Genomic DNA, 71,779 nt, shown 5'->3' on the forward strand with positions numbered 1-71,779 from the left:
TCAAATTCAATCTAAATAGTCGTCATTTCTAAAATTCCAATATGATAAACTTTAAATTCCATGTTTAAATCCATTTACTAAATAAGAAACTTTATAAATTCTAGAACATTAATTTCCGTTATTTTATATTCTATTATTTTTAAATTCCTTAATACTTTTAAATTTCCTCATCCGAACACACTGGTGAATTTCTAATGGGTTTAAATAATTGTATGGCTGCAATATTTTAAAAGGTTAGATTGTCTCTAAGGTGCACGAATGGAATATTATATTTATAAAAAAAAAATTAGAAGAACAAGAGAGAAATCTTTATCACATCTTGCACAATCGTTTTGGTTCAGGAACTTATGGTGTGTTGTAGTCTTCGCCCCCCAAAAAATCATACCTTAATATGGTATTTCGACTCTCAAAGACAGTGATATAATCTTACATACTCGCGTTGATTGAAGAACTACAAAATGCGGACATAAAACACCATTATCTTATCAGCTGGATACAAAAGCTAGAAGGATACATGACATACTCAGCTCGCTTAGGAGGGGAAGAAACTCAGCTCAAAATTTGTACGAAAAATGAATCGTTATTCAATAGGGCTCCTCTTTTTCCCTTTAAGCTCATTCCCAGATGATAATGGACCGTACAAACCAAGACGCAAGGAACCTTGGAGTAGACGATCATGAAAATAGCTCTTATACAAGTCCCAGAATTCATCTCTGCCAAATAAAATGAATGTAAGGCATAAAGTCGACAGTTTATCCATTCAAAATACGGCACAAAGACATAAAAAAAGAGAGGAAACAATTAGAAGCTTCTCTATGCTTTTGGAACTATCACAGCTCATTCTGACCAGTGTACTTGGAGAAAAAGCAAAAACGACGATTAATATATAATTTTTTTAAAACTCCATTAATCATTCAACATCAACATGGATTTGAGCATAATATGATTGCAAAGAATTTATTGAGAAATAATGTATAAGCCCTAGGGAAGGTTCGTCACTTCAGCCTGTCATTAGCGCTAACGAGGGAGGGTTGTATTTGTGTATTGTTTAAGAAGGGGGAAAAAACAGATAAAAGCAGTACGCACCAAAACCAAGACAAAGCAAATGGTAAACTGGCAAGAGATAACTCATCATCTTACCTGACTTGTGGAAGCGTAAAGAGGGAATACCCCTTGACATCTGGGTGCATGTCAAGTACAATCACTGATAACCGAGACAGCCCCAATGCCTCAATGTCAATTAGCTTCTTTATCCTGGAAGAGATGAGTTAAATACAGAACAAAATCATTCAATTCAAACAAACAAACTTATACAGACAGGAAAAATAAGGGACATCCATATGACACTGCAAGTCTGCAACCTTGTGAACTCAAAATGAATTAAAAGTGAAACAAAGCATGAGCCAAAAAAAAAAGTAGAAGCTTGTCCTAAATTTTCCTCATCTTTTTGCAATAAAGCAAAATATAATTTTAGCATCCAACAACCTCAGAAAAAGTAACCATATAGTACAGAAATCAAGTGTTAAGAAGTCTCAGTCCTGCCATAAAGAACCATAATAATTGTAGACTCTTTTTTCCTAATTTTTTCCCCATATAATGTAGGGTAGTGGAAAAATCCTAAAATTGTCTTTCTCTAAACTTCATTTACCCAGAATGGGAAGATTTAGGGAGTCAGTAGAATACGAAATGGTTTCTAGGGAACTATGGGACTCAGATTAGGGCAAAGGCTACCATGACTCAAAGGTGAGTATGATGTAATTTTTAATCAACAATATTCGTTCACTATACAAATAAAAGATAAACCCTTGGAAAATAATTAACCATAGCTCTTGGAGTCAAAACATCTATAGAAACCCTAAAAGATAATTAGAACCATCAAGGGCACACTCCATGGGACCAAGAAATCTTATATGATGCACAATCTTGCCCATAACTCATAAGGGATATTTTCCTTTAAACAAGCTAAGGCTGCTACATCAATAGGTTTAAAAATGAAATCTAAGTCATTACTAATTGGCTGCGTAGGCAGTTATGTTGACTTCACAATTCATAATTAAATTATAAAATTTTCATGCTATATCATGTCCTCTTGGTGGCTTGGCCCTTTAATTTTTTCTGTTCCAAATCATATCTTTATCAATTAACATGTAGAAGTCATCATATAACAAATTATTTTATAACTTATATACATAGCCCAAACTACACAACTAACACCAAATAATAAAACATCCCCACGTTAGTTAAAGAACAGAATAACATTGCACTGTGCTTGTTGAATTGATATACCCTAAAAATAGCATACAAGTACAAGCAGCAATTGAAGGGTAACGTAAGTAAAGAAATGGTTATTGGATTTACAGAAGATTTTGATGACTACCTGTTTGGCGTACCACTAGCGATATTAACGCGGTTCTTTAACAAGGATACCTGCATTAAGAATAAAGGGGATTAAAGAGAAGGTAAACAGGTATATGATAAAATAAAGCTAATAGGCTAAGAAGAGAGATGAACATTTCCCAAACTCCACAACCAGCACAATTTTTTTTATAGTAGATAAACATTGTACATATGCTCAACATGCTGTATTATAAGTTTTATAACCAAAGAGATTCTAGTGAGCCTAGTAAATAGTAATAAATGTATGCAGCATTCCTCGTCACTTTGACAGATATAATGCACATAGGAATGCTCAACATCTTGGAGAAATAAGTAAGGTACCTGTTCTTCAACCTTCATATGCTTAGAGAACAGCTTTGCTGCATGGCATTCTTTAGTCAACGACCGCAAGCCCCTGTTGGAAGAGAATACATTGTTGAGATTGAGATGCATGTACCAATTATGCAAATGTCTAGTGTTAACAAGACATTTCTGCTGAACATTAATTTTAAGGGTTTAGCAATATCAAGTGTGCAAATGGTTCAAGTTACGGTACTGCTAGAATGAAAAAGTTACGTAATTCACCTTAGAAGTTCTATTGACCTCAGGGCAGATGTACTAATAATAAGAATTGCCGGACTCCCAGGATCAATTTTTCCATCCAAGAGATGCTTTTCACAAAGTTCTTCTTTCCATGATGGACCAAAAGCTGCCATCACATGCTTCCCCAAGAGGCTGACATCTTGATCCAAGCTTTCAGACAGATCCAGAATACACTTGTCTGCAAAATTTTATAGATTAGAAAAATAGATTTTTGATCTTTCATCAGGCGAGGGCTTTTTATTTTTATTTTTTATAACTTTGCATGACTGCTTCAAAGTAATCCTAATCCATAGCATTCCACGGATGCAAAAGTTTAATGCTGAATTGAAAGTCAATGCCAATACTAAACTAACTTGACTGGACTTTGAAAGGTAGCTTCTACTAATGGCACAAATAGGTCGAACTACCACATCTTATCCTTGATTTTTGGCATAGTTGAATCATTTACCTGCCCTTAGGAAGAAAACTTTATCCTCTCATCTGATTGGAATTTTTAGGGGGGAATAACTCCCAGAGAAAGAAGTTACAGTAATTAAAATTTTCCATCTCATCTGCTATGTGTTTGCTTAAAATGCAAGTTCAAACAACTTGATTACCTCACATTTTTGTCTGAAGAATATAAATTTGAAAAAAAAAGTGATATCAGACAGCATAAACAATTTACTGTTACAACGAACCTATTATATATTCACAAAATTGATCGCCACCTGTAACATTACATTCTCCAAGTATCCTTTTTTATAGGTTGTGGCTAATACAATACCAAATTTTCTCACCAACCAAACAGAGTACAAATTACATAATAATATGAAAAACGTACCCAAATGAAAATAAAGAAAGAAATGGTACCATTGACGGACTCCAACTCGAGAGAAGAAATCTTAACGCCATTGCCAGATTGAAATTGATCCAGAAAGAAGCTGAGCTGGGCTGAAGCCGATGCCGGTTGTGCCTTCGTAGCATTGCTCAAACTGTTGTTGTTGTTGCTGTTTTGGGTGTTTTGATTGCTAGCTTTGTCTTTGATTGGGTTTTGATTGTTGACCCGTTGCTTCTTCTTCTTCTCCTTCTTCCTCTTGGTGTTGTTGGGGCCAAGCGGCTTACCCTTATTCTTAGGGTTTCTGAGAGACAGCTTTGAATGGTTCTTTGCTTTCCCGGTCGCCATTTGCAGTTTGCTGGTGCTTGCTTGCTAGTTCCAACGGCTAACTCTCTGCAACTGCAACTGTGTGTTTAAGCAATCGGCAATTAGGGTTGCTAGTTTCTTACCGGTTAGTTAACCGTCTCCTCTCCTCTCCTCTCCTGCTTGTATTTTCCCGCTGCTGGTTAGCTAGGGTCACAACTGGAGTACAACTATTCTTTTTTTTTATTTTTTTATTTTTTATAATTTTTTATATTTTAAATATCTCTTGTATTGCCACGGGAAATACTTCTATGAAATGAGTCTGATGTACTAAACTCTATGACATGCGTAATAGCATTTTAACATTAAAAACTTTAGCTTTTCACACGAGTTTTCGCGTTTATAAGAGGTTTTTTTTTTAAAAAAATTTAAATTTATTTTAGAATTAAGAAAAGATAATGGGTAGTTGTGTTCCATAATAATAGGATCAATTATCTTATTTTTCTTTTAATTTTTAATTTTTTTAATATGAAAAATTGTGAATTTTCCATATTAACCTCATTTAATTAATAATTTCAATTATTAATGTTTGCATTAACTAAAGACATTTTTTGGTATTTTGAATGTTTCACCATTTTCTACCTTTTGCTTTATATATATAGATGTAAATTTTTTTTTAACTAAATTATCGGCTACTATATTTACTTATTGATAACATGAGTAATAGTGTAATTATATAGTTATCTTAGATAATAGGGCTCCTCTACCAAGAAATTTTACTTTGTGTTTGATCATTTGTAGACAAATCATTGAGAATCACCCTCAATTTCAATACGAGATAAGATGAAATGCCCAATGAAGAGCTTGTCGTAACTTGTAACGCAAACCTCATGGTGCAAAACAGATCATGTTAGGCCATCCCCAATGGGGGCTCTATTTGGGGCTCAACCATCATAAGGCTCCAATATATACAAACTCTCTTTAAAAAAGACATTCCCAATGGTGCAAATTTGGGGCTCTAAAACTTAAAGCCCAACCGGAGTAGTAACTAAATATATGAGCTTGGTTGAAGCCCTTGAAATCGAGTGGGACCTCACGAATTGAAAAAGTTGCAGCCCACTTTTGTGTTATTTCCCACTTGCCTGCACTGTACAAGGCATACTTGCCTTAAATTTGATTGTCCATTTGCATGTTGGCCCACGTGGCATACTTGCCTTAAATTTGGTTTTTCCATTTGCATGTTGGCCAAAATATAACCAAATTTACAAAGTTGTGTCAACAACTCTATTCCAACTTTGGGATGAGCTTGGTATCTATGAAATAAAATGTTGATTTCCAAATTTGGTCCAAATTTTGATTTTTGTTGCTGAAATGTTCATACAAAAAAAAAAAAAAAACCTAACATAACATGAACAAACATTAAAGTAAAATATTTAACCAAAAAAAAAACCACGTAAATCAAATTACATCATAAAAAAATATAGAGCCCGCCATGAATATAGAGCCTTCTATTGTGGAAGAGATTCCTTTATAGCCCCAAAGATTCCATCGAAGCTCTAAATGAGGCTTTATAAACCCTTTTTAGAGCCCCAAAAATTGGGAATGACCTTATACCATCAAAATTAATTTTGTGAAAATTAAAATTTTTCTCAATGTTCTAATTACTGCACCGAATATAGACCGAAGTATCTCATAATACGTGTAATACGGATTAACTGCTGTTTTCTTTATTATTGATAGGAATTCTCTGGTTAAGACCCTAGTTCCAACCATAACTTTTTACATTTTTAATACAAATCTGTCAATAATGTATGAGAAATTACTGAGTCAATAATATTATAGGATATAGCTTTAGAAATATCGTAATATTTTGTAAAATAAATTTATTTCTTTGTTCCCCAAGAGAAAGGCCCAACTTTCGACCACAAGAAAGAAAAAAGAAAGAGAAAGGCCCAACTCTAAAAAAGGCCCAGCTCCAAAATAAATCATTTCTTTGTTGCCAGAAAGCCGAGCACAACACCAAGCACGCCCTCTAGGCAGTTGTCTTGTCCTCAGCCTCCACACGGCGATCTCCTCCAACGACGACGTCGTCTCACCTTCCGGAGAAACATCATCAACTTCTGCTGTCCATCTCCCCAATCTGTACACTGCCACGTGTCCCTTCCCTCCTCCCCCACTGTTCATCTCGCTGCTTCTCTGAACTCGCCGGAAATTTCTATCCGACCGGTCCCTGCAAATTCTGGTCTTCTCCGTCCCGCCCGCTGCTTCTCTACAACTAACTAGAACGCACAATTGACAAATAGCTCCTGGCTTTCGAGGATGCCGTTTTGTTCTCACTGTAGAAAGAAAGTCAGTGGAATTAACGATGGTGGTAGAATGTGGGTATCAAATTTTATTTATTTATTTTAATGATGGAGTTTCATGTTGTTAATATGAATTTGATTATGATTTCATTTTGTAATTGTTTGTAGATCGTGTTCTGGGTGTGGGAAGGTTTTAGAGTATGACCTTTACTCTGAGGAACCCACATTCGTTAAAAATGCGGCCGGCCAGGTATTGGTTTTCTTCTTCCGCTTCTGGGTTCTCATTCTGGTTCTGTTTATATTTGACACCAATTGCAAGCTATTATTGGCTTTGTATTCTGTTTAATGGTTTTTGATTGTGCGTTTGCAGAGCCAATTGGCTGGAAGAAATGTACGTAGCATTCAGAGTGATGACTCAGCTTCTCGTGCAAGGATATTCGAGAATGGTATGGTTTGTTAAGCTTTTTCTTTTCAAAGGTTTGGCTTTTCCGTTGTTTGTTTTGTTGAAGCTTTCCTAACCCCCCATGCACTATTAGCCTATGATTTCTGGGAGATATAAATACTTTATGATGGATAAGTTCCACTTTTCAAGTTCTTTTTAAAACAAAGAAAGAATCTTTTCTTTTTTTGGGTTCAAAGAAATGCTAACTTCTGCGTGGTGGGCGGACAGCTAGAATTTTCTCTGTAGGTGTGAGGTTAAATTATTGCATAAAGATCATCATTTTCTTTAGAAAGTCTGCTTGGAGACTTGGAGTAGACATGAAACTCGAACATAGAAAGGTTGTGGGGATCATGTGTTAGCATTTCTGGTCAAATCAACTAGAAGACAACCTTTAGGTTGCATTTTTCAATTGTATGTGTTTTTTATCCAATCATTCACAGACTTGACAGCCGAGAACAAGCATAGAAGGGAGATCAACTACTTTGCATTTGTCTACAGACTCAATGTTCTTATTGCATTTAATACAATGGTACTTGAGCCTCTTGAGTTCATTGAATATTACTATATTGGTTGAAATCACCTGCCAGTAACCAAGGCAGGTCATATTCCAGAGCAAAGACTGGAGTTAGTCTATATCACTGCTTTGCGATTTTCTTTTAAACTTAGCACATTCTGTTGCTGTTGATTATTTTTATTGATGTGAAGAGTGTGTCAACTTCCACAACTAAGATGATTAACTTTCACTTCCACTTTGAAATTTTAATAAACTTTAACATGGCCAATTTTTATCAAGGTTATGTAAAAATTGATGGTAAAAATTTACTGAAGATAAATATGATTTGCCTTATTAATCTGCTCATTTATTCTTTATTTCATTTTGCAGCTGAATACGAATTAAGATGCATGAGAAATGCTTTAGATATGGGAGAAAATGAAGAAATTGTTGACATTGCTAAGCGCTTTTTTAGAGTATGTCTACTTGTAATAATTAAGCTTCATTGTTGCTAGTTATAGAGAACTTACGAACATCTTAATCTGTGATCTGCTTTGCCTTTTAAAGATTGCAGTAGACCGGAATTTCACCAGGGGGCGTAAATCAGAGCAAGTGCTGGCTTCGTGTCTTTACATTGCATGTCGGTAAGGAAACCCCTTATTACTTTTGCATATTATTAATTTTTATTTCCTCATGTTATTCTTGAAAAAATGAGCTTGAATAACTTCTCTTTGGTGCTTAGAGAAATTACATTAACAGAACACTTAGGGGTGGTAACCAATGTAGTCAAACTCTGTACATAGAAAGTTTAAAAACATAATTGAAAAAAAAGAATCTTAAAGAAGAATGTTTAAACTCGTAAAAGCTTCTCTGTTCATGTACCATCAAACTTCAACTGATACGTCAAGAGGATTAGAGTTGCTTATTCTAATTCCGTCCTTAATCGTCTCAAATTCCTGGATTGGAAGCGATGATCAGGTTGTTTTAAGTCGCTTCACCCCACCCTTTTAGCATCTGTTATTCTTAATCTGTCTAAAAGTTCCACTTAGTTTTGGTAGGGCTGTTTGATTCATATAGTTGTAGTTTAGATGTTTGACCACTTGTCCACATAGTGTTGTACTGGTTTTGTTTGTAATAGAAGTTGTTTCTTGTGGAAAAAGAAGATATACATTAGGAATGTGAAAGGCAAGTTAGGTATATGTCTGACCTGAAACATTGTCACACCATGATATTGAAGAGCTAAGACCATGGCATTAGCCTTTCCATTTAATATATGAAAAATGTAATTGAACCAGATGGTTAGATTACATTATTTGTCAGACTTTGGGTTCCTATTGGCTCAGATTTTTACACTACCGTATGTCTCTCAGGTCTACTGGGATTATTATATCAGGGCTCCCCCAAGACCCACTTGAATTCATAACATTGTTTGCTTGATGTATGACTTAGGGTGAGGATTTTATTAGATTTTGAATTCTTGTTACATAGTCTAGAATGCTGATTGGTTAAGTTATTTTTTTTGTGTGGGAATTTATGGAAGATTCAATCTAGAATCAAATTAACAACTAATGAATAACGGAAACAAAAACAAAGGAATTTGTTTGTTTACGTTCTTTAGGGTGAATATGGTTTGTTTGGTTTTTCACAGTTTAGGGCCATCATTATAAATGAGAGGTCATAATATCATTAGCACATTTCTGAAGTGGTAGAGTTTTTATTGAGATTACATTATTGCTTTAGGCAGTACATTGATACAATTAGTGAAGTGAAAGACTAACCATTAGAGAGATGTTTCTGTCACAATACTGCATTTGAAAGTGAGTACTGTATAGATTGACCAGAACGGCTGTTTATATTTCTAAAAACAATTTATGTGCTAAAGATTCTTCTGAAAAAATTAATCTGCTGAAATGGAAAGAACTGAAAAAATTGAAGGTAAGCAAACGCTCAACCTAAAGCACATTTGGATAGCATATGACCAAGTCAAGTGTGCTTTGCAGAATACTAGACAACTCACATGCACATTTTTGTGTGGATGATTCATAGGGTGGGTGGGTGGAAACATAATAGAAGATAGAACGAGAATGAAAATATTTGTAAACTGAAGGTGGCCTTGTCAATAATTCAGGATAAGCTGCAAGTGCAGTGATGTGAATTAACAATTTTGTTAAGTGAAGTATGCTGTTCAATGATGCCGCAAAAAATATCTAATGGCTAACCCCATTATATCCATTCTTGGTTTAGTTGAGTCTTCTGTTACATTTTTTTAGAAGAGACGAAATTTTATTGCATAAGACAATAAAAGCGTGCGTGGTCCAGATATCATTCAGAAGAGTAGAGTAGATGATATTTTCCATTAGGAAGATATCATTAAGGTGAGAGTACACAACATTGGCCTTTGTATCAGTAAGTCAGTAGATAAATGAGCATATTGGACATGCTGCTTGACCTGTTCATTAGAAGTATCTGAGTGCCACAAATAAGGATTACAGGCTAAAAGGGTTTATACATATCCTTAATTGAAGGAATTGTAATTTTCCTTTTGTTGTTGTTTTCTTTTCAAGATTCCTACTGAAAATCAAACATTATTAGAGATGTGTGAATTATATATTACTTGGCTCTTATGAAAGTCTTGGCATATTGGTGTTATGCAGTTATGCTAATTATATCCTGTTGTATTTATATTTTCTATCCATATTCAATTTCAGCCATAATGATATGCACTATTATTGAATCTGAATCTTGTCTTGCAGGGAAAAGAGGAAGCCGTATCTTCTTATTGATTTTTCAAATTACTTGAAGATAAATGTGTGAGAAAGCCTTACCTTTTTCTTTATCCCTTTTCCCTTTTCCCTTCTCATTTGACTTTGTTCTCCCTTGATTCTCAGTAATGACATTCTGATTGACTTGATTTGAATTTAACCTTCAACAGTTTCCTTCTGGATTTGATATTGTTTCATATAATTTGATTTGCAGTTATGTGCTAGGTGCCGTGTTTTTGCAGCTTTGCAAAGTTTTTATGCTTGATGAGCACCCAATTGTTCAAAAACCTGTTGATCCATCTTGGTTTATTCATAAATTTACAGAGAGTAAGTGTCTGAAAATCCTGTGTTAATGAAAAGCTTTCTTACTCTAGGATATAAATTAAATGCAATTGAATGTGTACAAAGTATTTGTATCCTCCTGTTCCAAACACAAGGCCAGCACTTTTTAAGCGGTGTTGAAATTGTTTTGACTAAGTGGTTATGTTGAAGGATACATATGTAGTTATTATTTATTTCTAAAAGCTTTTGCTTTTTACAATACAACAGAAATATCAAATGAAACAAAATGAGTTGTTGTATGCTTTTCTGATTTGATGGGACTGTTTTGACTAATAGGTACTGTTGCTATAGTTGTACATCCTGTATGTTTAACACCTCTGTTCAGTGCTTTGTTTAATCTTTTGAGCAATTTTTACACTTAGCCACTTAAAGTTTGCAGGTAGAAGTAGCTGGTCAGGGGCTTTAAACTTATGACCCTCATGCTCATAGATAGTTTGGATGTCTATTCATAATGTTTACTTTCCAGCTACACAACTCCAATTCTTTGCTGCCTTAATTTCACTATTTATTTTCATTATGTAATTTGATTGTGAGAATAGATCTGACATGCCTTTTGCCTTTTGCCTTTTGGTACATATATTTGAGTTTGCTGGTATACTCCATGGCTTAAGTATAATATTCAAAACCTGTGAATTTTTTTGTTTTGGTAAGAAATCACTATAAATTTGTTTTAAAAAATAATAAATGAAACTTTAGTCATGTGAATTAATCATGGGTAATAATAATTGAAACTCTATTCTTGTGAAATTATTCACTTGTATAATGTCGAATCTGCGTTTCTGTTACCATTCTGGTTCTGGTTTAAAGTAGTTAGCTAGATGTAAAATTATGTGACTGCATTTAAACAGGGAGACATAACAGTTACAAATATGCTTTGTAGGTTTACCAGGAGGAACAGATAAAGGGGTTATCCAAACTGCACAGCGGATTATCACTAGCATGAAACGGGATTGGATGCAGGTATGTTATCCCTTTTCAGTATCGCATTTAATGCATTTTGGGTGTCAGGTGTAGTTGTAAATCATCAAGGAGGTTGAATGTATCATATGACAGATCTTCAATTTTTTACAGACAGGCAGAAAACCCAGTGGGCTATGTGGTGCTGCATTATATATATCTGCACTTTCACATGGTCTCAAGTGTTCCAAGTCTGATATTGTAAGTCGGACTCAATTGCTACTGTGATGTGATAACGAAATTTTGTAATGAGTTGGTTTCTTTGTGTATACTCGTTATCCCAGTTAGAACTTTCTAGTCATTGTTTTGGTTCAATTTTCTAATACAATTTTTTTCATATTATATACAAATTTATAAATAATCCTACATGTATTTATAAAAAAACCCAAGCACTATTTAAACATAGAAACACACCCAAAATCAACCCCAAAGTCAACTTTTTGGGTGTGTTTATAAATGGGTAGTGAGTGTAATGATCGGTTTTGGGTGTGTTTATATGTTTAAATAGTGCTTGGGTTTTTTTATAATTTCAACCCCCATTTTGGGTGTTTTAGTGTCCCTTCTTTATATTGTTTCAAGTTGTGAACATCTTGTTTCTTAGTCATATTCAGTCCTGTGCTCTGAATATGTTGTTCTGTCAAATTTTTCTTGGGAAAGATATGTAACACTTCATTTATTTATTTCATTTTATATGATGTTATGTTGTATATTTTTATCAGATCAGAATTGTGCATGTTTGTGATGCAACATTGACCAAGCGGCTGGTTGAGTTTGAGAATACAGAATCTGGAAGCTTGACGGTATGTTTCTTGCAGTGAGCCCATGTATGGTAATTTGCAACATTTCCATTTTGGCAACATAATCTCAATATACGAGTACAGCATTAGGTGCAACTAAAATTTGAAATGTCCTACATCTATTTCCCAACTTGCCTGTACATGGGACATGACTCCATCTCCACATTTTTCTGGACAAAAAAACAATGAATGGTAACAGCAATTTGACATGTTAATGCATTTCTATGTGTATTGCTGTCGTATTTTTTGGTCATTTCTGTCTATTTGTTTTTTCAAATATGGTTTTTTTTCTTCTGGTCATGTGTATTGCTATTCTTATAAGGTGATTGTTGTACTGTTTTTGAGATTTAAATAAAAGTTATGTTTCTTGTAAACAAAAAATAATAATGTAGATCTAACAGCTATTCCATATATGATATTTTCCTTTCCATGCATTTGTTTGTGATAATACCAGTATTGCACTCTTTTTCTGACTATAGATTGAAGAGTTCCTTGTAAAGGCAAGGGAGCTAGAAGAATTAAGCCAAGAACCAAACTTGGCAGTAAAAGTTGATAACACAGATGAAGTCCTTTGTGAGCATAAGGGTAGTGCAAAACCTTTTCAATATGGACTTTGTAGAGTTTGCTATGATGACGTGAGTCCAAATTCGCTTTTTTTTTTTTTTCTCCTGAAGTTCTGTTTATCATTTACATAGACATAATGTGTATTGTGCTTTAACGTGTTGGTGTAGTTTATGCAAATTTCAGGTGGACTTGAGGGAGGGTCTAATCCTCCAGCTTTCCAGCGTGCCGAAATAAAGAGATTGGAAGAAGCATCTACTGAGGAAAATGCTAATGACTCTGGTGTTGATAGCATGCCTTGTCAAAGCCTAGACAACAGTAAAGAGATATTAAATGTAACTATTAAATTTAGTTATTTTCTGCTATGTATTAAGTAATTATTAGTAAAATAACAATAGGAATATTTCTTATGTGAAAAATGACTGTTTGAATTCTTTGCACATAATATGTGAAACCCTTTAGAGAAATGGTGATTCTTGATTGATTGCTGCGCTAATACTTTAGGCAGCATTAATTCTGCTTTCGTTTCTTAATATTAATGGGCATGACTTTTAAGTTGATGATTTGGCGTTGAAAGGTATTTATTTTCCTTGTTTGGGTTAATTAGGTTATTCCACTTTATTGAGATGTTTGTGGAATGGAACTGAAGGTTGGGTGCTTGTTATGCTAGTGTCCTTGGGAAATGCTATTGAAGGACCCGCTCCATTATGTTTGTTTAGGTGTTTGTAGATGGGGAGAGGTATAGTAGGGTTGGGAATTCTCTCTAAGGCTAGTTTTCTATATCGAAATAGATATTTAAGATAGTTTGTTTTGGGAACTTTTGGTCCTTGTCAGTTTTCTATGATAACTCTTCTACCTTGTACAGCTTAATTACTATCCTCCCCACTCATATGAAAAAGTTTGTCTGATGTTTATTTTTCCCCATTCCATTTTGATAGTGTGAGAAAGAACCGAACAATTCAAAAGCAGAAAGTGGGGGCGAAGGATTGCAGTTTACGGAGCCTGAAAGTGTTGGTAGGTTCCTCTCTCTCCCTCCTTTCATTTTCATTTTGCAGTCCCATAAATAGTATCCCAATAAAGGGTCTTATATATGCATCTTTATTTTACTGGAAGGGTTGCTGAAAAATGTGATGTTTTAGGTGATGATACGGTGAAAACAGGTGCTGAGGTGGGTACTGAAGATTGTGATGAACCTGACAACCTTTCGGATATTGATGACGCAGAGGTGCGGAATTACTAACGTAAATGTGTCAATTTTTTTATTTTCTTTATAGAAGTAAATTTTATTGTAACAGACCCTTGAGTTCCAGATACCAAACTCTTATTTGGGGCTGCTCCACAGTGATATAAAAATTGATTATTAGTGATTTTATAATCTAAGACTAACAGCAACACTGGACAGGCACTTTAATTTGCACCAAGTTCTAATTGTGCTAAAATTTCTGTTGGTTGACTCTGCCACATTGTACGGTTGTTTTGCCACATTGTACAGTTGTTTTTTGTCAGATCCAATAACAGCAGTGGTTATATATTTTTCTATTTTCATGATGTTTTAACTTTCATGTTGTTATTTTATCACGCAGTAACTTTACCAGAGTTGGGTTTGCCCTTTTAATTTTTGTTTTACTGAAATGCTATAGATACTGATATAGAAAGTGTTGCTTATTTTGTTTGCACTTCAAAATACAACTGATTAGCTATCATAATGATTAATAATGAAGCACAAATGTCATTGCTCAACGCCTCTTCTTAGGGCTTATTCCCGTTGTTTTAAATTTTGTATGCCCTACCTTGATTCTCACATCAAAGAGTGTGATCACATATGTTATTATCTCAAATGATGGTTTCCACTGATTGGTTACTAATGTATCTACCATGATGACCACTTTCTGTTGAGAGTAGTTCATAATTGTTTATTTGTATTTTTTGCCATGAATTGTTTACTTGTTTTTATGCATGCATAAACTATACATGTTACTTCATTTTGGTTCATTTGCTTGTAGTTTTGGGTCATTACTGAAGATTTAGGCTTTGTGCAGGTTGATAGCTACCTTCTAAATGAAGAGGGGAAACGTTACAAAAAGATGATTTGGGAAGAAGTGAACCGGGAGTACATTGAGGTACCATAATTGACTCTGCATTTATTTACCATTTCTTGATTCTTCTATGGATTGTAGTTTTGCATCCCACAGATGATGAAAAAAGTTTCATATCAAATATATCTCTATGGAACTGAAAAGACTGGTTTTTGGTTCCGGAGGTTAACATTATTTTGTAACCGCACGATTAAATGTAGTTTACTTTCTTACTTGCTAGAGTAAAGAAGCAAGCAAGAGCACCAAAACCTTAGCGTTTTAGGCAGAATGTGTAATGGCTTGGGGACTACAAAGTCAGTTTTGTCTACATGTATTGTTACTTGTTACATCATTTAAAGACTGTTACTTTACAGTCTGAGTAGCGAACCTACTTTGTGTTGGTGTCTAAGGTAGCAACAGAACTCTACGTCATTTAGGGGGATGTAGCATTCAATTGTTCACATTAGGGAAACTTTCTGACAATGGATTGTATGAGGATGTACAAGTTTTAGAACTTGATTTTATACAGCTGCTTCCTATGTCCTAGCTTAAAGCAATGTAATAGAACCCAATGACAATTTTTCATTATATACACTGGTAAAGGTCATGATTGCTCAGGGAAAGCATCCATAGTAATGGGGAGTGAGCTTCTATTGGAACCCATCTTATTTTTTGTTCCTCATTTGGTCCTTTATAACTCTCTGCTGCCGCCAACCCTCCCTCTCCCCCTGCCATTCTAAAGCTTAGCTGTGTCATGTACGGCATGATATACCTGGAGCTATGTTGGTTTTATGCTTTCATCCTACGTATCTCAGTGATTCATTAAACTTTTGCAGGAGCAAGCAGCTAAGGAGCGAGAAGCCAAGGCTGCTGGTATGGATCCCAGCTGTCCAGAAGATGCAAAGAAGGTAGCCACAGCAAAGAAAAGAAAGGTGGGCCTTTTTATTCTCCAATCTTTTTGTAAGAGGAATTTATGATGAGTTCTTTTTTTAGCAAGATTTCATTTGTCTATATGCATGTGCTGGTCTTGGTTCTTTTTTTATTTTACTTTTTATTGTCAGATTATACGAAGTTCGAAACAAGAATTGCCGCGTGGAAGTGAAAGAAAACACTTTATCACTGCCATGCTCTTAAAGTGATTTTAGATACAGAGGCATGAACATAGTCAGTGGGAGCTTCAATCATTTAAATTTTAATTGAGATACCTGACTTGTTGGAGCATAGATTGTTCATTTCCTTGTTCTGTTTCACCAGAATAGTTTTGCGAGAAGTTCTGTACAGTTATGGCTGATCCAAAATTGTAGCTCCATTTATAGGCCTGATATGCTGCAGAACAGTGGCAATGAATTCCAGAAGATTTAGTATATTAATATCAGATTTGCTCCCTACCAGTTCCGCTCTGTCATTGCTCTTTAATATGATGCACAGTTTTTTTATTGATAGGCGCAATTATTTTTGTCTTCATAAGTTTTCACAGAATGTACAACCCTTTATTTTATGAATTTTAAATTTCAGGAAAGGCAACTAGCTCGAGCAGCTGAAGCAAGGAATGATACTGAAGCTCAAACTGCTGCAGAAGCTGTCCACCAAATGTTGACTAAGAAGGTATTGATAGCTACCTATAATTAAATAAGAAAAGAAAAAGAATGTATTATAACCAAGAGGCTCTAGTAAGTAGCTAAATTAAGTAGCTCATTCTTGACCGTTATCTCTTTCTACGTTTAAGAATAAGACACTCAAAAGTGGGAGTGTTTATTCCTGACCTTGGAAAGAAAAAAAGAAATTAGGTCAATCAATGATCATCTGCAAACATAAGGCCCTTTACAGCCTATGTCTATGACGTTTGCCTTAAGCTGGAGGGAGAGTAGATATTAACAAATCCTAGCTTGCTGTGAACAGAATCATGAACATGCTGCCTATTTAGTTTTAAGCCCCACATTCTGATGTCGTAGCGTTTGAACACCTATGCACTTTCAATGCTGCCTTTTTTGTTGTTGAGCTTTTTTAATTGTTTCTGAATAAAATGTTTAGTTAGATTGAATAGGGGTTATTGAGGGTTTATTATTGCAGCGTTGAGAAATGTTTAAGGGGGTTTGGGGCATTGGGCTTAAGGTTTAAGTGTTTAGGATTTAGGTGCTTATAGACTTAAGACCTAAACCTTAAGCCCTTAACAGAATTAAACAATGATGCAAAAAGTTAATTTATTGAGTGAATTCCTACTGAGTTACATTTGGGGATCTTCATACGAGCTTTGAAAGAAATTGGAGCCCTTCAACATGATAATGCTCAGAGAATCCAAGAGAGACACAAAATCGCTGTTGTTTGTATTGTCACCCACATACACTAAAGTAATTCAATACAAGAATCCAGTGAGATTCTCGTGAGACAAAATCGAGGGCGACGAGATCTGAGCAAGAAGATGTAATAGAATCCAGGATATAGTACTAGTGAAAGAAGAGTTGTGGTCCATTTCTTTGTGGTAGGTTAGGGCCCCATAGTAGTTGGGTGGAAGTCCATTTCCGGGTCCTTGTGACTTTTGAAGTTTACCTGTAGTATGGCTTAGATAAGAGTTGCATAGAGAAAATGAAATTAGGGTAGGGCCTACTGTAAAGTGTATGTTCCAGGAATTTAGTTGATTGACCAAATGTTGAATTAAACGGGTGATTAATATTATATGCTGTATGTGTGCAGCACTGGTGTTCATTCATATTGTTTTTTCATTAATTTTTAATGCGGATTTGTAGGCCACATTGTCTATTTCTACCAGGTTTTTGATGGATTTCAACATGGTTTCCTTGCAGAGACTCAGCTCAAAAATCAACTTTGATGCCTTAGAGGACATGTTCCAAACAGCTGTACGTGCCTCTCTTATTGGGTTCAAGTTTTTAATTATTCTGAATTTACATTTTCATTTGTTCCTAAGGCAAGTTTCACCATATCACACAGAAAATATGAACCTACCTTTGATGCTTTATACCTGTTTCACTTATTTAAGTCTTGTATAATCCCCTTTGAACCTTCTGTTCGAAAGCATTTGGTTACATCACCAGGGCGTTCACGGATACTTTCAAGATGTGGTGAGAACAAAATTCACTTTGGGGTGGCTGTCAAAAATCGGAGGGTTTAAATGGAAGCTGAAAGTGGAAAAAGAAGTGGGTGGTGATGTCTGGTTGGTTAAGAATGGAAGCTGAAGGGAGTATTGGTGGAGAGTTAAGTAGAGAGAGGTGTGAGCTTATGAGATATTTTTAGAGTAGAGTGAAATGGATAAATAACAAATTGAAGCAATCCTTGCTGTAGAGTATTATTGGTTGAAAAGATGAAGACTTGGGCTAAGAGACTCCTATATGGCCAGCCACCCATGGTGGGTATGGGTCTTGGACTTACGGACTTAGATTAGACAAACGGATTTGGCTTAGGCCGAATAGGATAAGTTAGCAGTTCTAAGCCTCCTAATTTCGGGGCTGAGATGATCACCTTCTTGGCCCAGAAGCGCCATGCCCCGTCTCTATTTTCTCTCTCTATCTAAGGCAGGCACGCACACACAAACATAAGATTTTTCCACGAATCCTCCAATGAAGTATGGTTTTGCTTGTTCTAACAGGAGGCTCTAGATAACTCCAAGAAAAAGAAAGAATCACATCCTGACATTGATGCTGAGATGCAACATGAAGAGGGGCTTGAATTCGATGCATACAAAAATGATGAATATGAAGATGATGGAAATGAAGGAACAGTTGGCTACAATATTCTTGATCCTGAAAATGTTGATGAACAGTACGACTATGAAGATTATGGTTATGGTGATGACTACTGATGTAGCTTTCAATCAGCAATTTAACAACTTTGAAAATTCTCATTGGCTTAAAATCATGTCTATAGCTTAAAATTTGATTTTTAAACAACCAAATAAATATCGAACTTGGAATTAAAACCCTAAAAGTGCTTTGGGACTCAATTTTCTATCAAATAGGTAAATTGAATTTAGATTTAGAAAGTCCATAAGGTGGTCTTTCAATTCTCCGAAAATATTTTTCTCAAAAGTTAATGGGTGTCTGTCTCGAATTGAAAAATCTGGATTCTATCTAATTAATTATCAGTGACCAAAATAATTAATAAAATGGAAAATGGTGATCAATTTGACAAAAATAAGGTTGCAAGACCAAATGTGATGGGAGTGAAAACCAAGTGACCAAAAAGGAACTATACCTTTTTATATGAAAGTGAGGAGATACACAAAAGAAATTAGGAAAGAAAATGAGACAGAAGAGAAAGAATGAGGAAGGGGTTTGTTACTCAAGTGATTAAGATCATTTATCCTTTGCATCTTAGGTTTTACGTTCGATTTTCCCTCCTTGAATATCAGTTAGGTAATTTTCCTGGATTTTCCTGTACCAAGATCTACTAATATTATAGACTGGTTAATTTAAAATGGGTACCACGTCCCTTGAATACTTGGAAACTCAATTTTGATGGATATGACTTCTGTATCTGTACTGGAGGCAGAAGCTTTAGGTCTAAAGCTTGGTCTTATTTGGACTAAAGCGTGTTGGAATGTCTAATATTGGCTAATTGAAGGCGATTCCCAAATACTTATTGAACTCCTCCAGAAAACTGGTTCACCTCCTTGGCAAATTCTTCCTATCTTTCAGGATATTGAAGATCTCCTACAACATTTTCAGATTTTTGAAATTCGGCACTTGTTTCGTGAAGCAAATATGGTTTGCTGATGTTCTGCCTAATTTGGGTCATCATCAACAAAATCTTTGTATTTGGTAATATGTTCCCATATTCTGTGGCTATGCAGACTGTTGTTTTATCGTATTCCTTTTCTTATTTTCGTCTCCTCTTTCATTGTATATCTTTAATTTAAAAACTAAAAATAAATATATATTGCCAACAATGCACCTATTTTTCATCTTGTACTTGTCAACGGGGTCTAGCCCAGTGTAAAAAGATCTTGATTTGCAAACTAGTGGTCTTAGGTTCGAACCCCCATAGCACTGTAGTAGTATAGTGTATGTGTGTGAGAAACCCCATACCCCTGTAGTTTAGACTATTACTTGAACCTAAAACCACTAATATGCAAGTCAAGTGTAAGAAATATGCCTTAAAGCCAAACATTTGATGTTGCTTTTTAGATATTTCGCCATCACTTACGAGATCATTGTTTTCAACCATGATATATGATTTATAATCATAACAGTAGGATTATCAATTGAGCATTGATCATCTGCAAAGACTAGTGCACATTACATCTGCTCAATTGGGAGAATGACTAATCTCAAGTAATTGGGTGTAGAGATACTAAGATATGTGTGTAGGTGCTTATAGAGATACGTACACTGAATGGGATCAAACCACGAGTTATAGGATATAGGTCTTACTCACATGTCAAACTAGAACTCATAAGTTGTAATAGTGTAAACTAGTCCTTAGGCCTGAGACGTCATATTTGTCTTGTGGGTGAGTTGTTTGTCTTTGAAATTACTAAACAGTTGTGTCGATAGATATGATTCAAAAGGTGATCTTTATGATTCTTGATAAGCTCATAGAGGCAAGTGAATGTACAACAAGGGATCTTTGCTCTCAGTAAGGAAAAAGAATTCTCCAAAGATATGATTGATGAAATCTCTGCAGAGTAGTGGATATGACTAGAAATGAAGTTTCTAGACATAACCGATGTGATCATATAAGTGGAAAATTCATATTTGGGTTTTGACAAAAGTATTCATGCCTTGCTAATATGAATTAGGAGCATTATACCATAAAGGACTCAATTGCACAGCAATTCAACTTGAATAGGTTCTTCACATTTCTACTTAGCTTGGGTAGCCATGACATATTGCTTGGTCACTCATGGCTTGTGGAAGCCTTATAAGGTCTAATTGTAATTAGCCTTCACCAAAAGGGAGGATTAAATGATCTAATTTAATTTAGACACGGTTCGGAGGAATCAGACTTACCCACTGCCTTGCTAATTGAAAACTACGGATCACACACCAATAAATGTAATCTGAGAAACAAATGAAGTAGACAAGACGTTGAAAGTTAACGGGAAAATTTAATGGTCAAAGTCAACTCAATATGACCAAAACGGTTGAACAAGTCAAACTATATGGATTATGGTTATGACTTAATGGTTAAGTCGCAAATCATAATTAGTTATGACTTAATGGTTAAGTTGCAAATCATAATTAGATTATTAATTATGAAGTTAGTTTGACAATTAGACTCGGTTTGGGCTTTAAAGGCATTTTGGCCCAAATGGCAAAATAGCCCAAGGACCCATTGGGCATAGGAGCAAGTGTTGTATGACAACACAAGTAAAATGAGGCCCAAGAGAAGCGCCAATACTCCCTTGGCCATCTATATTAGTGGGGAGTTTTCCTCACCCATGTGTTGGCTATATAAGCCACACTTAAGACCACTTCTCTCTAGGGTTTGAGCCTCCTAAGTTTGGGTGTGGTGTTGAGAGAGAGGATAGATAATCTCTTTCCGCCAACTGGTAAAAACTGGTCTTAGAGGTGAGGGCGAGAACCTTACCTCCTCTTGGCCATCTTCTTCACCTCTTCACTTTATTTGTGTGCATGAACTAGAGAATATTTACTTTGGTATCTTTGTGAGGAATTTATGGAGACTAAGCAAGGAAGAAGGCCTTTCCAAAGGTGAAACCTTGGAGACCATCCAAGAGTACTTCAAGGGTAAGAAAGTCTTATCCTTTCTCTAGGATTTTGATATGTTGGGCATAAAAATATTAGCCTCAAGATGATTTAAAGTTTCACTTCCTCCTCTTGAATAGTTGATTCATGCTTGATGTAACTTAAGATCCATTAAATTTGAATTTATATACATGTTTCCTTTATCAAGACCCTTTTCCACTCAGCTAGACGTGTTGTCCCTTATCTTTTTACTTTATGGATAACTTTTTTTTTAAAATTACATTTATTTAGGAGGTGGTTGCGGTTCGGTAACCGCGAGTTTTTACTCAAACCGCAAACCGACCGACTATTTGCGGTTTGGTGATTTTTGAAACCGCAAACCAACCGCATTTTGTGGTTTACCGCAGGTTACCGCGAATTAGCGGTTTAAAACCGCAAGTTCTCAAGCATTCACAAAAATATAAATTCACAACCTAAATAAATAAATACACAACCTCAATTTCTCAAACATATATAAATTCACAATCTCCTCAACTTCTCAAGCATTCACAACCTAAGAAAATTAAAGTTACAATTCCAAGCATTCCAATTAAGGTTAAACTTCTCAAGCATTCCAATTCCAAATTCTTTAAAGTTACAAACCAAAAGGAAAATGCAAAGCAAAATGAATTAAAGTTACAACCAAAAAGAAAAATCCAATTCAAAGTTAATTAAAGTTACAAACTAAAAGGAAAATGCAATGCACCAATGTTACAAACTAAAGTTACAAACTCAAGTGTTGGTGGTGAGTGGATTTGAAGAACCCCGTTGTGTTGTTTGAGCACCAATGTTATTTACAAATAAAACAACATAGTTTAGTACATTTTATTATAAGAAGAAACATAAATAACATTAGCATAAATAAACTAATTACTTACAAGTTGTCATATGTTCCATTTCCTTGTAGAATTCAACATCATCATCCGTGCGGCTATACTTTGCGGTTTGCGGTAACCGTAAGTTTTGAAAATCAAATACCGCAACCGCAACTGCAAATGCAGTTTGGTTCTTAATACCGCAAATGCGGTTCGGTTTACCGTGATTGCGGTTTCATTGCGGTAAATTGTCGGTTGGTTTTTGCGATTTTTCGGTTTAAAATGCCACCACTATATTTATTTATAGGTTAAAGACCTTTTTGGTCATTGGATTATACATGGAAATTCAATTTTTATTTATTACATTTATCTAAAAATTGTAAACTTTGCAAAACACAGTAACTAATTTGGCTAAATTTTTTTCTCAGTGACCAAATTAAATTTTCGTATAAATTGTATTTAACCCTTTATTTATTGGTTGAATTGAATGGAGAGAACTCTATCTCTCAACGCGTAGACGTAATGGATTACGTCAGAAGGATAGCTTGGAGAACTCAATGTAATATATATTTTTCTAAAGGCAGATTAGGTTTTCCTGGTTTTGGAGCAATAAGAAATATAGAATTTGACTATGTAGCCAATTATTCAATATTTCTACTACACATGAATCTCACGTTATGTTGATAACATTATTTATATTTCAGCTTGACAATTCTCACTATCGAACTATTTAAATTGGTTTGATTCAAACCATAATGAACGATTTATTATTTAAATTAGGAGTATAAAATCACAAAAATATTGTTGGAAGTTATCATACCTATTCCAAACGCTGAAGTTTGGAATCATGTGTAAACGCATATCAATCAACTAAGAAAAGAGAACTCGGTCAATTGACACCTTATTATTTTAATTGTCAAGTGCTCAAGTGGCAAGTTAATATGACACTAATCTCCTCGTTCGAGTCTACTCCAAAATGTAATTTATAATTTGAATTGTTCAAATTTTTTGTCCTCGCTCAAATATAACCCATAAAAAATTTATCCAAATCCGAAATTGGTTAGAGGCTTGATTATTATTGTGAACATTTCCTTGTTTAAAAAACATGGTTTTCTTCCATTTATTTGGTCACAATTAGATAATTAAGTGTTTTTTGATTTGAGTGAATTTTTGTAGGGACAATAATAACCCTAAAAGTAAACGACTTGAATCACGAAATAGATTGTGGAATAGATCAAAATGAGTGATTAGTACCGTATTAACTTATAGCTACTTAGAAATATGGACATAAATATACATATATGCAAAAAAAATTGATGGCCACCTTTTCTAGTCAAAAGGCTCAACAAGTCATACAGGCCAAGTTAATGAATCATGATCTAGAAGTCTAGTGGAAATATATATATATATACCTTCGGAGTTGGTCCATGCCATTGCCCCAACTGAGCTACAAACAAGGAGCAGAAACTTCACCACTCCCAGAAAGAAGTACAGAGAAAAAATCCTCTGCTTAATTAATCAAATGGATGAGGATGAAGTGGTGCTTTTGGGGTTCTGGACTAGTCCTTATGTCATGAGAGTGAAAATTGCTTTGGCAGAGAAGGGAGTCCACTACTACTATATGGAAGAAGGAAATCTTTTCAAGAAAAAGAGCACTTTGCTTCTGAAAATGAACCCAGTGTTTAAGAAAGTTCCAGTTATCATCCACAATGATAAGCCCATTTGTGAATCCCTCATCATCCTTCAATACATTGATGATGTTTGGAATGACAGAGCTCCAATACTTTCAGAGGATCCTTATCAACGAGCTAGAGCAAGGTTTTGGGTTGATTTTTTTGACAAGAAGGTAAGTGATCATAGTCAAAATTTTACAAATTATTTCACTTGATTAATTATTTTACCAGATGCCATTAATTGCTCCAACATATGTTTTTTTTTTTTTAACTTTTATGTATGGTGGTATATTGAAACACATAAAAGTTTCAGTCTAAATTTGGAGATATTCCGGTACCATACAATAATTTTTACTCACTAAAAGCCTATGAATTTATATATTTTTATTTTTTTTGGAGCGGTTTAACCCCGTTGACTCGACTCCATCTAAGGGAGAGTATCATTTTTTTTAAAATTTGATCCTCATGTAGTCATGCAAATTAGTCTTATCATGTTTGTGCAGATGGCAGACTGTGGGAGAAGGATGTGGGCTAGCAAGGGAGCAGACCAAGAGGCAGCAAAGAAAGAGTTCATAGAAAGCTTGAAGCTGTTAGAAGGCGAGCTTGGAGAGAAGCCCTACTTAGGAGGCGATCGCTTCGGCCTCTTGGATATTGCCCTGATACCATTCTCTTGCAGGTTTTACACATATGAGACTCTTTGCAATTTCAGCGTAGAGAAAGAGTGCCCCAAGCTCATCGAGTGGGTGAAAAGGTGCAGTCTGAGGGAGAGTGTTTCCAAGAGCCTTCCTGACCAATATAAAGTCTATGACTTTGTGTTGGAATTCAAGAAAATGCTTGGAATTAATTAGTAACAAAAGTTAAAAAAATTGTTTGCTTTAAAGATTCAGATTTGCTTGTATGTGACTAGGAATTGTAAGTTGGATTGAAGTATTGCCCTTGTTATAAAATAAGAGAGAGTGAATAAGTATTGCCCTGGTTATGCTTTCTCTTGAAAGTCCATAAATGAACGACACTCTCTTGTATATGCGACTCCCATCTCTATGAATACTGTATAAGAAATGAAAGTAAGGCAAAAAAAAAGAAAGAAAAAGGAATATTAGAACTCCAAACTACTAATTCACAAGTCCCAAAAACATAACTGGATCCATAATTTGCAAACAATAGGTCATTTCTCAAAGGACTTGAAAGTCACAAATATTCTTTCATTTCTTTTCAAGAGAAACGAATTACTAACAATAGAGTTACTGGATTTTAATTATTTCTTGTTTCCTGATGAAAGAGTAGCAACAAAAGCATCCATTGCCTTAACAGAAGACCCCTTTTCTTCAGCATAATCTCTTATTGACGATCTTATCTTCTCCTTAATCTCAGCAGCATTTTTCCTCATTCTCCTCCTTTCCTATTTTCATCTATCACCAAATCTATCACACCCTTCACCTCCTTGAGAGAAACCGAGAGGAAAGCAAGAGAGGAAAAGAGCTCTTGTAAGAGATAGAGTTTTTTGGGAAATATTGTGAGTGGGTGTAGAAGGGTTTCGGGTTTGGGTTATGTTGATTTAACTCATCAAGGGCTCATTTGGTACATCGGATTGTACTGACTAATTTATGTCGGATAGTATTGATTGTTTTTTCATAATATTATAAAGTGTTTGATGGTGTTCGGATAAATAGTCTGACTAAGTTAATATATAAGATTAGATTTTTTTTTTTCTTTTGTTTTTGTCAAAATCTATAACACAAGATTACATCAACTAACTCATTATCATAATTGTAGAACTTGGGATGTTTATTGATGGGGAAAAAAAAAATCACATCTAGATATATTTAAATAAAAAAATATTTTCTAATGGTTTTTGTGTTGACATCGTCCTTTTGCCATCCTCTTGTAAACTCAAATGCAATATTGAAATGTCCAGTTGAGATTTTACCAGATACAGTCAAATCCTGGTTGCATTGCTTTGACATCTATAGCAACCCAACCCAACAAACAAGTCATATATAAATTTAAATATAAACAAACAAGCCTAAAACTGAAAAATGAAGAAAGTATAAAACTTTAAATCAAAATGATGAAAATTGATGAAAGCAAGAAACAACGGACTTGTTGAAAGGAGAGAACGTCAGAGCCGAATTTGGACTTGTTAAAATCTCTCTCGATAGGTGGAGAAATATCCGTTGATTGCAGAATTGACTTCGTGGTGTTCTCTTTATCCTAGGAACTTCTCCCTTCAATTGGTTATGCAAACCCCACCAGCCCATGCAATTGCATTTTCACGAACTTGGACGTCGTCGATGGCGGTGAAGCGAGAGTCAACCTGTTTGGGCCAAAAGCAAATACACGCCGACCCACTTCTCAAAAGCCCACGAAACAAAAGGAATAGAAGAATGGGCTTCAAATATCAGAACATGAGTAACCCCAACCCACGTCTTTTTCAGAAAATGGCAGAAAAGTAAAAAATGCCAAGTCAAATGGCGATTATAAATCAGATTGGGCCCAGTCTACAAAATCTACCATTTCTCTCAAAAGGCCCAGGGACAAATCGACAGCGCTTTTCTGAAGAGGCCCACGTGATTAATCTGAAATAAACTTTGAAAAGTCAACAATTTCAACTAAATTGATAAAGAGTTGATAAAAGCAGGCAACTAGGAAGAGACTTCTCTGAAACTCTGTCACCAGAAGATCAAAAATCCCTTTTTACATATATATTCAGAGATATTTTCTGCTCCTAAGAAAGACACTATTTTCAAGAGATAAGTAGACTGTATCCAAGAGATAAGCAGGAAAACATGGAGTTGTTCAACTGGAAGATCAAACTAACCATCACAGCTTGAGCTCTCACGAGGTGCAGTTAAAATTGGAAAAAGGAATTAGGTTTTCTTTCAAGAAAAACAGGGAAGTGATAGCCATGAGAATTGACTACTGAGAGCTTATCTACAAGAATTGATAAAACCCCTCTTTCCTTGCATTTAAAAAATGAAAGATCTTTTTAGAAAATCAGCCGCCCATTTTAAATCAGAAAACTCTACTCCAAAACATTTCTCATAAATATAGGAGGGGTGAACAAAGCAAAGGACATCCAACACACAAAAAATCATCAATCAAACAAACAACCAAAAATCAACCAAAAGCTTACTTGAGCCACAAGAGAAACCAACTTTAGATTAGAACTTTCAAGTTCAGACTTAGATAAATAAGTCATTCAAAACGAGATTCCTCTCGTTACAAATTTGTTCGAGTTTTCACAAATATGAAAACCTCAACAAATTTTACAGTGTAGTTCCAGCCCATTAAGTCCTCAAGATCACCACTTCGCCCTTGCAGATTGAAGAGGCCCAGTGCCCATTCAAGCCTTCCAAGGCTTGAAATAGATTAAAGCTCTGCCAAATTCAAATTTTGGTATCGATTTGCAGTTGAAGCTTAGCAATTGGAGTTGTTAAATAGTTCAATCCAGCACAGACGTATATTACCCAGTCAGCCCGAATCAGAGACTTCTACCAGGCAGAAATGAAATTCCAAAGCTGTCTTTTTGTTTGTCTAGTGTTGATATGTCTATCTATAGTTTTGTAAAAGACAGTTTTGCCTAAAACAGTCCACCTTATTATCATTTGTTCTAGCCAAAACGACCAACTTTGTACTGAGATAAATTATGAAGTCCTCACCACTCCAAGACAAGAAAAGAACTTACTTGTGAAATATTCCTCACCCAAATTCACAATTGCTTGTTTAGAAATTAGTAACTTGGGGTGCAAGTTATCTATTTTTAAGGAGTCTGCTAAAATTTCTATTGCTAGCAGTGGCATGCTAGCACACCAAAGAAAGCTGACTTGTTGACCAGTCAATGGTTTCCAAGGCAGTGGGGAACTTTACCCTTCCATCACAGGAGCAAAACAAAACGGGTTAACAATTTGGCACGCCTGATGAGACTCGCCAAGATACATACTCGCCAGAATTCTTCTCAAGTTTATGAATATTGGAAGCTTTAGCCAAAACCCGCACCACGCCATGGAGATAAATCGTAGCTCTCGTGAGAAGGACCGAGTCAAGAAAGTGATGCCGACATAATCACCCCACGGTAGTACTGATGCACGTTCTAGGACCGGCTCTAGGAGGATGAATCAAATACAGAATCAGATTCACAAGAGGTTACAACATAGAGAAACCAGGATACTCTGAACAACATGACAGTCATGATGCAATGACAAGTTAACATGCAGTTTAGGAAGGACCGTGAGGCTCGCCATAGCGTAATTCCAAATCGATGTTGTAGTCCAGAGTTAGACCTTCCTTATGGCCCTCCACTAGGATTAGCATGGTCATACCAGGAGAACCCTCTCATTGCACAAATAGCTAGAATACCAGGGCATGAAGACATCCAGGCCTGGACAGAGGGGAGGAGCCCTTCTCGTCCAAGAATGTGAGGCCCCTGCCAGCTGAAGGCCCTGCACTAGTTCAGATTCAGCAGAACCAGCCGAACCTCACCTATTCCACAACCTTGGCACTTCTACCGAGCCACCAAAGTTGTTGCCCTACTGCACTGTAAGGATGGATCCCAATCCATTCCCTCCACCTGCAAGAGGCAGAAGAGGCAGATAGGAAAAACTGGAGGAATCATCCAGATCTAGAAGAAGAGGAAGAAAATAGGGAGGAAGCTCTACCCAGGCCATATAGGGCGGAGCCCAAGATTGATCACATCCAACAAGAACAGGGATGAAATCTGCACCTTGTCAATGCTTTGAATGACATGGGGGCATTACAAAGAATGATCAGAGAGATGATGGAGCCTGAAGCTAGAAGAGGAGAGAGGCCCACCTATAGAAAGCCATATTCGGCTTATATCGATCAGATACCTCTATCACCAGGCTTCAAGGTGCCAAACTTCACCTTGTTCAACGGAGAGGATCCATATGCTTTATCAGTTGAGCATATAGGCAGGTTCTCTGTCCAATGCATAGCCATAGAAAATAACCCTTTGTTAAAACTAAGGCTTTTTGGGCATTCTTTCTCTGGACAAGCTTTCACCAGTATACCAGTTTGCCAGCTAATTCTGTTCAAACTTAGGAGCAGATGGAAAGTGTTTTCCATGACTATTATTACAGGATTCATCTAGAAGTCACCATCAGTGATCTTGCTGCCCTCAAGCAGAGTGAAGATGAACCTGCCCAAGACTTCATAACCAGGTTCAAGAAGCTCAAAATGAAGTGCCGGATCCTTATGGAAGAAAGACACTTAATCCAAATGACTCAAATTGCTCTTAAAATCTCCTTGAGAAAAAGATTTGATGGAATGCTGTTTGGAGACTTGGCAGAACTAGCTGACAAAGCATCCAAATACGAGGAGCTGCTCGGGGAAGAACAAGAAGGGGAACTCCTCTAAAGGCACATACTACAAGTCTCATTCTTCTTCAATACATCTGATTAAGGTAGAATCCGAAGAAGGTACAGAAAGCTCGGAGGAGAGAGAGATTGCAGTGGCAGAAATGGCAAAACTAAAACATCCCATCGTTGCAAGGCTCTTACAAAGCCACCTAAGGATCAGAATCCGCCACCATTCACGGGAGGGTTTGTTCCAAACAAACCGACCCAGAACAAGGTCTATTCCTTCGATCTGACCAAGGTGGATGCCCTGCTTGATGAGATGTTGCTGAAGGCAATAAAGACACCCCACAAGTTGCCCAAGCCAGAGGAACTCAAGGGCAAGCAGTGTTGCAAGTTGCACAATTCTTGGAATCATTCCATGAACAGTTGTGTCATTTTCAGGGATGTTATACAGGAATGAATAACAACAGAATGCTAAAACTGGTGGAGAAACCTCCATCACCACAATGCACTTTTCCCTAGCAGCAAGTCAACATGGTTAACTTAAATTGGCGTAATGTAAGAAAAGCGCACTAACGATGAAGCTAGCTCCAGAGAGTAAGAGTTATAAGGGAAGCTAATCAAAGGCCAAGGGCAACTATCTCGGCTGCAGTAATGCTCTGCAGCAAGTGCAAATGTTAAACAGAGTTAGAAGTGGTTCTGGGTAGATAAAATCAGCTCACACCGAGTGTTTTTGACAGGATTGGAACCTCATCCCAAGATAGAGCCAGTCAGAAGGACTATCTTAGGCTTGCTTAGCGCAACAGAAGAATGTCAGAGCAGCCCAAGAAGGAAATACCAATCAAGATGCCCGGGAATGAAAAACCTTTGGCAACTATCATAGAAGGCGATGGTATTCATCGGAATGAGTGGTAGACCAACTCTGGAATTAACTGAACTTAGAAGATGAGGGTTCAAAGGAAATACTGCACTTTCTCAAGAACAGGGACAACACAGGTACTTCCAGAGACCAGCCTGCAGTAAAAGGAAGAAACTGTATACCTCCTTTGGGTAACAAATAGCTTGCCGCTACAAAAATCGAAAAAGCAGAATCTCCAGGCAAGCCTTCTATGAATCTTGCCTCATCCTCAGATAGTCAGCTTGAGCCTTCACAAGCACAAGGAGAATCCGAATCTATTCCAACAAAAGGGAAAAAAAACTGGATTGATGAGTATGAAGAAGAGCAGTTGGGCTATGAACCATCTGCAGATGACCAGAATGGACTCCTCGAGACAAGAGAGCAGGAGGACTGGACAGAAGAGTATGTGGAAGAATAGATGGAATACGATGGAGAACTAGATGAAGAAACTGAAGCTTTTGGTGCAGAATTGGAAAGCATGTTACAGGTGATATGGGTATCAACATGGTCTTCATCTTGCCGAAGAATTCAGGGCTGCAGAAGGGCAAGAAAACACCCTGGAGGGAGACGTGTTCTCCTAGGAAAGCTTTGAGTGCAGGTTGGCGTAGTAGAAGACGACTAGAACAAAGAAACACCTGCTGCCAAGACAAATGCAACGCCTGAAATCTGTAGAGCATCTTTGTTTCTCCAAACCAACCAAGGAGATGGCCAATCACCTGCACTGCTCATAATAAAGAAACTTTGGGGGTATTCCTATTCCCAAAGTGATGGTAGATTAATCTTTTACCCCACAGATTATTGAGTAAGATGGGCAGAACAGAGAAGGATCTAATTCCAACACGCTTGACTGTCACCAACTTTGCTGGGGGCATCACCAAGACTCATGGAATCTTGGATATGGACGTCATAGTGGGAACCAAAGAACTGAAGATTGAGTTTTTTGTGGTAGACACCACTTCTACCACTTATAATGCATTGCTTGGCAGAGATTGGATCCACCAAAGCCTATGTGTTCCCTCCACTCTGCATCAGCAATTAGCTCTATGGAATGAAGAGAGTTACATGGAGATAGTAGAGGCCGATCCACGACCATTTCTGCCCTCTGCCATGTATTTTGAGGCAATTTATTATCATGATGACCTTGGTCCTTTCACCTTCCTTGGAGTTAACCAGAATGGCCACCCCCATGGTGTCACAACCCAGAGACTCATTGAAGATGGTCTAGCCAATTCTCTAGAGGATTGGAATAGACCTTTTGTTCTAAACCTCCAGAACTTTGATGTTTAGTCTCAATCAACAAGAGAATGATCGAGCTGCAACAATCCGATCCATTACAAAAATATTGTTGATATATTGGGAAGAAAGAAAGCTCTTTATGCAGAATCCAGCCATCAATGTGGCAGAATTCACTCATGAAAGCACAGAAGAACAAGAAGAAGAAAGTTTACATGAGGAGGTGTTAGATTTTGCACCAGCAGCACTGGATGATTCTTTGCCAAAAGTGGAAGATCCTTTGTAGGAAATAAACTTAGGGACATAAGAGGATCGAAGACCTACTTTCATTAGTGCACTGTTGAAAGAACCACTCAGAAGTGAAATCATTGCCCTTTTGCATGATTTTAGAGATTGTTTTGCTTGACATTGTCATGAGATGCCTGGACTGGACAGAAAACTAGTGGAGCACAAGCTACCAATCAAAGAGGGCTATCTTTCGGTCAAACAGGCTAGATGAAGGATGTCTATGGACACAAAACTAAAGGTCAAGGAAGAGATAGAAAGATTGCTCAAAGCAGGATTCATCAGACCAGCCATCTATGCCGATTAGCTAGCCAATATTGTACTGGTTCTGAAAACAAAAACAGGGGCAGTTAGAATTTGTGTGGACTATAGGAATCTGAATGAAGCATCTCCCAAAGATGAATATCCTATGCCAATTGTAGATATGCTAGTAGATGGAGCTGCTCATAACCAGATGCTATCTTTTATGGATGGCAATGCAGGTTACAATCAGATTATGGTGGCAGTAAGAAGACATCCACAAGACAGCTTTCATGTGCCCAGGACATATATGTGCTTTTGAATACACTGTAATGCCTTTTGGCTTAAGAAATGTAGGAGCTACTTATCAAAGAGCAATGAATTCTGTTTTCCATGATATGATAGGGCATTCTCTAGAAGTATATATAGATGATGTGGTGATTAAATCCCTAGAGGAGGGAAACCATGCATCGAATCTAAGAAAGGCATTCCTAAGGATGAGACAACATAAACTGAAAATGAACCCCAAGAAATGTATTTTTGGAGTTCGAGCAGGAAATTTCTTAGGATTCTTGGTCCACCAAAGAGGCATAGAGATTGACAAGAACAAAGCAAAATCCATCATAGAAGCTCTACCACCTCGGAACAAGAAAGAACTGCAGAGTCTCCTAGGAAAAATAATTTTCTAAGGAGATTCATATCCAATTCTGCAGGAAAGATCCAGCCTTTCTCCTTCTTGTTAAGATTGAAGCAGGAATAGACATTCAAGTGGGAAGAACAGCACTAACAAGCTTTTGAGGAAATCAAGCATTACCTCTCAAATCCACCAGCTGTCATCCCGCCAAAGAGAGGCACCACTCAAGCTCTATGTGTCCGCATCGAAGTGTCCATTGACAATTGTTAGTTCAAGATAACAAGGAAGGAAGGAACATGCAGTTTACTATCCGAGCGTAACTCGATGTAGTGGAGAGAAAATATTCTGCAATTGAAAGACTTTGCCTAGCCTTATACTTCACTGCTAGAAGCTCGGACACTCCAAAGAGCTCTTCAGTTCCTATGAATCTGAGAGTAAAACCATGGCCTTTCAGAGGATGGGCAATGGATCTCATTAACAAAATCTATCCAGCCAGTAGCCAGCAGCATTGTTTTATCATTGTGGCCACAGATTATTTCACCAAATGGGTGGAGGCCAAGGCTGTTAAATCCACAACATCTCAAGAGATCATCACTTTCATAGAAGAGCAGATTATACAAAGGTTTGGCATTCTAGAATCAATCACGACTGACAGAATCAATCCGGAGATATGCTGGATATGGCGTAAGCATTCAAATTCAAGCTACTTCAATCCACTCCTTATTATGCTCAAGCCAATGGACAGGCAGAATCAAGTAACAAGGTGATCATCAACATTATCAGAAAAATGCTTGAGAAAAATCCAAAGCAATGGCGTGAGAAGTTGTCAGAAACTCTGTGGGCATATAGAACTTCAAAAAGAGAAGCAACTGGCATGACCCCCTATGCTCTAACCTATGGCCATGATGCAATTCTGCCTATGGAGATAGCGCAGTCCCTCGAATTGCTCATCAACACAACTGCTGAGAGGACTACTCTCAAGCCATGCTGCTAGAATTGGAAGGATTGGATGCGAGCAAGATCGATACCTTAACAAACTCTTAGCAAGAAAGCAGGCTGTATCAAGAGCCTACAACAAAAGAGTTAAAAACAAGAGTTTTGAAGAGGGAGAAATAGTCTGGAAAGCAGTTCTGCCCCTTGGAACACATATAGCTGGTTATGGAAAGTGGTCACCTACATGGGAAGGTTCTTTCATAATTAATCAGATCCGTGGAATGAGGGCATACAGATTACAGGATCGAGATGGAGAAGTTCATGCTGCGCTAATTAATGGCAAGTGGTTGAAGAAATTTTATCCAACTATGTGGGATTCACAGGTTGTGCAAACAGATCCTGGAATAGAGAGGCAACAAATTGAAAGTGTTACCTAAATTTCTGCTCAAAGTCTGTTTTTATTTTGTAAATTATTAATCTTTACTATTTCTGCTTTCTTTTATGTTGACAAAGGAAATTGCAAGAATAAAAGTTCCACAAAAATAAATTTTTATTAAATATAGTCATTTCCCATGACTAAAGTTTTATTACATTTTAATCTAAAATATTAAAGTCCTAATTTTCCTAGAGTCTTTTGCAATCCGACCCTCTTGATAGAAATTTCTTGCTGAAGAAGCATCCCTTAATGAAGAGAGGGCTCTGCAATCTCCAAAGCCGGCTTGGAAGCTGCAACCATGTTTTGCACAAATAAAGTAGCCTTGGTCTTGGTGCCCAAACCAGCTCCCAGCTTGTTCTCGCTTATCCCTCAAGCTAGCTAGCCTCAAGTTCCTCAATGTGTTTCTCCAATTTACCAAGCGGTCTTTGATTCTTTATAATCAAGCAACCATCATGTCCAATTCGCTTCTGTTTTTGATAGTCAGCCAAAGGTTAGCTTCATGGGTAGCTTTGCAAAATTCAGAAGCATTGAATGAGGGTTTAAGATCTTCATAACGATTGTGGAGATTGAGCACGTCTCTTGCCAAGCCAAGGCTGATCTCAAGAATGGGCCTAGGAGTCACATTCTGCCAATGTAGCAGATCTAGATCCTGCATCAGCTGATCTATGGCCTCCCTATTTTCATCCAAGTCCAACTCCGTTGACTGCCATATTCTTACTCTGTCCACCGCCTCATCCACTGCTTTAGACTTGGCCTTGCTTGGAATAGAGCTGAGCTGCCCTAATCTGTCCAGTTGAGCATCCAGGTCCATGGCTTCAAACTCGCCACTTTGAGTCAGCAAATGAGGCAGTAGCTGGTGAGCTAGGAATGGAGTGGATAGGCATCTGCAAAGAAATGATTTTAGTAAACTCTAGACTATGAACTAAAAAGAAACAAAAGGGCTAGAGGTACATTAACACTTACAGCCACAATGGGAGGCTTGAGATGACTGGTGACCACAACCAAAGTTCCAGTAGTTCTGTCCTCCTCCACCTAAAAAAAGGGGGGAAGGAACCTCAATTAGAAAGATAAAGGAAGACAAAATCAGAGAAACAGACAAAACAAAAAAGGAAACTACCTCATGGAATAGCAGCAGAGTGTTCTTTACATCATCGAAAAGAGCCAATTCGAATCGTAGGCTCGCTTTTGGGCCTCTTGTTGTTTCTTCGACTCAATGTTTCTACTATTATTTTAGCAGAATCTCTTCCTACAAAAAGACAGAATAGAACTCGAGTCAAAAGGGAATGCAAAACAAAAGTCAGGATGGTGTCGAAAAAAAAGGATCTCTTGCTACAATGTCACTTCTTCTTCTCCATCTTTTGTCTTTTCTTTCTCTCCTTTTGAAACCTCCTTCTCTTGATCCACGGCCTTAAAGGCCTCTTGTAACTTGTCATCAGTTCATGTGGTCTCAGATTAACTACTGCAGGCTCTTCTTTCTTAAGGCTCACTAACACCTTTCTTTCTCACCTTCTTGCTGGAAGGGGAGGGAGCTAGCCGCACAAAGGAAAGAAGTCGAATTAAGTGCAAAACGATCAAAAATCCGATAGAATTGATAAGTCACAAATTATACCTGTGGGATCGATCGACATCATCGCCTTAAGCCTCACCGATTTCTTTTCTTTTATTTTTCTTGGCAGAAGGAGCCGCCTCAAGACTAGTTTCACAGAGTCTCATAATCATCTTGTTTATCACCAAAAGGAAGCTCCAGATCCCTAGCAGTGATAACAGATGTAACTGACAAAAAAGAAAGGGTTAGTAGACAGCCCAACGAAACAAAGGTAAGAGCAGAATTCAAGGCTCACCAACTACTTCCCCAGCCTGCACGCTTTGTCTCCCAAGATTGCTTGTCATGGAGGGGTCTGAGATAAACAGATAGAATAGAATCAAGACACATTTCAGAGTGCAGAAATCCAAAAAATAGGGAGCAGAATTGACAATTTTACCTTCAATCACTTGAGCATTGATACTTTTGACGAACTGCACTATGAATTTCTTGGCTTTTGCTTATGCTAGACAGTCCCAAGATCCCGTTTTCAAACAAAGTCTTCACAGAAGTATCGCATCTAGCACATTGGCAAAACAAGCTTTCCACTAGGCATCAAACTCACAAGAACTGCAAGAATTAGGCTCCTGGATGGATAGAGGGCGTCCATACTATTGTTGATCTTGTTCACTGAACACCGCAGTCCTTATGCACATCCAGTCATCTCAATCCTCCAATGGCAGCACTTGCTTGCCTTCCGTAAGACTTGAGAGGGATAAGGTGGGGGCAGCCAAGTTGCTGGCACATAAGTTGGGGTGATAGACCTCTGCTCCTAAATGGTAATTAGGAGGCTTGCGCCCATCGAAAGGCATATCTCGAGGCAGCGTCACACTCAAACTTTTTCTCAAATCGCTTCTTGCTTCTTTCCTGCTCCCGCCAAAGAGTTCAGGTTCAGCCGAACCAAGGGTATGTTCTTCTAAGTACCACTTGCCACCGAGCAGCAGACCTCTTGGTGTAATGCCTAAAGAACATGACATACTCTTCAATTGAGCGCTTAGGCACTTCTACCGACATCAAAGGAGCCATAACTCGGGTCTCAAAGCGTAACGATGTCCGAAAATCTCACTCGAAAATAGACCTACACCGATCTCGATCATCCAAAATGCGCCAGTGCAGTAGATATTTAGTGGACTCTCCAAGTCCCACGCCGCCAAGATGATTATGCAAGGCCTCCCAGTGCTCAGATTCCACAGAATCGCCAAGAGCAGCGATTAGGAAAGACAAACCTATTTAACTAATACAGCAGGAACAACATGTGTTACGATCCTTGTCCTTCTGTCAATGAACTTCTTCAAGAAATTGAGAAGGAACAATTTTGGTTAATCATGGCAAAGACGGATGGTGAAGGGCTTGGCCAATCTCTCTCGATTTTTCCCTCTGTGGTAGTCACTACAGATCAACAGCCTCCCATGGGGCTTGAACCCAAATATTTGAGCTAGATCCAGCAAAGTTGGAGTCATGGGGCCTCAGATATAAAGGTGTTACGCGAATTCCGTAAACACAAGGCAGCAGCGTAGATTCTCGCCTCACATCGGAATTTTAGACATGTAAGGATCGTGTCATAAACCTCAGCCTTCTTGCAATAAGCTCCATACCTGGAGAAGTCTGTCAATCCAATCGATCACCACCGCACTGCTCCTCACTTCACTTGAAGGATAGGAACGACTGTTCTTACTCACCTGTATGAGAGACAGAGCCATGGAACTTTGAAAGCACAGAGGAGCCTCAAAGATCATCCTTGAGCAAGGCCGCTATTTCTCCCGCACGGAGCCAAATAGTGAGGACCCAAGATGAAGGTGTTCTCGAACAGATGAAGAACGTTTCATCCAGATTCTTTAGCGCATATGGGTGAAGTCTGCTACGAACCTCAATCACATGTTGATCAACCTCATCTCCGGTGGGATAGGCAGGAGAGCGTGAAGAAGAGGAGCTCTTGGCACGAGTGTTTGGAGAAGACATCTTTCTTTCCCTCCTTCGAAATCAAAAGAACAAAAGGGGAATTAAAATGAACGAAGTCAAAAGAACAGAGGGTTTCGAAAGGAATAGAAGCTGAGATAAAATTAGGGTTCGATAAAAAAGTAAGGGGATTCGACAAAACTTTATAAACTGGGTAGAAAGATCGTGGGAAAGGAAGAAGGAAGGAGTTTTGATTCAGATTCAATTAGCCGTTAGAACTCATTTCCCCACGAAGCCTAAATTGAAAAGATAGACGTGCGCTAGTGCAACGGTAGGAAAAGGCGCGCATCATTGATTGGTTAATCATTAAGTCTGAAATCGTTTTAAAACGGTTCAGACTTAAGGCATTGTTTGGGCCAAAAGCTAACACACGCCGACCCGCTTCTCAAAAGCCCACAAAACAAAAGGAATAGAAAACTGGGCTTCAAATATCGTAACATGAGCAACCCCAACCCACGTCTTTTTAGAAAATGGTAGAAAAGTAAAAAATGCCTAAGTCAAATGGCGATTATAAATCGATTGAGCCCATTTTACAAAATCTACCATTTCTCAAAAGGCCCAGGGACAAATCGACAGCTCTTTTCTGAAGAGGCCCATGTGACTAATCTAAAATAAACTTTGAAAAGTCAACAATTTCAACTAAATTGATAAAGAGTTGATAAAAACAGTAACTAGGAAGAGACTTCTCAAACTCTGCTACCGTAAGATCAAAAATCCCTTCTTATATATATATTCAGATATATTTTTTGCTCCTAAGAAAGACACTATTTTCAAGAGATAAGCAGACTGTATCCAAGAGATAAGCAGGAAAAAAGGGAGTTGTTCAACTGGAAGATCAAACTAACTATCACACCTTGAGCTCTCACGAGGGGCAAGTAAAATTGGAAAAGGAATGAGGTTTTCTTTTAAGAAAAACAGGGAAGTGATAGTCATGAGAATTGAGTATTGAGAATCTACCAGAATTGATAAAAATGAAAGATCATTTTAGAAAATCTGCCGCCCATTTTAAATCAGAAAACTTTACTCCAAAACATTTCTCATAAATATAGGAGAGGGTGAACAAAGCAAAGAACATCCAACACACAAAAAATAATCAATCAAACAAACAACCAAAAATCAACTAAAAGCTCACTTGAGCCACAAGAGAAACCAGCTTTAGATCAGAACTTCCAAGTTCAGACTTTGAGAAATAAGTCATTCAAAACAAGATTCCTCTGGTTACAAATTTGGTTCAGCAAAAGCCAAGGCAAGCAGAGTTTGAGTTTTTACAAATATGAAAACCTCAACAAATTTTACAATGCACCCAAACCCATTAAGTCCTCAATACTAGCCACTTCTCCTTGCAGATTGAAGAGGCCAGTAGTCACTTATCAAGCCTACCAAGGCTTGAAATAGATTAAAGCTCGCCAAATTCAAATTTTGGTATCAATTTGCAGCTGAAGCTTAGTAGTTGGAGTTGTTAAAAACTTCAGTCCAAAGATGTATATACCTAGTCCAATTTCGAATCAAAGACTTCTACCTGCATAAATGGAATTCCAAATCTCTTTTGTCCTGCCTAGTGTTGATATGTCCTTTATAGTTTTGTAAAAGGCTTCACTAAAACAAATTAATCCACTTTATTATCATTTATTCTCGCCAGACCCGACCAACCATACCCGACCAACTTTGTACTGAGATAAATTATGAAGTCCTCACCAGTCTGAGGCAAGAAAAGAACTTACTTGGGAGATATTCCTCACCCAAATTCACAAATCGCTTGTTTAGAAATTAGTAACTTGGGGAGCAAGTTATCTGTTTTTAATAAGTCTGCTAGAATTGCTATTGCTAGCAAGTGGCATGCTCGCACACCAAAGAAAGTGACTTGTTGACCAGTCAATGATTTTCAAGGCAAAGTGGAGAACTTTACCCTTCCATCACAGGAGCAAAAACAAAACGGGTGAACACAACCCTAACCCCAACCGCTGACTGGTGCCTCTTGCATTGAAGAACTATAGGGAGAAGAAGATGAGAGCGTATGATGTTTCACACAATTTTTTTTCCCTAACTTTGTAATTAAGTGTGTATTATCTAAACTGGGGTGTGTGAGTTGCATTAATTAGTCAGGTAAGGAGAGTATTAAAAGCCCAAACTATTTAAAATAATCAGGTAATTAAATAATACAAGTTGACACCAAACAACTGACATGGACTATTTACTCCTATCCAGAGTCTAATACGGTGTACCAAACGAGCCCCAAGTGTATATTGTAATGTTATTATTCTCATCGGGGTTCATCATTAGGTTGGGCTGCCAGGCTTGGAATTTTGGATTCAGGCTGGACGTCATGGGCTTTTTTGAATCTTCAAGCTAGGTCGGATTGAGATGAGGTTTCAAATTTCAAGACATGGACATGCCCATTGGGTCAGGCCTAGCCGCCCATGGGCCTAGAAAGGTTGGTCCCTTTTTTTTCATTTTCTTTTCTAAGTCTTTTATAGTTTTTTATTAAAAAGGAATGAGAGCACCACCACCACCAAGTTATGAGAGCACCATTACCAATGAATAAGGACTTGGAGAGATTGAGAAAATTGGAGCTCGAATTTGAGAGAATAAAGGAATGAGTGTACCATCACCAAAGGAATGATGATTTAGAGAGATTAAGAAATTGGACCTTGAAATTTGAGAGAATAAAGGAATGAGAGCACCACCATCAAAGGAGAGGATTTAGATATTGAGAAAAGAAAAGAAAAAAAAGAGATTGAAATTTGAAAGAATAAAGCTTCACAAGTAAGAAAGTTGAGTGAAGAAGTATAATATTTAATTGGGTATTATATTAATTATTTATTACTTATTGGCTGGCCAAGCTGGGGGCTTGGTCAAGGTCTTAAACCGGTTGAGCAGGGCAAGCTCAAGGTCTCAAACCCTTGGGCCAAGCCCTACCATATCGTAGGGCAAGTTAGGCCAAGCGAGCCTAAACAATGGGGTAAATCAGCTTTAGTCCATCGGGCCTCGAGCTACCCACTTTGGCTCATCGGTCGCAGGAAAAATGTTGATCTCTAGTTTTCATAATTAAATACTCTATCTGGTGACGTAGGCATGATTTTACCGAACCTCGTCACCCTCTTGGCAACCGCAGGTTGTTTATCCTCCTGGTGTATGGCTTGGAATATATGAGCGTGTCTCAGGAAGAAGCTCCGTATTGAACCCTGATGGTGTTCGCGATCATGTCCTGAAGTTGTTGGACTGATAAAAAACCCACCGAGGAGGCGCTGCCTTTTCATGTAACTTCACCTGACTATATTTCATGACCCAATCCTTTCTCACGCTGGATTCAACTTTATGATGTGGTTCTTTCTTGTGCACGTCTTGACCAGTTCCTTATCTTGATGTGCCTCCTACTTGTTCGAGAGAAGTAATCAGCGCATCTTTCTTTTCGACCACCTTCGTCAGTTTTGGCTTGACCGCTTCGCTAATATAGGCCATCTGTTCTTCAATAGACATCACTCTACCATGATCTTCATGGCCATAGAATAAGACTCACCTATGGACGCCGAGGGTTGCATGGAAATCTTCTTCTATTGGTCGCCAGACGGGGATCCATGGTATGAGCATGTGCTCGAGAAGCGCCTCAAACAGCAGAGTGAATGTTCTGAATTCTTCGAGCCAGAAAACTCCTTTCTTCATTCCGAGAGTTTTTCTCATCCGCTGGGTATTCTTCTTGCCCCCAAGGAGGACAAATTGATAACATGTTCATCCCTTCGATTCACATCTTTTGCCTTGGCTTGACTCGGTATGGAAGTGACATGTTGAGTTGCGGATATCGCCCTGGCCTTGCCCCAGTGTGATGACCCTAGCAGAGACTCTGCTTGAGAAGGAGGCGCTTAAGCTTTTGCCTTTTGTTGCGGGAATGGTTAGAGTCTTCCTGGAAGCCATCGTTTTCAATGTATTGATTGAGTTTGGAACTGGAGAAAGAGATGATTGTAAACACAAATTTCCTGGGACAAATGAGACAAGAACACGTGTACAAAATAATATTTGTATTAATGAAATTTGGATTGCAATCTCAGTATTAAATCCTCTGATTCAATCTCCAAAGTGTTTTAAGAAAATTTGTGTTTGATACAAGGGTCGTAGAGACTTGATCTTGATCAAACGGGTAGCGCAAGGCTTGTTTGGTGATTAGATTTTCAAGGGTGGAGGAACCAGCACGTATTTTTTGTGTGTAATAACCCAAACCCAAAATTAATATTTAATTATTAATTTATTTGAGAAAAAGACAAAAATACCCATAGAATATTTTATTAGTTTAAAAGTTGACTTTTTGACCGGGAAGAAATTTGGGGATTTTAGTTGTATCATTGCATAGAGCGCGACGAAACGAGTTTGTAGACATGTAGTGGACTCAAATCGGAGTTGTAACGAAGGAGTTACGATCAAAAGAAGTTCAGTGGCATAACCGTAAATATTTCAAACTTCAGTTTATATAAACCCATAAATTTCTGGGTTTCGAGGAGCTCGACCAGCCAGTTTCCCGGGGAGATTAACCACGTCCGGTCACCGATTCAGGCAAGACTGGTCACGTTAGAACCACCACACTTTCCTCTTCCAGCCCCATTTCATCTCGGCCTCGATCATGGTCGTGATAGCCGAAACCACCACGAAACAGGCGGTTTGGACATTTTGACGGAATTTCTGTAGCTGCTCTCCTCCTCCGCCATCATTTCAGACGCAGTGAGGTATGGTTTTCTAGCTATTTTTCGTGCTCTAGTTTCTGGTTGGGTAGGATTTCAGAAATTTCCAGCGTAGATAGCCTGATTTACGAGCCAGGTTTTAGCAGGTTTTCGGGTCACTGTTCCGGCCACTTCCGGCCAGTTTTTGGGGTAGGTCCAAGAACAAAAGTGGTTCCAAATAGGGTGTTATACCTAGGATAGGAGTCTTGAGCTTAAATGTTGAGTTTTTCTGGCAAGGCGTTATCGCTAGGACACCACACCGCGGCTGCAGGTGGCGCGCATGAGCAGATTGGTCGAGACCCCATTCAGTTCCAGAATGATCCTTGGGTCGTCATGAGCGCGTAGAAATTCGCGGATCTTAATTCGGATACCGTTTGAACCCCGAACGGATCTCGCCTAGTATGCATTTTCGGTTCTATATGTTTGAACCGTTGGATCGTAGTCAACTTCAGGTATGTTGATCTAGGTTTTTCCAGGATCGTATAGTATTTGGCGGATCGTAAAACGGAGTCCCTGATACTCGCAAACGCCAGCCCTAGAGTATGTTTTACCGATAATTGAACCAAGCATGTGTCGTGTGAAAGAACTACGTGTGGCTTGATCTCGTAAAGGGTACGAGGCAGCCTAGCACAAAGCAGCAGCACAGATAGGGCCCCGAGTTTGTGATATCGCTTCTAGGGCATTTTGGTCATTTACGACCACATGCACTAGGTGTCAGTTTGATTCACCCGATTCCAAAGTGGAATTTGGGTGGTCGTTTCAATTGTATCGTAGTATTATGTTAACTTCCTGTAGACACTGATTACATGTGCATCCGTATTTTCTGAATTGCTGGACAATTATTAGGTTGTTTTATTCCAATTGTTATTTCAATTGTTATTTTATATTGTTATTTTATTTAGGGAGTTTCACTAAAACACCCAAAATGGGGTCTGAAATTATAAAAAAACCCAACACCTAAAATACTTTATAAACACACCCAAAACCCATCATTACACACACTCAAAACCCATTTATAAACACACCCAAAAAAATATACAATTGTTGATTTTGGGGTTGATTTTGGGTGTGTTTCTATGTTTAAATAGTGTTTGAGTTTTTTTATAAATACATGTCTAGGATTGGGTTTATTTATAAATTTGTATTTTATTTATTGCATTGGTGTGACGGAGAAAACAGATATCCAGAAGGATTTGAAAAATTTGTTAAGGTTTTCATTTGAGAAACTTGTTATACATGTTATTATATGCTTATATGTCGAGAACTGAGGTTTAGCAAGATCAGTATTTAATTATCTATATTTGTTCTTATGATTAATTGTGTTGTAAGGGTATAAATTTATTATTGGAATTATATGCTCAGCAGAGAGTAAGGTGGTTAACCAACTAGCTAAGTAGTTGATGCATATATTCAGGGGTTGAAAAGGAAGAAATTTAATTTTTGGTTTTCATCAGATTTTGGTATATATAAATATATGTATATAATTATGTATATATGAATATATTTTAAGCTCAGTTGAACACCAATTTATTGGAAGTTGTGAAAATAGCAGATTATGGTTTTCAAACCCACCGTGAGGGTACCCCCCGTTGCCTTGAGACAGTTATTTTGCCCCACGAAGTTCGGGCGACACCAACCGCGTGGTGCCGCAGGTACCGCTTATTTTGCCCCATGAGTTCGGGACGCCTGACCGTGTGTGGTGCCAAAGCTGCGCTCGATTGAGAGGTTGTCTCCGAGACTCGCCACTTGCGGATCAGCCGACTACGGTCCTCGAGTCCGCTGGGCCTATGGTCGGGTTGACTTTGTGTCACCGAGACCGCCAGAGGAATTGACTGAGCAATAAAGAATTGACGGAATATCAGGAATTGACGGATCAGATATGGGGGTACGCCTAGGTGGAGAGGATTTTATACAGTTACCATTATTTTCTTAAGCATTACATCTATATATGTATATATACACACACATGGTTACTTATGAATTTTAAATGAGTTCGATGCAAGTTTATTCAAAGTTTGTTTATTTCATTTTATTTTCATCCAGGGTGCTTTAAGTTATCTTATTTTATGTTATTTAAATTGTTGATAGTAATTTTTATTGTTGGTTATGATATTAAACAGTTCAAGTATTTCTAGCATATTTTGCCCCACGAATCTATAGCTATCCGACCATCGGAGTCGTAATTGCTATGGATCAAAGTTGACCAGATGTCTCTCTGAGTCCGCACAGATTACAGAACATGATGAGTTATACATTCAGTGTTTTTCAGCAGAATTACTATTTGATAAGTCATGCATGAGTCAGGATGTTTGAGATTGTCAGAGTATCATTGCTAATCTAAAAGTTGACATGAATTGCATCAGTAGATCGAATTATTTGAATTGTTGTGGCCTGATGCCAAAATATTATGATGTTTGATTACTTGAATATGATTTGATGCATGATGGCAGATGAGTTATATAAATATACATACTTGTTTTACAGGTAGAATGTTTTGGGGAATGTTCAGTTTATAGGGGAGATTCTGCCGAATTTTCGGTAGAAGTCACACTTGAATTTCAAGTTAATTTGTTAAAAGGGCAAATTAGTCTTTGTGTCCAGCATTAGCCAGGTGTCGGACACTCATAAATAATTTTAGCTAAATACCAGATTAATGGCAGCAGAGTTTTAAGTTTATTAGAAATTCAGCTAATTAATGATCTTTTCAGAGTTTTATATTTCCTTAAGCCAGCACAAGTATTCATATATAAATGTGTGGCTCTCAGATTTTATTGATTACCCTATAGATACAGTTATTGAGATGCAAGTAGTGAGTATAGTACTAGAGGGACAGATATAAATAGGTTGCTCTCGGATTTTATTATTTGAATTATAGATGCGTATACTGTACTTATAGCATACAAACGAGTAGCAAGCTTGTAGGTCCAAGATTTCACTCCTCCGTTAGAGGGAAAGTAAATTTTGAGGACGAAATTTTTGTAAGGGGGGTAGATTGTAATAACCCAAACCCAAAATTAATATTTAATTATTAATTTATTTGAGAAAAAGACAAAAATACCCCTAGAATATTTTATTAGTTTAAAAGTTGACTTTTTGACCGGGAAGGAATTTGGGGATTTTAGTTGTACTGTTGTGTAGAGCGCGACGAAACGAGTTCGTAGACATGTAGTGGACTCAAATCGGAGTTGTAACGAAGGAGTTACGATCAAAATAAGTTCAGTGGCATAACCGTAAATATTTCAAACTTCAGTTTATATAATACAAATTTATAAATAAACCCAATCCTAGACATGTATTTATTAAAAAAACCCAAGCACTATTTAAACATAGAAACACACCCAAAATCAACCTCAAAGTCAACTTTTTGGGTGTGTTTATAAATGAGTTTTGAGTGTGTGTAATGATGGGTTTTGGGTGTGTTTATATGTTTAAATAGTGCTTGGGTTTTTTTATAATTTCAGACCCCATTTTGGGTGTTTTAGTGAAACTCCCTTTATATAAACCTAAAAATTTCTGGTTTCGGGCTCTGACCACCAGCGATTTCGGGCAATTTCTCCCACCTCCGTCACCGATTCAGGCAAGACCGGTCACGTTAGAACCACCACACTTTCCTCTTCCAGTCCCAGCCCATCTCAGTCTCTCGATCTGCCGTCAGATAGCTTGGAAACCGCCACGAAACAGTAGGCGGTTTGACAGCGATTTTGACGGAATTTCGTGTAGCCTGTTCCTCCCTACCCGCCATCATTTCAGCACGAGTGAGGTATGGTTTTCTAGCTATTTTTCGTGCTCTAGCTGCTGGTTGGGTAGGATTTCAGAAATTTCCAGCGTAGATAGCTCGATTTACGAGCTAGGTTTCAGCAAGTTTTCGGTCATCGCCCTACCACTCCGCCAGCTTTTTGGGGTAGGTCCAAGAACAAAAGTGGTTCCAAATAGGGTGTTATACCTAGGATAGGAGTCTTGAGCTTAGATGTTGAGTTTTTCTGGCAAGGCGTTATCGCTTAAGACACCCACGCGCTGCCGGGGCTGCGTGTGGCGGCGCGTGAGCAGATTGGTCGAGACCCCATTCAGTTCCAATGATCCTGGGCCGCCATGAGCGTGTAGAAATTGCGGATCTTAATTCGATACCGCTTGAACCCCAAACGGATCTCGCCTAGTATACGATTTCCGGGTTCTATATGTTTGAACCGTTGGATCGTAGTCAACTTCTGTATGTTGATCTAGGTTTTTCAGATCGATAGTATTTGGTGGATTGTAAAACGGAGTCCCGTACTCGCAAACGCCAGCCCTAGAGTATGTTTTACTGATAATTGAACCCTGTGTCAGCAGAAAGAGCTACGTGTGGCTTGATCTTAGAAAGGGTAACGAGGCAGCCTACAGCTACAGCGCAGCCACTCAGATAGGGCCCGTAGTTTGTGTTATCGCCTGCATTTTTGGTCATTTACGACCCATGTGCACTAGGTGTCGGGCTTTTGCACAGATTCGACCCGATTCCAAAGTGGAATTTGGGTCGTCGTTTCATTGTGCTTGGTGGCTCTTTCAAAGTGAGGTGAAGAATGCAAGAGAGTTTTCTGCTTTTCCAATGCTTGGTCTGTCTAAGCTCCCCTTTTTCATCTCGAGGCCTCCTATTTATAGGCTCTTGCAGGATGCTTGACCTAAATAACTTTCCTTCTTTGTGGGATTTTGATTTGATTTAAAATCAATTCCGATAATTTGGCAAATTAACCCAATTATTTCAATTGATTGATATTTGATTTAAATCAAAGTCAATCACAAAAGATTCTTCCCTTTAATTTTGTCTTTACTTTAAACCGTTTGATGCACTCCAACGAATGTCGACACATGTCACCTTTGACAACTAATCCGATTTTAATGAGTCGTATGCCACATGGGCGGATTACGGGGCCGACAATTTAATCCACCAAACTTTACACTACTACAAAAAAGGAAAAACACGACGGGAATTCACCGTCGTGTATTCTGTTTTCAAATGGTCGTGGAATCCACCGACATCTTTTCCATAACAAAACCACGACGGTGAATAACCGTCGTTGTTAAACAAAAATGTCATCAAAAATCAAAACCGACGTCTTTGTGCTGCAAAAAGACATAAAAAAAACATGAGGATGAGAATAGACAACCAACTCCAACAAAAAAAGGAAACATATGACATATATTAACAGAACATGGCTGCAAGATAAACATACAACGACGAGAACTAAAACTTAACGCCGTTAAATAAATATTTAACGACAAATATAAATATGACGTCTTTACAATCATAATAGACTACGTTATTGACACCTACTACGTCACAACATTTCCAACAACCGTCATAAAATAAATTTTCCACTTCGATTTTTCTATGCATTATGACGTGGAAATAGATGTCAGGGTATTATTACTACACATATATTTACAAAGACGACGTTGAAATGAATAAACAACGTCGGTCCAAATAAATGAGAGCCGTATTACAGAATTTATACGTCATATTTTGAAAATAAACGACGTGGAAAAAATGATGGGGCCACATCATAATTACATAGTAATTTATATATGATGACGTTGTCGTCTATATACAACGTCGTTACCATGAAAAAGACCGTCGTCTTTAATAATTTATACGTCCTCATTAATAAAATTGACGTCGTCTAATTCATATATCTTAACGTCGACAAATTTAATGGACTTCAAATACCGTCAGTAAAATAAATTTTCCACTTCGATTTTTCTATGAATTCGACGTGAAATAGATATCGTCATTACATTACGACGATATATTTACAGACGACGTTGAAATGAATAAACAACGCCGGTTTCAAATAAATGAGAGCCGACAGAATTTATACGCTCATATTTTGAAAATAAACGACATGTAAAAATGATGGGGCCATTAATTACGACACAGTATTTATAAGGACGACGTTGTCGCCTATATACAACGCCGTTACTATGAAAAAGACCGTCGTGTTTAATAATTTATACGCCTTCATTAAAAATTAACGCCGCCTAATTCATATATCTTAACGTCGACAAATTTAATGGACTTCAAATACCGCCATGAATTCATCCTTTTCCACTTCGTTTATGAAAGAACATACGACGTGGTAAATGCATGACGACGCCGTCTTTTGTAACGTTCAGGTTAAAGTTCTCGTCTTTTAGACGTCGTATTATGGGATTGAGTCGTGTTATTTTGAATTACATGGCGGTTCTTTATGCTTGTCCGACGTGTTATCTCTGGATAACTGTTTCACAATAGCGTCGTGGTTCTTCATTGTTACGTTGCTTTAAGACGTCGGTAAATATATTGCGGTCGTTGAATGCTCCAAAACGTCGTTATTTATTAGAACAGACATTTGTTTTTCACATTTTTATCAAAACCGTCGTGTTTGTAATCTGGAACCAGTAATTTTTGTACTGATTGTTTTGTGGCCAAAAATTGTATAATGAAAGTGAAGAAATCACATTACAATATATTACAAAATTAATGTCATACACTGTCAATTACATAAAGCATCATTCAACCCATATATCTTCACACTCATCTCAAATATTTTGACTCCCTAACTCAACCACCACTTCATCAAATGTGTCAACATTTGGCATCCCTCTAGTAAATGGCTCACACTCAATTCTCACATCACTTAAGACATCATCACTAATAACATCATTATATTCTCTATTAGGCAGTGATAACACTACCGACCAACCATGATGCATCGGGTCACAACAAAAATACTTGTTTGACTTGAGAAGCCAAAACAAATTGGTCATTCCTATGTCCAATTTTACTCAAATCTACAAGGGTAAATCCAAGTTCGTCCACTACAAGACCAGAAGTATTATCAATCTAATCACACTTAAAGACTGGGATTGTAAACTTTTGGTAGTCGAGGTTCCAAATTTCTACACCAGAGAAACCCATATTTAAGAGAATTGGGTTTTTATCCTTGGCACTAGCAACTTGCATAGTATGTGCAAGTAAATAAACTCCACTATTTTGAGTTGTCCGCACATCATCTTGTGCCTTGATGTTGAATTTAATACCTTTAATGAGATAGCTCCTATATAATGGCACTGCCATATTTGGACCAGCTGCTAGCCACCTTAAATTTTCTGATACGCCATGATTGTCTTCCTCATTAAGTTCACTTTGAACCTGCAAATTAATCATAACTTAATTCAATCTAACATAGAAAGAAGAAAATTAAAAGTCCAATATGTTATTCAATAACATAAACCTTGAAGCGTAGCCATTGAATGAAAGTGCTATTGTGCTTATCCTGCAGCCACTTTGTTCTCTTTCTAAATTTTGGATAAAGTGGTCTTGATGTGGATCATATGTTGCCTACATGACACACAAAATTCAAGTATTACGGTCCCAAACATATAAGATAAACATAAGAAATAATTTAAAATGGAAACTTAAAGAATAAAACTCATACGCACTCGATATAAGGTAGGACTTCCTCCGTATTCTCCAAGACATATAGATGTGCTTGGTTCAACAGTCCCGATCAACTACGCTCACTGTGCAACCTGATAATGGCTTTGAAACTCCCATCTTTTGGCTTGAAGGCACTCCAACTGCATTACTAACATCGATAAATGCTCGGTACAAAACTCTACAGCTTCTTCAGCTATATACCGCTCAAGCAATGCAACCTTCGGGACGAGTACGATTCTGAACATACCCTTTAGCACTTTCATATATCTTTCAAACGGATACATCCATCTAAAATATACTGGCCCACATAGACGAACTTCTCTGACAAGATGTACTACTAGATGAACTATGATATCAAAGAATGAAGGGGGAAAGTACTTCTCAAGCAAACACAAAGTAACTACTACATCTTCTTCCAACTTATCTAGCTTGGAAACATCAGCCTTTGCACATATAGCATTGAAGAAGAAGCACAAACGAGTTATTGCATACGCTTGTGCTTCTCCAAAACAGTAACGAATTGCCACAGGAGCAATTGTTGCATTAAGGTATGACAATCATGTGATTTAAGGCCAAGAAGTCTTGAATCTTGTAAAGATACAAGATTTTTATATTTGAAGAATAACCTTCAGTGGACCTTCATACCATAGAAAAATTGCAAACCTCTCTCTTCTCTGCTCTTGACAAATTCCAAGGCCTCGGGAGGCAAACGAGTACGCCTTTCTCCATACTCGTTGCAAATCAGCTTTGACCCCATGTTCAATAAATCTAATCGAGCAGCAATCCCATCTTTATTTTTTCCAGGATCTCCAAAGAATGTACCAATGATACTATCGCAAACATTCTTCTCAATGTGCATAACATCTAGGACATGCCTCACAGAAGGTATTTCCAATACTGAGATCAAAGAATATTGATTTCTTCTTCCAACAAACTCTCACCATCTTCAACCATATGCATTTCTTCTCCTGTTAATGGCTCAGGAGGCGTGCCATATTCAGGTTTCCATTAAAAGTCGTGCACGCTGCCTCCTATATGGATGATTGATTGGTAACCATTTTCTATGCCCAATGTAACAAATTTTGTGGTCATTTTTCAACCTGTGACTAGGTGTATCATCGCCGCATATTGACAAGCTTTATATCCTTTAACAACACAACTGTGATAAGTTTCCATAGGCGGGAAATCATTAATTGTCCACATTAATGCAGCTCTAAGTGTAAAGTATTCTCCATTATGTGCATCATACACTCCTCCAATCCCATCCCACAAAGATGTTAAATCATCAATCAAAGGCTCCAAGTATACATGTATATCATTTCCGGGCTGTTTAGGACCGAAATCAATAAGGTCAACATCATGAACTTTCGCTTCATGCACACCATGGAGGGAGATTATATGTAACTAAGATAATCGCCAGCAACTATATCTGCTACTTAGAGAACTCGGGGATTAAATCCATCAGATGAAAGAGCCAATCTCAAGTTTCTCGGCCATTACCAAACTCGGGCCATTTATCATCAAGAAGATTCCAAGATGGGGAATCCGCCGGATGAGACATATAACCGTCAATTGATTTTCTAGCAGCATGCCAAGTCAAACTCTTAGCGGTCTCATGTGATCGAAACATCCTTTTAAACCTTGGAATTGGAGGAAAATACCACACCACCTTCGCTGGCACACCCTCTTTCAAGATTGAATCTTTGTCTTCCTTCCACCTTGAGATACCACAAGTAGGACAATGAGTTAAATCCTCATACTCCTTCCTATACAAGATGCAATCATTGGGGCATGCGTGCATTTTCTCATAACTCAGCCCCAATGCACACAAAGTCTTTTTTGCCTCATACATAGAGGCCGGTATTGTATTTCCTTCTGGAAGCAAATCGCCTTGAAGTATCAATAATTTCAGTAAAACAGACATCACTCATCCCATGTTTTGCCTTCAAATTATACAACTTCACTAATGCCGATAACTTCGTGTACTTTCTACAACCAGGGTACAATGGTTGATCTCCATCCCCAATCACATTGGCAAACTCATAAGGATCAGATCCAAAATCACCAAAATCATTATCATCCATCTCTATTTCTTCGACACAAAACTGTACCTACTATGGACATCATCTTCTTCAACATTTCTACTAGCATTAGTAGTTGCTTCCTAAGGTTCTCCATGAAATGTCCAATTCTTATAGCTTTGGTCAACTCCATTAAAGTATAAGTGATCCCTTATAATTCCAACCCCAAACAATTTCAAATTAACACATTTAACACATGGACAATGGATATGTGTTGTAGTTAGAAGATTTTCTACAGAAAAGTTCAAAAATGCTTCCACCCCTAACTCATATGTCTTCGATCTTCTATCCGAGTGCATCCATGACTTATCCATCTCCGACACTATACCCTATTATATATAATAAAGTGAAAACACAAGCAATGACCATCACTATAGCAGATTATATAAAGTCTAATAGCAAGTAATATACAACAGAGACGACGGTTTTTAAACAAAAACAGACGTATTTGACATATATAGACGACGGAATTTTCAACAAACGTCGTCTAATTATAACCACGACGGTAGTTAAATAACACCGTCGTGTATAAGTAATAAAAACGGTTTAAAGTAAAACCGTGTCAGATGCCCAAAACGCGTCGATATCCAGTTTATTTTCAAGATCCCAAAACCCTATTAAGAACACAACATATACATGAAACCAAGCATGAAACCAACATATACATGAAACCAACATATACTAAGCATGAAAACAATAAATCCATTCCCAATTCAACATAACAGAGAGTGATTAAAAGATCCGACAAAATGAAATCCATTCCCTATTCAACATAACAGAGATTGATCAAGAAACCATTAAACAGAAAATCCATGAACCCATACCTCCAACAACATTATTAACAGATCGCAAAACATATACCTAAAACCCTTTAACAAAACAACGTAATATCATTCAATGAATTTACAAGGGGAAGAGAGGGTTTGTACTTACAGTTGGCAGAGCTCACAGATTATGACCAAATTGGATTTGACATAGCCTGGAGAGCCCAACTTTGAATTAGAGATGAAGTGAGAGAGCAAAATGTTATGTTGCGCGAAATCTGAAAATTTTAGGGTTCAGGGTTAGAAGTATAAAACTAAGAGCCAAATCTGAAAATTTTAGGTCCCGCGAATATTTTAAGAAAGCGCGCTCTTTAAAACATCGACCGAAAAAATAAACGTCGTTAAAATTTCACATTAAACATGACGCTTATTACATTAAGGACGTCGTGGTAAAACTATGTACGACGCAAAATCAAACAGAAGTCGTCAAAACTATGCAAAACCACGTCGGGGTTAAGTAATTAACGACGTTGTAAAGAACAATAAATGACTCAAGTGTAAACAAAACGTCGTTTAAAAGAGAAACCATGGCGGATTTTTCACTATCCGACGTGAACTCAATATTCCACGACTCAATCACCGTCGTTAAAAGTAATACCTTAAACTTTAAAACTATAAATTATATATTTGTAAAATTTAATTTTATAAAATTGTTTATGGTTTTACAGCCTAATATATAACAAACATAAACCCTAAACCCCAAAAATTATACTTTAACCCTAAACCCTAATAAATAACAACCCTAAACCCTAAACCATCAAACTATATAAGTGATGTTATGACTCATCAAAATAATTTTATTTTGGTTGGTCATTTTAAACTTTTATTACTCAAACTGCATTTTTTTGGGGTTTAGGGGAAAGAAAATATATCAATGACTTCATAGGAGTTGAAGTTGAATTTTTTGGATTTATTTTAAATTTATTTTTAAAATTTTGAATTAAAAATAATAAAATATTCTTATATCAACAACAAACCACAGCGGGTGTTTCACTATCCGACGTAAAATACATATTCCACGATTGAATCACCGTCGTTAAAAAGTATTAACCTAAACCCTAAACTCTAAATTATATAATAAACGACTTACTTGTTCAAAGGACGTCGTTTAAAAGCTAAACCATGGCGAAATTTTCACTAAAACGCGCCCCATGTACGCATACAAACGGTATATCACGTCTAAATATCATTTTACGTCGGTTTTTACATAATTATGTCGTTGGAAAGTTATTACACGTCGTTACGCAATTTGTTTTTTCTTTTATATTATGAAAACCTCAACAAATTTTCAGGGAAAAAAGGATGTATATTATAGACAAAATTTGTACATTATATATTATAGACAAAATTAGTACATATAAAAATATCATGTGTTCCAAAAATCCTCTATTCCATATGAAGGCAAACAAACTCTGCCCATTCTTTCCGGACTTCATCAATGGCTGCTTGGGGGTATGGTGCTTGCTCTTTTCCCTTGGCAAACTGCAATCCATAAACAATGATTATTAAGCTTTACAAAATAAAAAGAAATTCAGTCACAGACGATGCTTTTTTTCATAACCGACGTAGTCTATCGATTCAACGACGGTAATTTTAAAGGACCGTCGTTGATAATACAAAAAACCACATAAAATTTTTCTGAAACTTTTCTTCTTACCTTCTTCTCAAAATCCAAGGAAGGATCCATGATGATGTCCCTCATGAAGCGCATCACATAATACCCGCATTCGACACTGCTGGGTTGCTTTGGTGTGCCTGGCAGAGTTTTCCAAATTGGTGCTTTACGGCCTGGTCGCCTATGTGGGAATTATAAATTTTTAAAGCACTGTTCACGATGTTTTTGCCCTCCTCATTAATCACACGATTTCCGCAGAGGATCCAGAAAATAGACCGTTTCCCTCTTTGCTCTCACAATCAGCAAGACCCAATGACGGCTGCACAAAATTAAAATAAAAACGACGGTTAATATAAAAAGTCAGCAAAGAAAACAAACGACAGCGTTATTTATAAAAACCGACGTATTATATAGTTTCACACGACGTAATAACGTAATCATCAGCGTCATTATAAATTTATCACGACGGTAATTAACTACCGACGTGGTTAGTTGTTTCAAACGACCCAATAAATAAATAACCGACATGGTTAGATGTTTCAACGACACAAAATTAGTTAAAGCAGTTTTATAAGTGGTCGTTAGTGAAAATCATACAAACAAAATCCTTTTAAGGAGACTAATCCTGGATTGTAAGGCATCATGAAAATCTGTTCACCATCATTTTCTGAAGTCGTTGGCTACAATTCGTGATCATCGATTAGTGACCAGCGTTGGCACTAACTTGAGCAGGTCGATAAAGCCAACCATCTGCACATATTTGCTTCTCTCAAAGCGATCATCTAAGCACCTAAATATATAAACCAAACGAGCGGTTATTTATAAACAAACGACGTATTATACAATTTCACGACTTAACTGAAATAGAAAGCAGACGTTATAACTAATTTATCACGACGGTAAAAAAAGAACAACGTGGTTAGTGGTTTAAAATGACGCAATAATTAAACCACCGACGTCTTATGCTATAATGTTTGATATTTGATAAGGACAAACCTCATATATACTGCAACCACAGTAGCCCCAATTTCTTCCATGCCTGCAAACTGTGTAATATCTTCATGCAAGACGAAGGTACTGCGATCTGCACCAAACACCTCCTTCTCAATTGTGAAGGTCATGATCTTCTCCTGAGGCTTTAGTGTCGTTTCCACATAACGACAAAGGGATTGTAAGGAAGATGGCACCTCCACATTTGAATAATCAACTACTTCATTACCCTGTTTAAAGAAATAAAGCAAAATAAAATGACGTGGTAATTCAATAAAAACGACGGTTTAAATTAAAAAACGTCGTCTGATAATAATTTAAACCACGGTAATAAAAAACTGCGTTTTAAATAATTTATTACGTCATAGGAAATAAATTCCGACGTCTAATTTGAAAACAAACGACGGTTTAAAGAAAAATATCGACGTCTGAAATGTGAAAAACAAATAAAAAAGGCAAAGTTATGAGAATATACCTCTTCGTCATGCTTTTCTTCATCTTGTTTTTCTTCTTTCTTCTCTTCATCATTTTTGTCTTCCTTTTGGCTTCATCTTTTTTCTCTCTTTTTTTCTTCCTTCTTCCCTTCATCTTTTTTTTCTCCCTTCTTCTCTTCATCTTGTTTTTCTTCTTTCTTCTCTTCATCATTTTTGTCTTCCTTTTTGCCTTCATCTTTTTTCTCTTTTTTTTTCTTCCTTCTTCCCTTCATCTTTTTTTTCTCCCTTCTTCTCTTCATCTTTTTTTTCTTCTTTCTTCTCTTCATCTTGATTTTCTAAAGCCCCAGATTTCTGTTTTAAGTAATAAAGAAATATATATACATAAGACAGATTATACAGAAAGTAAAAAATTAAGGAGTTTCACTAAAACACCCAAAATGGAGGTTGAAATTATAAAAAAACCCAACACCCAAAACACTTTATAAACACACCCAAAACTCATCATTACACACACTCAAAACTCATTTATAAACACACCCAAAAAGTTGACTTTAGAGTTGATTTTGGGTGTGTTTCTATGTTTAAATAGTGCTTGGGTTTTTTTATAAATACATGTCTAGGATTGGGTTTATTTATAAATTTGTAAAAAATTAAATCAAAACGTCGTGGTAAGGCATAACATAAGACGGTATGTAAGAATTATGGACGTCTTAAAATTATTAAACGATGGTAAATAATAAACGTCGTGGTAATTGTCTATTACGTCGGTAAGGACTAAAACCGTCGTCTAAAAACCACAAAGTACGACGTCTAATGGCGTGTAAAACAAGTAAACTAAATACGACGTGGTATTTAAATAAAAACGACGGTTTATTTATAAAATCGTCGTGGTATGGTTTTAAAACGACGGGTTTCTTCATAATAATGACGTCTAATGTTTTAAAAAAACAAAGAATTCAAAGTTCAGATATGTTACCGTTTCTTCCTGCTGTTCCCCATTTTTGGCAGTATCATCCTCTAAATGTAGGGATCTCACATCAGCCCCAGAACAGCTTGCTTTATCAGACATTGGATTTTTGGGACTTTGCTCTAGACCTTGGTTTTGACAGGGGCTAGTTTTCGGTTTAAGCATGCTTGGATCAAAATTGGGGATGAGTTGGGAAAGCTGACTTAGTATATGTTCCCTCTCAGCCTCTACCAATTGTTTGGTTCTAGCCTCCATCCTTAAAGCCTTTTCCCTTAATCTAGCTTCCATCTTCTTAGTCTCTTCTTGAAGGACAATTCTTACACTTTCCTTCAATTGATCGGCAAACTTTACCCTCTGTTGTCTAGGTAAATTGAAGAATTGCCTAAGGAAATCCTAGCACCTACCCCTCTTACTCTCCCTGGATGCTCGGGACCCAAAGCCAAGGTCAACACATCATTACTGCCAGTTACACTAAGACTGCCTTCAGCCACTTGTTTTTGCAATTCATCCTAAAACAAAGACATATAAACAAGTCAGCACAAGAGAAAGACACGACGGTTATTTATAAACAAACGACGCATTATATAATTTCACACGACACAACAACATAGAAATCGACGTTATAATATATTTATAATGACCTTACTTAAATAACGACGTGGTTAGTTGTTTCAAACGACGAAATAAATAAACCACCGACGTCTTATGCTATAATTACAGAAAACAGAGTTGTGATTCCAGATTTAGATCTTTCACGACGTTTTTGAAAATATTTTGACGTAGTAATATCATTCACACGACGAAAAAATTAACCAGACGTCTTATGCTATAATTACAGAAAAGCGAGTTGTGATTCCAGATTTAGATCTTTCACGGACGCTTTTTAAAACATTTCGACGTAGTAAAATAATTCACACGACGGAAAAATATAACATAAGACGTAATAAGAATTATACACAGTTTAATAAAAATTTTAAACAGAGTGTGTAGGCTTACAATTAATTTTGCTTTCTCTGCCACCTTTGGATCCGGGATGTTATCATGTTTGTCCTGTCTAGCTTTCTTCCATAAGGTAGATCGATCAATTTCTACCCCAGGCATGGTTTCCTCCAATTGATCCTCCAAACTAGCATATCCTTTTCGAGACAATCGATGATTGTACTCAAGTTTCTCCCTAATCATGAATGTTGAGAATGCACAGACTCAAATTCTTTGGATAACCTTGAAGCTACAAAGGCATCCCATTCTCGCTTTCTCTATGAATTTATATACTTCAGGGGTTGGCTTAATTTCTCCTCTCCTTGATGTATGGAAGGATATAATGCCAGTCGTCAGTGTAGACTTGAAATTCTTCCATTTCTTGGCAGCATAAGATAACACCGAGGTCTTGCCCCCTTGACCTATCACAAAAGCCATGTCAACGGCTTCCCAAATCTGCTCTTTATATCCTTGGGGATTTCAGCCCATTTCTTGTCCACAAGTGGGACTCTGGAGCGTGCCAACACACCAATGTAGGACTGCATCTCAGTATGTGCAGGGCCACATCCTTTCCCCCTTTTATTGTACTCAACAACTGGCTTGATTTTCTGCAATTTTCTCTTCACAACACGAGGCATTGTGCTCATACCTCGACCTGACTTTGAATCCTCAGAAATTGTTGTCGTGCTGGTTGGTTCTGTCTCAGCAGATGAAACAAACTTCATCTTCTTCAAGGGCTTGTCTTGAGGAGTTACCATTCCAAGCTCCTTACCTCCATTTTTTTTGGAGCCAGAGTCCTTACTTTGGTCTTGAGAAACCATGGTTCAGAAAAAACAAACCTGCAAGTGAAAATATTTCGGGAAAAAAATTAGAACACAAACGACGGTTATTTATAAAATACGACGTATGATAAGATTTTACACGACGTAATAACATAACATCAGACGTAATAAATGTTTAAAACGAGAGTATTTAAACAACGACGAAACAATATTAAAGAAGACGTAATAAGAACTTATTACGGCGATATTTACACGACGTCGTGATATTCAAATTCACACGACGTAAATATTAATATAACGTCGTGTTATGGATATTCACACGACGTAAATAATAAGCTACCGTCGTATTTATAAGAAACCAAAAACATTTTTCTTTCTCTGTGAATGTTTGATTGCAGGTTTAATTTCTCTGAAACATGGTTTTTGTTTTTCCTAATTTGATAAAATACAAAGAAAAAGAAAGAAAGGTTTGGCATCTTTTATAGACGACGGTATCTTAGTATAACGTCGTGGTATGAACATTCACACGGCGTCAATAATAAGATACCGTCGTCTATATAAGATACCAAACCCTATTTTCTTTGTCTTTGTATTTTATCAAATTAGAAAAAACGAAAACCATGGTTCAGAGAAATCAAACCTGCAATTAAACAAGCAAATAAAAAATTGACCGTCATTTTAAAAACAACTTAGATCAATTTTAAGACGACGCTAGGACGAGTGACGAACCGTCGTGGTCTACATATTTAACCACGTAAATAAGAAGCTACCGTCGTCTTATTTAGTTGAATTAGTTGTGTTCAAAGTTGGAAACTTTCCCTCTCTGTCTGTGTATTTTATCAAACTTGGAAAGAATAAAAATGATTTTCGCCAGAAAAAAGGTAAAAAGATTTTCAAAACAAAAACCGTATGAGCATGCAAAATAGCAACAAAAATAGTGAGAAATGAAAGCTTACCTTTTGCGTGCAATGAAAGCTTTCTCTCGGAGATTGGTGTTTAAGTTCAAAGACTACGACGAAGACGAGAGGAAGACGATGAGATACTCTGACAGTGCTCTGACAAGGAAAAAAGACGAAAAGTTTTCTCTGGGAGATTGAAATTTTTTCTCGGGTTTGGAAACAGTGCATGTGTAAGTCAGGTAGACGAAAAGTTGTATATGTATACAAACCGTTTCATAGTAATAAGACGGCGGTTTAAATAGAACGACGACGTATTAATAGACAAACTACGACGATAATTTGAACTTAGGACGTGGTAAATAAATACGACAGTAGTGTTGTAGGTACCGCCGTAGTAAACTCCGAAATAAAAGTCGATAAATCAATATCTCGCGTCATGGTAGAAATATTTAACACCACGGTTTTTTAATTTACCTACGTTTATTTTTATAATATACGTCGTTTTGTTGTAATATACCGACGTGGAATTTTGTAACATAGACGGCGGTTTTTGTAAGGACCGCGTGGGTTTTAAAAATTTATTGTATAAATTTGTCGCTTTCTTTCAGTTTCAGTTTTCATTTAGGTTTCCAAGTTCTTCCTCTCTCAAAGACACTCTCTCTCACATCTCAAAGACAATAATTTGGATGTCTTTCTCAAAGAGAAATGGAGCTTACTCTCCAACAAATCTATGTCCACAAGAGGAAGCTTGTCAATCCTGATAGGAGACTTAGTGCTTCTGAATACTCCTTGCTTTCCATCAAAAGAGATGCAAGCTGACCTCCACTCTCTGTCGAAGGAAAGTTAAGCTTCTCGAAACCTGAAGATCAGATGTCAGCCTCTGCTCGATTTTCTTGGCTAAGAAGATCCGTCAGGTTTGTGATAGAAGAAGATGGGTTATCGGCATTAGTGAAGAAGATGGGTTATCCGTAGAGCTTCTGAAGAAGAAGATGGGTTTTCAAGAATGCGATAAAGAATAGAAATGGCTTCAGAAAGAGAACGGTTAAAGAAATTGAAACAACGATGGTTTTATGTTCTACCGACGTCTTTTTGTAAACTAAGACGACGTAATAATTTTTTTCGCGACGTGTATTCGTTTTAAAAACGTCTTATGTGTAATATAACCGACGTGGATTGTATTTTTATAATTATAAATAGAATTTTTTTTCCCTTGTTCTTTCAGTTTATTTTTCAAAAACAGTGCCTTATAAATAGAGTTTTTTTTCCCGAGGAAATTAAAGTTCTAGAATTTGTAAAGTTTCTTTTCTGGGGGACTGATTTAAATCAAATACCAATATAAAAAACGACTGTTTGTTGTTATACCGTCGTCTTTTTAAACTAAAACGACGCAATATTTTTTTCGCGACGTGGATTCGTTTTTCAAACGTCGTTATGTGTAATATAACCGACGTGGATTTTTATAATTATAAATATAATTTTTTCCCTTGTTCTTTCAGTTTATTTTTCAAAAAAGTGCCTTATAAATAGAGTTTTTTCCGAGAAATTAATGTTCTAGAATTTGTAAAGTTTCTTTCCGGGACTGATTTAAATCAAATACCAATATAAAAACAACGACTGTTTGTTGTTATACCGTAAATCTTTTAAACTAAAGCGACGCAATATTTTTTTCGCGACGTGGATTCGTTTTTCAAACGTCGTTATGTGTAATATAACCGACGTGGATTTTATTTTTATAATTATAAATATAATTTTTTTTCCCTTTTCTTTCAGTTTATTTTTCAAAAACAGTGCCTTATAAATAGAGTTTTTTCCCGAAATTAATGTTCTAGAATTTGTAAAGTTTCTTTTCGGGTGACTGATTTAAATCAAATACGAATATAAAAACAACGACTGTTTTTTGTTATACCGTCGTCTTTTCTTTTCGTCTTAAGTAAGACTAAAACGACGTAATGTATTTGTTAACCGACGTGGATTATTTTTGTTAAACGTCGTTATGTGTAATATAACCGACGTGGATTTGGTTTTTTAATTATAAATAGGGTTTTTTTTCACGGGTGCTTTCAGTTTTAGTATTCGATTAGGGTTTCAACTTCTTCTTGCCCCTTTCTCTGTCTCACCTCATCTCTTGGGAGGCAATTGTTTGAATGTTGGCTTATGTGTATGTTTGTGTATCTAATTCACAAACATACACGCATCACCAATTTTCAAAAAATTGTCTCTCTGATTGCAAATCTGTGGTTACCGTCGTGAAGTTTTAGGAGGCAATTGTTTGGATGTTGATGTGTGTGTGCGTTTGTGTAGATATACAAATGCACACACATCATCCACTTCCAAAATTGTCTCTCTGATTGCAAATCTGAGGCTGCCGATGTCAAATTTCAGAATCAATTTTTTGGATGTTAATGTGTATGTGCGTTTGTGTATCTCAAAGACACAAATACACATACATCATTAACCTCTAAAGTATTGTCTTTCTGGTAAGATTATGATGAGCAACAGAGTTCCTATCTTGTAAGATTTCCTAACCTTTGTGATCTCAGAAAAATCTGATTATGTCGGCGGTTTTCTATATAAACCGTCGTGGTTATTTCAATTCTTGTCATTAAGTAGATCTACCGACGTAGGATAACAAAATCCAAGAAATAAATTGTTAAAAAAAATTCTTATTCAGACGGCGGTTTAAATATAATGTATGACGTATAAAGTGGATAAATACGACGTTAAATTGTATAATACGTCGTTAAATGAAAACCCCAACTTGGTGAGATTTAAAGATATCATCGTAGAAATACGAGAAAGACGTCGTTATATTTATCTTTGCCGTAGTTGTACATTAATTTAATATGGCGATATTTTGTATTTTACCGCCGTGGATTTATTTGTAATTATACGGCGCCTTATACGAAAACTTGGTCGTTAATTTTGGGTAAAAATCGGCGGCTTTTTTTGAAATCGTCGTCTTTACTTTCTACGTCGGTCGGTTCATAACTTCCGCCGTTATTTGTTGGCTATGATTTTACCACTTGAAAATCCTATTTCAATAAGACGTCGGTTTTTTAATTAAGTACGTCGTGTTTTAGGAACAGCCATTTGAATCTCCATTTTTTAGTTGTCTAAGGTGTTATTACACGGCGGTTTTATAAAACCGTCGTCTTTTAAAAAACAACGACGGTTTTCACTTAGACCGTCATGTTTTTCTGGTCGTCTTTTTCACTTTTTGTAGTAGTGTTAATTATTTTCTTATTTAACGGAATTTATTGCTCCAAAATTTCTTTGTCGATAGTGGTTTCTCGACGTGAAAACGAATACTCACGCGAATGGGATAGATAATGACATATTTTGTAAATTTGAAACTAAATATTGAAATTTGAAAATAATGGCATAATGGCATATGCTGTAATTTTGATCATTTTTAAATTATATTATTGTAAAATTAGGTACTACTTTTTGGTCTTTAACCTTATGCTAATGAGATGAAATTGTATTCCTATATTCTAAATTAGTAAATAATTTTGTGTTTTAAAACTAAAGCAACCTATTTTTTATTTCGTTCATTGAGTTGCTGGGACCTACATATACTTATGCAATATCACTATTTTATACAAAACTGTTCGACTAAGTATTAGTTAAAGAGAGTTGTTTCAGAAAACGTGAACTCTCACAGCCAATTTATCGATAATGTTCGAGAACTTTTGGGGCCAGGACCACTTTAGGCCATATACTGGCTCCTCCCTATTGACTATACATTAGCTAGGGTTAATGCATTAGATTAAGCCAAACTCGTGTATTTACATATTAATTGCAACTTGTCATGGGTTGTCATTGTGCAGTAGTTAGGGTTAATGAATTATAGGTTTTATGCCAAATTTTTTTTGGTCAAAGGTTTTAAGCCAAACTATAAGTATGGTTTTAAGCCAAATTTAAGCCAAACTATAATGCTAATGTATTTTAACCAATTTTTCAGTCTTTTTATTTATTTATTTCAATTCACGCACCCAGATTCTAGAATATTCTTTATTTTCGAATTGGGTCGTGACAAGCAATCCGATCCGATATGCCAAATCATCGAAACTGATTAAAATTGGATTGGATTGGATCTTGCACAACCCTAAAACCAGTTATCGGCGGTGTATTCAATCCATACTTATGTGGCATTTTATGATTTTAATGGAATTTAAAAGTCTAGAGGTATTCAACTCAAATTTTTAAAGACTTTATAAAAGTCTAGTCGACTGTGACTTTTAAAAAGTCTTTAAATGCTTAGCGGTATCCAAATATTTAATGACTTTTATGGTTCGTTCGTGGTGATCATAATGAATTTCAAAATAACGCTTGCTTAGCCCTTACTTAATGAAGGGACTTAGGTTTCACAAAGTCTCATCTTAAAGTTCGACGTAATTTCTGAAGTTCCTTCTTTGGAGTTGCCAAATGGCTTACCTGGTCTACATGAACTTATAAGTGCCAGGAGAGCCCAAATCTTGTCCAAGTGACTCATCCAAACGAACCCTTAAGAGTTTGTTAAATAGTGAATTTATGTAGACTTCTAAGGGTAAAGATTAAGACCAAAAGTTTGGCCAATTCACTAGATCTGTGTAAAATGCGGAGAAATTATCGTATGGTACATGAATGTGGTAGTGTGCTATATTGGGTTTCACATGTTATGATATGATTGAACGCAAAGTGATATTTTACACAAACACATGGACGAGTTATATCTAATACCAACTTCGAGCATATAAGACTCCATTTGGATGGAGGGATTCTAAATCGATGAATTTAGATAACATTATAAAGTAAAATTATTTGTATCGACTATTACAATTCATGTATGCCAAGAATTGGACAAGAGAAAAAGAAACAAAATTACAATTCAAATTATTCCTCGCATACAGTCACTTCAAATGTACTACATTTAGTTATTTCAAATACATTCAATCTAATGTGGTTCTTGTTCTTATAGCAAATTTGGGCTCGTCTAATCCAAATAATTCCTTTCAAATCCCTCTATCAAATGGAGCCTAAAATCGTAAATTTCTCCCATCCCACGCATGCATTTATGCTCATACCTTTCACAACAGCATATATATTCTTCTTCTTCTTCACCATTACATATAACTTCAGCCAAATCCAAAGGAATCAGAAAAACCCAAAATCAGAGATGGGATTTGAAAATGAGCACATTGTGATGCTGCCATTCATGGCTCAAGGCCATATCATACCATTTCTAGCACTAGCAAAGCAAATCCAGCAAAGAACAAACTTCACCATCACCATTGCCACAACCCCCCTCATCGTCCAGTCCCTCCAATCCACCATTGCCACCTCATCAAACAACAACACCATCAACTTGGCTGAGCTTGCATTTTGTAGCACAGACCATGGCTTGCCCCCAAACACTGAAACCCCAGAGAACTTGCCTCTCAGCAAACTGATCAATCTTGTTGCTGCTTCTGTCAGCCTTGAAGCTCCTGCTCGCCGCCTAATCTCCGACATCATGGAAAAGGAAGGCCGCCCGCTGCTTTGCATAATCTCTGATGTGTTTTTCGGATGGGCTAATGATGTTGCAGACAGCTTAGGCACTGTCAATGTGAGCTTCACAACAGGTGGTGCTTATGGAACTGCAGCTGACACCTCTATTTGGCTCAACCTCCCACACCGCTCTACAGAGGAGGACTTCTTCACCGTTCCTGGGTTCCCTGAACAGTGCTGTTTCAATATCTCTCAGCTGGATCCATTTACAAGAGCTGCAGATGGTACAGATTCTTGGTCCAGATTTTTCCAGCCTCAAATTTCACTTTCTACTAAATCTTTTGGTTGGCTGTGCAATACTGTGGAGGAAATTGAACCCTTTGGATTGGACATCTTGAGGAATAACTTGAGGCGTCCTGTTTGGTCCACTGGGCCTCTCATTCCTAGAGAGGCACTGAAGAACACATCAACTTTGGATTTAAGTGTCTCAAGGCAACGTGCGGGAAAAAAACTGAGTTTTCCTGCTGAGAAATGCCTTGAATGGCTTGATCAACATACTTCAGATTCTGTTATTTATATTTCGTTTGGTTCTCAGAACACAATCAGTGAAAGCCAAATGAAGGAATTGGCTATTGGGTTGGAAGAAAGCGGGAGGGCTTTCATTTGGGTCATAAGGCCTCCAGTAGGATTTGATTTGAAAGGAGAGTTCAGAGAAGAGTGGCTGCCTCAAGGATTTGAAGAGAGAATGAACAAAAGCAAACAAGGGTTGTTGGTGCACAATTGGGCACCTCAGTTGGAGATTTTATCACACAAAGCCACAAGGGTGTTTGTGAGTCACTGTGGGTGGAATTCAGTGATGGAGAGCTTGAGCCAGGGTGTGCCAATTGTTGGGTGGCCATTGGCAGCAGAGCAGGCTTATAATTCAAAGATGTTGGAGGAGGAGATGGGTGTGAGTGTGGAGCTGACAAGGGGTGTGCCGAGCAAAATTGTTGGGGAGGAGGTGAAGGGTGTGATTGATTTGGTGATGGATGAAAGTGGGAAAGGAGGAGAGATGAGGAAAAATGCTGCTGTGATTAAGGAGAAGATAAGAGCATCAATAAGAGATGATGATGAAGAAAAAGGGTCTTCTGTTAAGGCAATGGATGATTTTGTTGCTGTTCTGTTATCAAAGAGACAAGAATCATCAAAATCCAGTAACTCCATTGTTAGTAATTAGGTTTTTCTCTTGAAGAGAAATGAAAGAATCTTTGTAACTTTCAAGTCATCTGAGAAATGACCTATTGTTTGCAAATTATGGAGCCAATGTTTTAGGGACTTATGAATAAGTACTTTGGAATTCTAATATTAAATACTACTCGTGGATATGGCAAGAGGTTGAAAATCATGACTATAGCTTTAAATTTGATTTTTGAACTTGAACCAAAGAAATATCGAATATGGGAAACCCTAAAAATCTCTCTCAACTCTCTTTTTCTAAGGGGGCTGTGTGTTTCTTGAGTGGGGACTCCCCCTCCTCCTCTATCTCTCTCTCTCTCTCTCTCTCTCTCTCTCTCTCTCTCTCTCTCTCTCTCTCTCTCTGTGGGCGTAATGCCTGAAAATTGACACACCTCTTCCCATCTTTCTATCAATGACAAGCTTTTTTGTGCAAATATTCTCCGGGAAGACGTCTTCACACTCGATCCTCTTCTTCACACTCAATCCTCTTCTTCCCCGATCCTTGAAAAATAGATTCGGTCAACGGTGCACACCCAGGGTGTTGGCCAAAGGTCCTCTGATGCCTAAGTCAGATAAATGGTCTTAGGAAGATGCAGCTTTAACTGAAAAGGGTGGAGCTTTGGTATTAGGAAGATATAGCTTTAACTGAAAATGGTGGAGCTTTCTCTATGGTACAAGAGAGAAGAGGGGCGGCTCATGGCCTTGAGAGAGGGCCAGAGTAGGGATGACAATAGGCGGATATGACAATACCATCCCCATCCCGCCCCATCCCGGTGAGGAGTTTTGCGAAATCCCTGTCTCCGTTCCCGTAGGGGATATCGCCATCCCGAGCCGGGATGAACCCAACCAAAACCTACTCCAAAACCCAATTCTCCAAAGGTGACCAAATAATTAGAAAAAAGAAAAGGGTAAACAAACACAGGAAAAAAAGAGAGAAGAGAACAGATTACAACAATACTACAAAATTGTTAAACAACACAAACTAGACGACAATGGATCTAAAAATCGTCATTGTGTTCCAAAAAAGCGGTTTTTAAAATGGTTGTGTATAATCTAGTACACCACTAAGAGCATCTCAGCGCCAGACCCAAGCGGGAAAGGCTGCTGGCGAGCCCAAGACGACTCAGTAGCGACATCAGCAGGTTTCGTGGTGGGTCCCACCAGCCCGGAGAGCCAAGGGCAAGTCTTGCTGAAGCCCGAGTCTTGTGATGTCGGCCGCGGTAATTCCAAATTTTTACCATTGGCGCGTGCAACAAAAATTTGACTTTAATCTGTTGGCGTCGGCTGACTCTAAGCGACGCCACACGACAACCTCCAACGGGCGTTTGCCACGTGGCTCGAGGACTCGGATGGTTTTTTTCCAAAATCCGGTCCTCTTTTTTGGCTAAAAAATTGCAAAATAATTCGAAAAAATTATGAAATTTTTTTTTTAAAATACCCAAAAATTATGTATTTTTTCTCTATAAATACCTAACCATTTTATTTACTTTCCACACTAAATCTTCATACAATTTCTTCTCCATCCAATAGTTTTTACTTTCCACTCACATTATTCACTTTCCACACCAATTCTCCATACAAACTTTTCTCCTTCCAATATTTTTTATCTCCACTCACATTTTTCACTTCCACACCAATTCTCCATACAAACTCTTCTCCTTCCAATATTTTTTACTCTCCACTCACATTTTTCTACTACTTTCCATTTGTATAAAAAAACGAATGGCATCTTCTGTCGAAGTCGAGGCTCGTGGTCAACGAATGAAGATATTGCGTTGTGTCAATCTTGGGTGAACATTAGTCATGACCCTATCACGGGCAATGAGATGAAGTTTCATCACATGTGGAACAAAATTCATGGAGAATTTTGTCAAAGATCGGGTTCTATTCGGACCGAAATGGCATTGTCTAGTAGATGGAAATTTCTGAATAAAGAGTTAGGGAAATGGAGAAATGCCTTGACAAAAGCAAAGGCGAACATTCGAAGCGGTCAAAATTTGACCGATGAGGTAAAATATTTATAATTGCCATTTTAATCAATTCAATGTCACTTTTTATTTATTGCATATTCTATTTGTTTTTCTTTCATAATCTTTTTTTCTTGGTGCTCCTTTAATTTGTCTATATTTTCTTGTATAATCAATTTTATTTTTGCATTTCAAAATAGTTTATATTTTCTTGCATAATAATTTGTGTTTCTTGCACTTCCAATTATTTATTTTTAATAGATCATACAAGCACAAATGTGGTTTGGTGCCATGGGGCAAGGCAAAAAAAGTTTCGTGCATTTCCATTGTTGGGAAATTGTGAAGGATTGTTCGAGATTCAAAATTATTCCCACCGGTCCGCCGGTTGTGATGAATGAGACGCCACTCCACGATTCGACATCAACCGATTCTCCATTGGACTCCCCAATGGAAATGGAGTCACCATTTGTGCCACGTCCGCCGAGACCTATTAGGAGAAAGGCAGCAAAGGCCAAGAGAGGGGGCACTTCGACCAATGAATGTGTACAATTATTGGAGCAAATAGCTAAGAGCATCTCATTAAGAATGGAGAGAGACTTGAAAAGAGATGAAATGGACGTGGCACGAGAGGAAGCATTTGCTATTCAACAACAGAAGGCACAAGAAAAAGACATAGATGATAGAGAGATGAAAATCATGGCCATAGATATGAGCCATATGTCTCCCGAAACAAAGGCTTATTGGAAGCTACGACGAAGAGATGTGATGAGAAGAAAACTTTTCCATGACGACGGATCTAGCAATACGGATTGGTTAAATGATGAAAACCATTAGGTTGTATTGAAACACCTTTGCCATATGTTGTATTGTTGTATTGTTGTATTGTTGTATTGTTGTATTGTTGTATTGTTGTATTATCCTTTAAATTGTTGTATTGTTGTATTATCCTTTAAATTGTTGTATTGTTGTATTATCCTTTAAATTATTGTATTGTTCTATTATCCTTTAATTTGTTGTATTGTTCTATTATCCTTTAATTTGTTGTATTGTTTCCTTTTTATTCAATAAAAAAAGCATTAAATAATATGACTATTTATTAAAAGCATTTGAGCATCAAAACAAATATGAATTAAAAACAAACCTTCATTTATTGCAAACAACACACAAAACAAACCATACATAAAAGCATAATAATAATAAAAAGCATAATTCAAAAAACACCACACACAAAATAAAGCATAATTAAAAACAAAGCATAATTCCAAACAAAGCACTAATCTTGACTTCATCCATTGTGATTGCCTTTCATCTCCCACAAGTGCTCGACCAAGTCAACTTGACGTATCTCGTGAACATATGAAGATTGCATTTCTTCATACCGATCAATCATGGGGTTGTTGAATTGACCATCCCGAAGTAACGGTTCGGGCTCCAGGGGTAGTCCATTTGGTCCAATCGGCCTTTCATATATTCTTGTCAACTCCGTGTTCATGGGATCGGGTTCAAACACCTCTGGAGCATCGTAGTCATACTCATCATCCACAATCATGTTGTGGAGGATGATGCAAGTCATCATAATACTCTGCAACACCTCCTCATCTAGCATCCAAGCAGCACCCCTAATAATTGCCCAACGAGCTTGCAAGATACCAAAACACCTCTCCATGTCTTTCCTGTAACCTTCTTGAAAAGAAGCAAAGCTTCTTTCCTTCTCGGATTGGGGATTCGGAATTGTTTTCACAAATGTCGTCCACCTAGGATAAATTCCGTCGGCAAGGTAGTACGCACCATTTTGAGTATACGGTATTGTTGATTTGGTACGTGACCTGGGGGGAATGACCTCGCAATACCTCGTCGAAGACCGGGGATTGATGATGAGAGTCTCAAATTACATCTTTTTACTATTATTTTGGAGACTTTATGATATAATTTTGGCTTAATGAATATAATTTCACTTGTTGTTACATTTTATTCTCACCAACTGGATTTATGAATTTTCTATATTAATTTGGTGAACTTATTAGGTGAATTTATCTTCCGTAGGAAGTTGGAAAGCCAAAAGATGAAGACATACATTTGTCCAAGTTCAAGCTAGGTGTGAAGAGAATTGCTGGCAGATTTAATTGAAGAATTGATTGTGGGATTATTGTGATTATAAAGAGAAGTAAAGAGGGAGAAGAGAAGACAAAACCGTTGAAGCTAAAGAGCCTATTTTATGTCAGCCATTTAACGCCCACTTACCTCACCGTTATTTCTTTTCCACTAACTCTTCACCATCAACACATGTTTAATCCAATTAATCACTCAATTAGACCCTTCATCACCTACCATGAATGTATTAACTTCCCACTCACCTCATTGACTACTATAAATCACCCATCAACTTATTTGGCAAGGACACCCCTACGACAGATTTCTTTATCCATTTAGTTTATGTTTTCTTTTGTAATGAGTTGCTAGAACTCTAGCTAAGGCTAAAGGGAATGTTCTTTGAGTAAGTTTGTGAATTGTTCTTTAATCCAATATACGGTATGAATTGCTAAATTCTTTTATTTTTGTTGTTCAATATTTTCATATCCTTTTATTTTGATTGATGTTAAGTGCTATTATCTTTTCATGAGTTCAATTATATTTTTCTCATTGTTAAGAACTGACTTGGCATGCTTTTAAATTAAAAGAGTAGATATTAAGCAACTCCATTTTCTGAACAATCATTAATAAAAGATTACATTGAAAAATTAAATTGGTTTTAATTTCTTTATCTTCCGGTTAAAGTTCTCAATGATGATTTTAGTCGAGTTATAATTTGGATTAAAGAGCATGAAACATATTTTGTTTAAAGAATTGAACCTTGATGCCTCAGCATTTCCATTATTGATATTACATTTTTAAACTCAATTTTCCACAACAATCAAATCAAATTACTTTTCCATTTTGCTTGTCACTTTTATTGTGGTACGTTTAATTATTTCTTTGTGTGCAGATATTTGCCTACCTGCTCCTTGAGGATACGATACTTGGACTTCCAAGATTATTACTACGTGTGACTACTTGCACTTGGGTAGACGCAACAAGTTTTTGGCGCCGTTGCCGGGGAGCAGTGAAGCGAAAAGTAGCACAAGGAAATTCATTGTTAAGGTTTGCGGTTTTAGTTTCCAAAGCTAATTCGGTAAGGCTTATCAAACTCAATTTTTCATTTCTGTTTTTATTTTTGTTTGTTTTTGTCTTAGTTTTTTTTTAATATTAAAAAAATTTAAAAAAATTAGTTTAGATTTTATTTATTTATTTGTTACTTCTTTATTTTGTTTATGAGATATCGTGATCGGTTTGGTAGATTTGCAAAGAAACCTCAATTTGACCAAATTTCATCACAAATGGCTGAGAATAATAATAATAATAATGCATTGGAAGGCCCCCAAAATGATGAAGATAATCATAGTGTTCATAATGATGAGAATCCACTTGTTAGGACATTACATGATTATTTGCATCCTGCTCGTACAAGTGTGCCATCTTGCATCATTTTTCCGTTGAATGGTCAAACTTTTGATTTTAAACCGGGCATGATACAACTTTTACCAACTTTTCATGGAATGGAATCTGAAAATCCATATTCACATGTGCGTGAGTTTGAGGAAGTTTGTGGAACTTTTCCAACACAAGGGTGTAGGCTTGATACAGTTTTGCTAAAACTTTTTCCATTTTCACTGAAAGATAAAGCGAAAACTTGGCTTTATTCTCTAAGGCCAAGAACAATTGGAACATGGCTTGAAATGCAAACTGAATTTTTCAAGAAATTTTTCCCAATTCAAAAGACAAATTCTTTGAAAAGACAGATGACCACATTTTCTCAAAAAGATACTGAGTCTTTACCTC

At 37.1% G+C, this 71,779-nt stretch overlaps 5 protein-coding genes, 1 non-coding gene and 1 pseudogene across 7 annotated transcripts in view; 5 read left to right on the forward strand and 2 right to left on the reverse strand.

The window, feature by feature from the left end:
- Positions 1–251: 251 nt before the first annotated feature.
- Positions 252–4,316, reverse strand: LOC103322521 (U3 containing 90S pre-ribosomal complex subunit). The gene is made up of 6 exons (XM_008224449.2): positions 3,829–4,316; positions 2,962–3,157; positions 2,719–2,791; positions 2,378–2,427; positions 1,141–1,254; positions 252–713 (listed from the first exon to the last, which is right to left on the reverse strand). Exons 1-6 carry the CDS (start codon positions 4,139–4,141, stop codon positions 581–583), a joined length of 879 nt encoding a protein of 292 aa, XP_008222671.2. The 5' UTR covers positions 4,142–4,316; the 3' UTR covers positions 252–580.
- Positions 4,317–6,052: 1,736 nt separating this feature from the next.
- Positions 6,053–18,767, forward strand: LOC103322520 (transcription factor IIIB 60 kDa subunit-like). Of its 2 annotated transcripts, none has more exons than XM_089045677.1 (19): positions 6,053–6,474; positions 6,568–6,649; positions 6,770–6,845; positions 7,725–7,810; positions 7,902–7,978; positions 10,088–10,144; positions 10,311–10,423; positions 11,319–11,398; positions 11,510–11,596; positions 12,115–12,195; positions 12,672–12,827; positions 12,924–13,088; positions 13,692–13,767; positions 13,893–13,978; positions 14,793–14,873; positions 15,665–15,760; positions 16,344–16,433; positions 17,596–17,683; positions 18,430–18,767. In XM_089045677.1, exons 1-18 carry the CDS (start codon positions 6,416–6,418, stop codon positions 17,653–17,655), a joined length of 1,608 nt encoding a protein of 535 aa, XP_088901803.1. In that variant the 5' UTR covers positions 6,053–6,415; the 3' UTR covers positions 17,656–17,683; positions 18,430–18,767. The 2 variants fall into 2 exon arrangements, with proteins under 2 accessions (XP_088901803.1, XP_008222669.2); XM_008224447.3 differs by having other exon boundaries at positions 17,630–17,683.
- Positions 18,768–23,777: 5,010 nt separating this feature from the next.
- Positions 23,778–24,993, forward strand: LOC103322519 (putative glutathione S-transferase parA). The gene is made up of 2 exons (XM_008224446.2): positions 23,778–24,187; positions 24,518–24,993. The coding sequence occupies exons 1-2, from the start codon at positions 23,864–23,866 to the stop codon at positions 24,860–24,862; spliced, it is 669 nt and encodes a 222-aa protein (XP_008222668.2). The 5' UTR covers positions 23,778–23,863; the 3' UTR covers positions 24,863–24,993.
- Positions 24,994–33,083: 8,090 nt separating this feature from the next.
- LOC148920402 (uncharacterized) lies at positions 33,084–33,613 on the forward strand. The gene is made up of 2 exons (XM_089044619.1): positions 33,084–33,382; positions 33,469–33,613. Exons 1-2 carry the CDS (start codon positions 33,084–33,086, stop codon positions 33,611–33,613), a joined length of 444 nt encoding a protein of 147 aa, XP_088900745.1.
- A 30,756-nt stretch (positions 33,614–64,369) lies between these two features.
- On the forward strand, positions 64,370–66,002 carry LOC103322546 (UDP-glycosyltransferase 92A1 pseudogene; annotated as a pseudogene).
- Positions 66,003–71,277: 5,275 nt separating this feature from the next.
- LOC148920403 (uncharacterized) overlaps positions 71,278–71,779 on the forward strand; it is a 5,350-nt gene continuing 4,848 nt past the window's right edge. The window contains exon 1 of the mRNA XM_089046221.1: positions 71,278–71,407. Coding sequence (XP_088902347.1) covers positions 71,278–71,407 — 130 coding nt within the window. The remainder of the gene's footprint in view (positions 71,408–71,779) is intronic.
- The window catches only part of LOC148920404 (small nucleolar RNA R71), a 109-nt gene continuing 52 nt past the window's right edge, over positions 71,723–71,779 (reverse strand). Inside the window, exon 1 of the small nucleolar RNA XR_016124825.1 lies at positions 71,723–71,779. This exon is cut by the window's right edge and continues 52 nt beyond it. This is a non-coding gene — a small nucleolar RNA (small nucleolar RNA R71).

Source organism: Prunus mume, linkage group LG2 (genome assembly GCF_029339155.1).
Source record: "Prunus mume cultivar Tortuosa linkage group LG2, ASM2933915v1, whole genome shotgun sequence".
Taxonomy (NCBI): Eukaryota; Viridiplantae; Streptophyta; class Magnoliopsida; order Rosales; family Rosaceae; genus Prunus; species Prunus mume.

Excerpts from the sequence above, each read along its gene's own strand:
- LOC148920402 (XM_089044619.1), top strand. The coding sequence starts at position 33,084 with ATGGATCTCATTAACAAAATCTATCCAGCCAGTAGCCAGCAGCATTGT. Across the intron at positions 33,383-33,468 it reads AGGCAGAATCAAGTAACAAG|AACTTCAAAAAGAGAAGCAA; the intron begins GTGATCATCAAC and ends GTGGGCATATAG.
- LOC103322520 (XM_008224447.3), top strand. The coding sequence starts at position 6,416 with ATGCCGTTTTGTTCTCACTGTAGAAAGAAAGTCAGTGGAATTAACGAT. Across the intron at positions 11,597-12,114 it reads AGTGTTCCAAGTCTGATATT|ATCAGAATTGTGCATGTTTG; the intron begins GTAAGTCGGACT and ends TATTTTTATCAG. Across the intron at positions 14,874-15,664 it reads TGAACCGGGAGTACATTGAG|GAGCAAGCAGCTAAGGAGCG; the intron begins GTACCATAATTG and ends AAACTTTTGCAG.
- LOC103322519 (XM_008224446.2), top strand. The coding sequence starts at position 23,864 with ATGGATGAGGATGAAGTGGTGCTTTTGGGGTTCTGGACTAGTCCTTAT. Across the intron at positions 24,188-24,517 it reads TTGATTTTTTTGACAAGAAG|ATGGCAGACTGTGGGAGAAG; the intron begins GTAAGTGATCAT and ends ATGTTTGTGCAG.
- LOC103322521 (XM_008224449.2), bottom strand. The coding sequence starts at position 4,141 with ATGGCGACCGGGAAAGCAAAGAACCATTCAAAGCTGTCTCTCAGAAAC. Across the intron at positions 2,428-2,718 it reads ATATGAAGGTTGAAGAACAG|GTATCCTTGTTAAAGAACCG; the intron begins GTACCTTACTTA and ends TTCTTAATGCAG. Across the intron at positions 1,255-2,377 it reads GCTAGTGGTACGCCAAACAG|GATAAAGAAGCTAATTGACA; the intron begins GTAGTCATCAAA and ends CATCTCTTCCAG.